We start from the raw sequence: 71762 nt of genomic DNA, 5'->3' as shown, positions 1-71762 counted from the left end.
ACCTTTTTAGCCTCAGAAGAATTATAAACACACAGTGGCTTTATAAGCAGGTTTCAGAATTCTATATAACTTCATTACCAGTAAAATTCTGTGCAGTAACTATAAGCCTATAAATAGAGGATAATAGACTCTATAAAAACACAGCTAGTGAGAGCCACCAACATCAGACTTCACTCTCCATCCTCCATTCCTTCCTCCACGTCACCAAGCAACCTCCCTATACTGGCTGGGCATGGGGCACAAATGGCCACCTGGTCTTCTTCCTAAAGCAAATGACCCAAAAGCAGTGTGTTCTTCCTAGCCACAGTGAAGGCCACAGGGATACTGATACCAGGAACAGATGCCTGCTGAGGAGGAGAAGCCAGTGTCCTGTGTCGCCCTCCAAACCAGACCTTGGGAGCCAGAGGAGGAGAGGCGGGTACCACCACACCTCCCTGAGCTCCCCCAGGGATCTACCTGGCTCTGGAGGGTCTCGACCAAGATCGACCCTCAGCCAAGAGCCCAAAAAAATGAAGATCCGTCACTGGTGAGCAGTTGAGATGACCAAGCAGCCACCCCACTGGAATAGCTAACAGCACAGCATCTGGCTGGGGTTCTGAAGGCCTGTGCTGTCATTGGTGAGCAGTTGAGACTGAGAATGGGGTGGGAACTTTCCTAGGAATGGGCAGGTCTTTCGCTGGACCCTGATTAACTCTGAGCTCCATGTGGTGACGCCTGGGCCATCTCTGCCCCTTCGGTGGCGGCTCACAATGCAGTCAAGGGTGACACAGTTGAATGCTAATCACTGCCTTGCGTCTCTGCGATCTGCTTCAAGCATAGAGCTCACCACTGAGATACTGGTGGAGTTCATAAACATGGCCTCTGTAGTCTGGTTACACCCCCTCCACAGCAGCTTCACATCTGTCTGTCAGGGCAGGACCTGTCCCAGTGAAAGGAGGGTGATGCCTCCACCAAGGACATCGGGTAAAGATGGAGTCCGGGCCACTCCCAAGGGCCTCTCCCAAGGCCTCATTTAGTTCATTTCTGCAGCCTCGGGCATATCATGTAGGTCTCTGGGACTTTTCTTGGGTAGAGGAAGGAAACACAAGCAAGCGTCATCTTTCCTTGGCCTCGCGGTCCAGGGATGGCTTAGTGAGCAGCAAATGTCATCTTCTTCCCTTGGCCTCGCGGTCCAGGGACGGCTTAGTGAGCAGCAAGTGTCATCTTCTTCCCTTGGCCTCGCAGTCCAGGGATGGCTTAGTGAGCAGCAAATGTCGTCTTCTTCCCTTGGCCTCGCGGTCCAGGGACGGCTCAGTGAGCAGCAAGTGTCATCTTCTTCCCTTGGCCTCGCGGTCCAGAGACGGCTTAGTGAGCAGCAAGCGTCATCTTTCCTTGGCCTCGCCGTCTGGAGACGGCTCAGTGAGCATGGCCATGGGTGAAACTGGAGTCTCTCTCCCATGCACCCTGAGGGACCCCAGGCATCCATTTCCTCTCTGATGAGGCAGTGAGGAATCATGGGAGAGACCAGGGTGAGCCTCTCATGTGGTGCACAGGTGGAGACGAGGAAGGTGAGATCCACGAGACGAAATGGGGTCCCTTATATACCATAATCCATTCTGGGCACCTTAGCCCCCACGGGTCAGAGCACAGCTCCGTTGTCCCCGCTCCAACTCCCTTTGTGCTCAGTTCACTCTGAAGTGCCAATGTCTTTCTTTCTTTCTTTTTCCCAATCTAAAGGGAGACAATCTAACATCTTAAGTCTGGATGCTGCCTTGAAAGGTCACCCAGTGCGCACCCTTGACTTCAGATGGGGCCACTTTCAACTGATCCAGACACGTAGAGGCTTTCTCTACACATTTGCTTAAAAAGCCTATTCATTTCCCTTTTGTGGTTGAAGCTAATTTTATCACATCAGAGAGATAGTAGAAAGGCCCAGAAATATGCAGTCAAATGTGCCAATTACACCTCTGGGCGGCTCACCGGTGACTGTGTAATGAGGGCCTCCTTCAGCGGCAGCCGTCTAGGCCTGGTCCACCTGGTCCCTGGGGTCATTACTGCTTGCTCTTAATTTTGCACTCTGGACGTGGTTATTCTCGCCCTCTGCAAACAGAGACCTGAAGGCACAGGGGACAGATTGGGACAGATTAGTTAAACTGATCTAAATGATAACTCTGGGGGGAAAGTCAGACTGTTGTCGTGTGCTGATCAAAAGCGCATCCATCACCTGGACAGCCTCCTGCATAGGTGAGCGTCGCCCGTGCAGCCATGGTTGTCTTTCAGGGACTGTTTTACCAGCCCAGCGCCATTGGTGCCTCCAGAGAGACACGGCAATAAAAAGGAAATTAGAAAGAAGCCTCTGGCCAGTAGGAGAGAATCTGCGGGGCCACATTCATTCCTTAAAGGAGTCTAGGGCCTCAGGATCCCAGGACATGAGAGGATGGCCACCTATGAGTGCAACCCTTCACCCTAGTGACCCACTTTCAGGACACTCTGACTCAGGTGACCCACCATCAGGACCCTCTGTCCCAGGTGACCCACCATCAGGACCCTCTGTCCCAGGTGACCCACCATCAGGACCTCTGTCCCAGGTGACCTACCATCAGGACTCTCTGACCCAGGTGACCTACCATCAGGACTCTCTGACCCAGGTTCAGAATTTGTTGCTATGGCAATCTACCTTCAGGTAAGTGCTCAGGCCCTGCATCAGACTCCCCAGCACTGAGGGAATAGCTCAGGGCCGGACTCCTGCCCTGGGTCATCTTTAAGCATGGCCTTCAGAAGGACTCAACCTTCGCCTTGGTTCTTTCTAGGCTAACCGCCCCCCACAGACACAAGCTAATGGGAACACCCTGCTTTCACCTCCCCCTTCCTAGAGAGGTCTTTCCTGGGCAAGTTGTTCCTTCTGTTGTCATCTAACCTTAGCTAGAGCCATTGCGACACCACGGGCAGAGTGTTACTGTCACCCACTGCACAGAGGGCTGAGGCCACTGAGACCCTGCAGAAGAGGCTATGCTTCCTGAGAAGGACAGTAGTACTCGGAAGCCTCTACCAAGGCTTTCTGGGGCATTCCTAGTCTTTCAAAAGCTGGTAAGTGAGCACCATTCATGCGCACCATCCTGCTAGGTTCTCGGAAACAGATGTTGGATGCATTGTTTGTTCCACCCTCTGTCGTGTGCAGCAGCCACCTCCACTTCTAAAGACAAACAGACACGGTACTACTAAACAGACATGGTAGAAAAACAGTAAATGACTCAGAAAGACCCCCCACGGAGTCCCTGATTGAGGATGCAAATAAATATTAGCACGGGCTGCAGAGGATGTGGTAAGTGGTTGGCTGAAGAAATGGAACGCCTGCATTCTAGGTCTGTATCCTCTCTCTCTCTCTCTTTCTCTCTCTCTCTCTCTCTCTCTCTGTGTGTGTGTGTGTGTGTGTGTGTGTGTGTGTGTGTGTATGTGTCTGTCTGTCTCTTTGTGTCTCTCTCGATTTTCTTTTTTTTTTTTTCTATAAAGGGTTTCCCTGTATAGCCCTATATGTCCTGGAGCTCACTCTGTAGACCAGGCTTGCCTCAGACTCAAAGAGATCCACCTGCTTCTGCTTCCTGAATGCACTGCCCAGCCTTAGTTACTCTCTAATCCCTGTGAAAAGACACCATGACCAAGGTGACTTATAGAAGAGCTGATTGGGGCTATCAGTTTGAGAGGGTGAGTATGACCACTGTGGTCAAGCAGACAGCCATGGTGCTGAAGCATCAGTGGGGAGCTTACATTCCTATCTGGAAGTTGGAGCCATTGACCAGGGGGAAGACATGGAGCGCTAACTGGGAATGGCCTAGGCTTTGGAAACCTCAAAGACACCCCACCCCCAGTGACACACTTCCTCCAACAAGGCCACACCTGCTAATCCTTCTCAAGGAGTTCCACCAACTAGGACCAAATATTCAAACATATGAGCCTATCAGTACCATTCAAAGTACCATATCCAATGAATTCAATTCTCTTTCCCCTTCTCCCTCTCTCCCCCACCTCAGTGCTTGTGGGATGCTCATTCTCAGTGCTGACCCTTCAAGGTGGTGACCATTTTTCCCACTGTGTTTCTGATCCTGCATGTGCAAGATTAGTAACACTTTTATCCTTTCATGGAGAAAATGTCCTCATCCACATTGTTCTAAAATTTTTCTTACATTTATCCATTTATCTCTGTGAGCACGGAAGGCAGAACACCTGTAATGGAGCATGTGGGAAGGATAGAGGACAGCTTACAGGAATCTTTCCACCATGTAGATTCCGGGACTTGAACTCAGTTCCTCAGGGTTGGCAGCAAGCACCTCCACCTGCTGAGCCACTTTTCGGGCAGGTCCATCATTCACTTTCCTACCATCACAGCAATATTAAGTTGTTAGGAATTTTCCAGGCTGATGGGGAAGTTTTAGCTTGCCATCTGTTGCTGTAATAAACACCATGGACATGAGGAATTTAGGGCAGAAAAGAGTTATTTGATTGACAGTCTATCAACAAGAGAAGCCAAGGCAGAGGCTTAAAACAGAGACAATGGAGGATCACTGTTGACTGGCTTATTCCCAGGTCCGTGTAACCTTTCGTGTACAGCCCAGAACCTTCTGGGCATGTGCCACCCACATTGTTCTGGGCCTTCCTGTGTCAACTCGCAATCAAGAAAATGTTCCACAGACATGTCAACAGGCCAATCCAATCAAGGCAATTCCCCTGTCCAGGCTCCCTTTGATTACCCTAGACTGTGTCAAGCTGATAGCTGAAGCTGACTAGGTGTCCTAGGGTGGGGCTAATCTAAAAGGCCTTAGAGTAGGGAGGTGCACAAACCACCGCATCCTTCCTCCCCCCACTGAAGAACGTTCTGGTCGTTTCTGAATTGTTAACCAGTAAGATGAGTGATAGTGAAAACTCTAGCCCTGGCCTCCTTGTGCGTGCAGAGGAGAGGGCGGAGCTGGGCTGTGCTCTCTTGTGATGAAGAACCATCTATTCTTTCCCAGATACAGAGAGGGCAGCAAAAGACCAAAAAGATGCCTCCCAAGTCTGACCTGGTGAGCCAGTAACCTTCCTAAGGAGCACAGGCGACTAGGGAAGACTCAGCCACCACCAAAACCCCACCCGGCGTGGGTGACAACTCAAAGAAGCTGCTTCCCTGGAGTTGCCCGAGTGGTTGGCAGTCAGCGCCACTGTGGTAGAGACCCTTCTCCCAGCAATGGCTTACACCAAAACCACCTGGCCGGAAGCCCAGTCAGTCTTGAGAGGTTTTCAGCATTGTAAGGCTGCTCCATCTCCCCACTTCTTCTGAAACTGAGCGTGGAAGCAGAGACACAGCCGGGACCAAGCATTTGGACCTAACGGGGTATTAGCATGGCGTTCACCAACAGGGCTAAAATGCCTTCTGTTCCCCCCAGGAGCAGGTGTGCCAGGCTGCCAGATGTTTCCACCCGCCAGACTACCAAGCTCCTCGGAGTCTTTATTTTCTGGGGCCTTCAAGGCACTGATCATTCCTGTACCACAGACCTGGAAGCAACTCTAGTGAGACGAGAAAGAAAAAGTGGTTTCTATGATTGTCAGCGCAGACCAGATGCCAGCGCCTGACAGGCCCCAGGAAAAGGTACTTAGAGAGAAGGTTCATGGGAACCCTGAGAGAAGTCAGTTCACGCCGAGATGGATGACGAGGAGCTCAGATTCACACACTGTAAGAGCTCCAGTCCAGACGCTAAAAACACCTTCCCGGCGTCCACAGGAGGAAAGGCAAGCCACGCCATTACGTCTTTTTTATAGGCCATAAAGACATTTAATAAAAATTTAATATCCTCGTCTTATGCTCGCAAATGGGCGGTTACCTCCTTACAGGATTCAAAAAAACCCCACACATTTCCGTCCAAAAATTACCTTCATAATTAATTGTAAAAATACTAGAGGCGTCCCATTAGGAACAGTTTAAGAGGGCTTCCTGCCACCATTGTAAAATAAAGCAGCGAGGGAAGCGATTAGACACACGCATAAAAGCTGTGGAGAACATGCAAAGAGATGAGACCGCCGTAATTTATAGATAATAAGGTTGTATTCCTGGAGAAAACCAAAATAACAGAAAAATATTAAAACAATAAATACACGGAAGTCTAATCAGTTTTAGGCAATACGCACCAATCAATGGCTTGCTCATACATAAAATATAAGAAGTTGAGAAAAACGTAACTTTGAGAATCACTTGCAATAGATCAAGCCCCAATACACCTAGAAATAAATGTAGCAATAAACTCAGGACATGTGTGAAGCCAAAGATAAGTCAGAATGGATTCCCCAGTGGGTAAGGGGATTGTTGTGCCGGAGTGAGGACCTGAGTTTGAATTCCCACAGCCACGTGAAAGTCGTCCGGTGGTGCTTGCCTGTAACCCCAGAGCCTGTTGTGCGGAGACAGGGGGAGCCTGGGAAGTTGCTGACTGGTCATTCTGACTGCGAGAGCTGCTTTTCCAGGTTCAGTGAGAGACTCTGGCTCAAAAAGTAAAGTGGAGAGGGCAGACAATTGGCATTGACCTCAAATCTCCATATATACATTCATGGGAGTGCTCACTATCACAACGCATATTACAACACACACATCGACACAAGCAATATTACTAATAAAATAACATTTTAAAATATTTCAATAAATGAAGATGCGTGCCTACTTTATTAGGCCCAAAGACTTAAAAATTACAAAAATATAGTTTTTCTTATTGGTCTATGAATTCAATAAGATCCTATTGTGGGGTATATTTTAACTTGGGATAGAGGAAGAGATTCCAAATGCATGTGGAGGGATACAAAGACGGCTCAGCAGGCAAGGATGCTTACCTCAACGGCCAAGGACCTGAGATTGAGCCCCGTGATGGAAGGAGAAAACTGACTTTTGCATGTTGTCCTCTGACCTCCACAAGCATGCCATGGCACACACACACATGCAATACACACGCATATACACATGCAATGCACACACACACACACACACACACAACAAACCAACGTAATTTAAACCACTTTTAATTTGTGTGAGAAGTGAACCCCTGACCACAGCCAAGAAAGTCCTTTGATCAGTGGTTTTGAGGAATGTGTCTTGCCAGACGTTAACAATGTATTAGGTGGTGACAGTTCAGTAAAGCAGTATAGTTTGATAAAATAATAATAATAAAAATAGCTTAGAGGAAAATAAATCATGCTAGCTAGGACTAGCGCCCCAACAGAGACTTTCAGCGTAGCGTATGGTGGCCGTGCCCAGCGAGCAAGCACTAGGAATGAGAGGTCTAAAATATAAAGTTGGATGCAAATCCATTTTTTTCACTACATAGTGAATGTCTGAAAGATTTCCATGAAAAGAAAAAAATTTAAAAAGGATAAAAAGAAAATAAAGGAGAATACCTACAGTATGATGATGTGAGATTCACTGGCCATTTTGAATACATGGGAATCGGAAAATACCACCGCAGACCTATGAATACAATTCAGAATGCACCATTAGAATGTCTTTAAATGCCATCCACAGAGTCAAAAATAACAATTTCATGGTTCTATCACAGAGAGCTAATATCTTCAATATACAAAAAAGCTTTTCTAAATCAACGAGAGAATAATATGCCAGTGAAGAGGTTGGCAGAGGTCCTGAACAGCCGTTTTCCAAAAGACAGAATCTGAAAGACGATGGCCATCTTCAAGCCAAAGAGCCAAAGAATCTCAAAATCAAGTGTTTTCTTCCTAACCGATTGGCTAAATGATAACAAGACAGAATCAAGTCCTGTGAGTACAGGCGAGGGTTTCCTGGGATTGTGGCCCAAGTGTCCCATCTTCAGCTAGAAGAACACAGAGGCAGCAGCCAGAGACCGGCTGCCCTCTGCAGAGAAGCGCCTAGATCCACTTGCACAGGCTGAAGCTTGCTCATTTTCCGCTGGCCGAGGACACAGTTTCAAAGGATGCTTTGTCTCCTGAGTGGCAGGCGGGTCAGTCAAGGCAGGCGGCCAGGTTGTCCCTGAAACTGTTGAGCAATCCTACGCAGACATGCTGGGCTTGGGTCTAGTTTGGACCTGAGAACAGGCTGGAGGATGTGACCTGCAGCTGCTGAAGGATCACCCAGCAGGGTGTGAGGAGAGGTTGTCTGCTCTAACAGGCAATGGGCTGTGAGAACCCATGTAGAGCCTTGGATAAATGTTTCCCAGATGAGGACCTGTCCACATGTAGACCAGCAAAGCAGCAAGGGGACCCTGTGTGGAGACAGATATAACAGGCCACACCTGAGGCCACAAGGGAAGAGTCAGGGCTCCCTCAAAATACCCCAGACAACTGTTATGGTAACCCAGAGGCAGAGGCTCCCTCCACAGGGAAGCAAGTGGGGGCTCACAAGTTACTGCCATTCTGTGACCTCCCACGTGGGTGACCTTTAAGTCAGCTCAGAGCAAATGAAGCTGGAGCATTTATTTAGTTTCCCTTGGCAGCAATTATTATCCATGGACACATTTGTCTGTGTCCGTGTGTCAGGGGGTTTCATTTTGACCTGAATGACTCAGACACACTGCCACAAGGACCTCCTCTGGAAGTAGACAAAACACGGCCTCTCCTTTCTTGGAGGCCATCACCTTTACCTTCAAGAGTGTTTTACCAACCAAATTCAAATTTTATGCTTTGGAAATGTCTGCTTGAAAAATGCAGTCTTAAAAAACAAGCACCCCTCAGAGCTCTTTCTCTAGAAAAAAAAAAGGAAGGAAGTGTTCTGGAATGCGACAAAAGCCGGACCCTTGGAGAAATGCAAGCCACCATCCCAGCAAAGGGCTGCAGGGCCCCGGGAGCTAGGAAAACCCAAATGCACATTTCACTGTCCCCTTGAAAGGATCTAGAATCACCATGAAAATAACCTGCTGGGCACGTGTGTTTGGAGAAGTCTAGAGTTAGTTCACTGAGGTGGGAAGACTTCCTTAACTGTCAGAGACATCTCAGAGGCTGGCTTCCTGAGCTGAGTGAAAAGGAGAGAGTTAGCTGAGCTGCAGCCTTCACCTCTCCCTACTTCCTGACTAAGGATGCACTGTAACCAGCTGCCTCATGGTCCCACCCGCCATCACGCCGTCCCCATCTCAAAGGATGGTCCCCTCAGACTGTGAGCCCAAACAAGCCTGCTTTTCTCAGGCATTTTCTCACAGCAATGAGATAAGTAACTAAGTCGTTCTCCAAGAGTTCCCAAGCTCTCCCTCCTAAGCGTCTCTAGGGTGCTCCCTCTCATGGGACAGTGTTCAGAGAATTCCTGTGAGCTGTGGGATGATCCCCAGTTTGTCCACGTTCTTTGTGTCCCTTGAAATGCCTGTAGCATATGAGTGACACCTATAAGCCTGGAGTCTCTTCTAAGTTAACAGAATAAATACTGAAATCTTGTTTGTGGCTGAAATTCAAAAACAACTTTGTTTTCCAAAACTGAGTTTAAATGAGTTGATGAAGAAGAAAGGCCAGCCTGAAGTGTGGTTGAGATAGTGGACGGGAATTTCCAAACTCTCATTCTGCGTTTACTATGTCTGACCGCCTCGCAGAAACTGTTAAAGAGAGGAGAAGGCTTGCTTTGACTTGTGGTTTCAGAGAGATCTGACTCCATCATGGTAGAGGAGCCATGGCTGTGGGGAAGGCACGACCATGAAGAACTGGTCCCCATGAGAACAAGGAGAGGAGACTGGCTCAGGGCAGTTGAGAGGAATCAGAGCCATTGGCAGAATCAGGGACAGGAATAACCACACCTGTGTTCCTCTTCCATCCCCTAAAGGCCCTACTGTCTTCAAACCCACACCAGAAGGTGGGGACCATGCACTCATACCCTGAGTCTGTGGGGGACCACAGTACCATATGCTTCATGAGGGAAGTGGAAACGAACCCCCCTCCCATCTTTGAGTCATGGTCCAAGCGAAGACCCATCTCAGGCTGGTTTAGGGTGCGAGCCCTCAGCAAACAGTACCTGGCTCACTACTCATGTTGATGGATCTGAATTTTATTGCAGCAGATAAATATGTGGAATCTCAAAACTTCAGTCTGTTCCTGTCGTCTCCTCTTGCTCACAAGCCGCACAGAACTAGAGTCCTTTGACAGGACAAGTCCTCAAGCAAAGGTTTCCACCAGGAGGCTCTGCTGGCCTGACCTTCTGTGTGCCTGGTGCCTGCCCTCTGCTGATCCAGTCAGAACCCCAGTCTGGGACCACCCTTGAGGGAACAATTAGGGAAGCCAGCCCTTGCAGTTGGCCACTGTTTCTTCACGGAGTGGCTGTGGCAATAGCATCTGGGTTCCTAAGACAAGTGGAAGGAACAGAGATTCTCTTTAGTGTCTGGTGTGTTTTAGGGGCTGCAGCTCTCCCCACCACCGCTGGCACCAGCCTGAGTAATTAGCAGCTTCTGCTTCATGTCTCCTTCAGAGCAGTTAGTTCCCTGGCTCTCCCAGCAAGGGAGGGGAAGTCACACAATTCCTTTAATGGTAAATTTCCTCAGACCCCAGCCTTCTCCCCACTGGCTCCCTGATCCTTGCTTCATGTAAATACTCTGCCCCTCTCCTGCTTCCTGTTTTCTCTGCCTGGAATGTGTGCATGAGAAAATAAGTCTCAAACATGATTTTTCCTCAGATCTGCTTTTCGTAAATACGGAAGCCCACTGAACCTGGAGGCACAAGCCTAGAATCACAGGGACTAGAGAGGCTGAGGCAGGGGCTTGCCAGCTCAAAGTTTACTGATCTACAGAGTAAATTTAAGACCAGTTTGGGCAACCCAGTGCCAACCTGGCATTTAAAATGTTTTAATAACAGAATTCTTTTGATGTGAAACATGTCTGCTCCTGGCAGCACCGATTTACTCCTGAGAAGATGATGGGCACTGAAGACACTCCATATGGTATTTTTTTTTTTTGGCAAAACTAGACCATTGGGCAAAAAAATTATCCTTGCTTCAACAGCTAACAGTAAGCACGCTGTCCAACTTGGACCAGCAGGAGCCAAAGAAAAGTGACTGCTAAACCTTGCTAAGGCAGGGTTGGACAGTCCTTCAATTTTTTTCTGCCTCTTAAAATGGTCTGTCAGATATTCTAGGCCTATAGCCAAAGTTGGATGCCCGAGTGTCACAGAGAAACCCTGGGTGACTGTTCAGGCAACCAGCTGTTTCTGTAATTTCTTAATTTCTTTTTTAGAAGTCACTTGCTTGTACTTCCTGCTCACTCAGGTAATATTATCTCCTTCTTAGGTCTTTGATGGGATTAAATACTAGATATTTATAATTATATTTTTTCTTAGTTATGATAAAAAGGTAAATTAGATATAAAACTTTAGACACCAAGATGGGATAGATAATAAATATTTTCTCTAATTTTGTCAAATACAAATAGACTAGATATTGTAACCATAATTCTTACTCGATACCTGTTTTGGCATGTGTAATTTACTATGTTAAAGCTAAAACCTTCCTTTTTGATTTGACAGAGAAGGGGATGTGATGTAGGATGTCTCTCTGCATGCTGTGAATATGTTTCGTTACCATTGGTTAATAAAGAAGCTTTGGCCTATAGCAAGGCAAGATAGAACCAGCCAGGAAATCCAAGCAGAGATACAGGGAGAAGGGTGGAGTCATGGGCAGATGCCAGGGGGGCACTGGTGTAGGCAGAGGCTGCTTGTTTGTTTCCCTGCTGCTCAGGCTCCCGAAATAATCACACAGAAACTATATTATTTACAATACTGTTTGGCCAATCACTTAAGCATATTTCTAGCTTGCTCTTCTATCCTAAACTAACCCATCTCCATTAATCTGTGTATCTCCAAGTGGCTATGGCTTACTGGCAAGGTTCCAGCGCATCTGTCTCTGGTGGAGGCTACATGGCTACTCCCTGACTCCACCATCTTTCTCCCAGCATTCAGTTTAGTTTTCCCACCTAGCTCTATTCAGCTAAGTCTCTGGCCAAAACAGATTTATTCATTAACCAATAAAAGCAACACATAGACAGAAGGACTTCTCACACTACACTGGAGCAACAAGATGTGCTAGAGAATACGTAATGCCATAAAGCCACGTGGCAAAATATAGATTAATGGAAATGGGTTAATTGAAGTTGTAAGTAAGAGCTAGTGAGTAATAAGCATGAGCGATGGGTCAAACAGCTTGTAATTAATATTAAGCCTCTGAGTAATTATTTTAAAAGCAGCTGTGGGATGGGGTGGGACAGAGGATCCTCTGTTTACACACGGATGACAACTAAAACACAAATATGAGGTGCAAATGATTATTAAGGAGGCTACAGATGGCCCAGGACACTTTGGCCCCTGTACTGCTCTCTCCAACCACAGCACCAGGCAGATAATCAGTCTTCTAGAATCTATGACACATGTGTGGGAACTTCAGCTCAGTCTCCCATCTTGTTAACTCATTGGTATAAACACAGGTGCGGTCTGAGTAACCACTGGCAACAACAATCACTCTCCAGTCACCAGAGAAGATCTAGAGGACAGAGACTTTAGAAACCAGGGGCAAAGACCAGCTAAGTCCTGGGAGACTAGGAAGCAGGCCCCTGCTGGTCATTGGAAGGCAGTATGTCCAGAACCTGAGCTACAGCAAGAACAACCCAGGGCAGTTCACGGGTGCTGTCTCCATCAGTTTTGCTGAGCTCCCAGTCCAGGATCACTTGGCCCCATCACCTTGGGTCCATATCAAGGCAGAACATCATCTCAAGAAGCATGTGGCAAAGCAGAGATATACATCTCATGGTTCCAGCAAGCCAAAACCAGAAAAGAGAAATGGCAGGGATCTTACTGCCTCCAGCTGTAGCATGGTTAATAAAAACCCAGAGACACATGTTGGAGTTCAACCTGAAGTTCAGAAAAGAAAAAGTAACCAAGCCACTAGAGAGCTCTTCAGACTGAGAGTTACTGTCTCATCTCACCCTATATTCCTCTCTAGTGCTGGGATTAAAGGTATGTGCAACCACTGCCTAGCCTGTATGACTGACTAGTGTGGCTGCTTTGCACTGGCCTTCAGGCAAGCTTTATTTATTAAAACACAAATAATATACCTCTATACTCAGACAAAGACACCCCTTGTAACCCACCTTCTCCAGTATGGCTTCCCCTCCTAAAATTTCTATGGCCTTTTGCCAGCACCACAGCTGGGGACCAAGTCTTCAGCACTTGAGATTTGGGGGACACTCCAGATACAAACCATACCAGTCATGTGAGAAGCCCCCTGATGGCCAGAGGTCCAAGATTCTAGGAGCAGAGCGAATTCCCTATGGACATTATGGTGACTGAATTGCAGGATTGGAGGAGATGTATGTGAGTCCAAGGAGAGTCATGCTTCCATGACAACAGAGTGGCCAGATACTTCCTGGGTCTCTACGGTGCAAACTGTATCCACTTGACTTCAAGGCCAAGGGCAAGCATGAGTTCAAAGACAGAGGAGTGGAGCACAGGCCTTGAACCAGCACAGGGAGCAGGGTCTACTCCAAATCTGTAATTCTGGGCATCCCAGGGTCAGTTGCTTGTTGTTGCTATGATCATTACCTGGCAAAGAGCTATGCAAGCAAGGAACAGGTTGGGGAGGAGCCTGGGGCAGCTGGTCACATTGTATCCACAGTTAGGAAGCAGAGATGTTGATGCTCAACTTCCTTTCTCCCCCTTTTTTCCCCAGTCTGGAATCTCAGTTCTCACGATGGTGCTGCCCACATTTAGAGTTGGTCTTCTACCTCAGGTAACTGATCTCGACAGGCCATCACAGACATGCTGAGGGATTCATCTCTGAGACAATTTCAGATCCTGTGAGTTGATATAACACTAAACCAGAGCAGTGTGGCAGAATCCAGGTCGTATGTCTTCACAGCAACCGCAGGCCCTTTGCGCTTCTCCTTCCTTCCTAGGCTTCCAGTTGGTCACTGAAGGAGAGAGGATGCATGCAGTCTGGGTTACACAGAGTAGATCCCCAATCCAAGGAATTATTCTGCTCCCACTCTCAGACTGTTCATAGATCAACCCAGGACCCTTAGAAAGTCAGCACAGCAAACCTGGGTCTTCAGCAGCCAGCCTGGGCCTCACCCCTGCGGCCTTGCTGTCACCCAGATGTTCATTCCACCTTTCTCGGTGCATCCACCTTCACTGTGCAGTGTGGCCCAATAGCCATCACTTAAAAGCAGTTCTGGCAAGGGAGCCAATGGGAGGAAAGGAACTCTGTGTCTGACGGGTTTCAGGGGCACCCAGCCCTCCCTGCTGTCACTGCCTTACAACGCATTGCCAACTCAGAATAGCCATGGCACTATAGATCGCTGGATAAGGCGCTGCCTTCAGAGCTGTGCTCGCCCTTGCCTGCTCAGCAAATCTCAGAGTATCTATTCAGCAGTTCCAGATGCTTCTCTGAAAGTCCAGTTCTCTCTCCCAGGCCTCGGGCCCCAGGAGATGAGGACAGCTGCTGTAGCCCGAGGCTGGTGGCAGATCCTGCTCTCCACCCTGCCTATGGGCACAAAGTTAAACAAATTGGATAACCCTATTTGAGCTCATTTGTGGTTTGTGGGTTTCCCTGGTTGGCCTGACCTCCCTGAGTACCTCTGAAACACAATTTCTATTAAGGAAAATTATTTCAGAGTTTTGAACGTCTTCCCTGCCCAGAGTGCCATGGTTTTAATTAACAGCCTCACAAGCCTCTCTCCTGGCAGCCTCACAGGGCAGGCCTAAGGAGGACCACTGAGGAGGCAGCCAGCAGATCGTGTTTGCCTTGATTCTGCCAGCACAGAAGCTGTGGCTCAGCACAGAGAGCACACACACTGTTCCGGCCAGAAGCATGGGAGCATCTTCCCGTCGTCTGGCAGAATGTGTGCCGAAGCTGGCAGGTTCAGCTCTCCGGAGTTGGACAGGAGATGAGTGGTACACACATTCTGCCTGCTCTGCCTCGGAAAAGACTGCAGAGACATCCACACAGGCCAGCCAGCACACTGGCAAGACACATTCGCAGGCCTCCCAGGCACCGCTCCAGCACCAGCCCTGAGAAAACCCATCAGCCATGGCTCTAATTAATCACAAGTTGTACTCACCAGGGCTGCTAGCATGCAAGAGGCAACGAGCTGCACTCCAGCCTGGAGTTCCCAGCCAGGGTCGTTCCCACCCACTCACTAGACGGCATCCTGGGACCTGTCGTTCTCCTTGTTAGTGACTGAGATGACAGAGTTTTGTGGCTTCAGATTCTTCTAGATTCTTCGATCATCTGAAAGTTGAGGACTGCTAGCAAGGCAAAGACACCTTTGCTGCACAAGCAGTTCCGGTTCCTAGAGACCTTCAGAGAGCTAGTTCTCAGAGACCAGACAGCTGGCTCCATTTCGCCGAGCTGTAGAACAATGACACTTTCCCATGCCATCTGAAGGAGCACAGCCGGGCTCCCAACCATCTCCACAGCATTCTGAAACACTTGCAGGTCATACACAGAAGAGCTTTTGCAAAATGAAGGCCCTAAAAATGCCTTTCCTCTGCGTGGAGCAAACTCACAGGGGCGGGGGTGTCTTAATACACAAGACACAACTGCTCAGAATGAAATTAGATATGAATCATGCTTTTCCTGTACGCATGAGACACAGGCTTGAAGTAAGAGCAGGCTAGATCCAGGTCCGGGGTGTCTCATTTCCTTGTACCTCCCAAGAGCAGTCCGGGGAACATGAATGGCTGAACCCAGAAGATGAGGAGGGAGGAGGGAACTGGGGTGTCTGAAGAAAGCAGTCTTACTTGTTGTGGCTGGACTATGCTTCCTGGCATAAGACAGTGCAGAGGCCCAGGTACCGATCACGTTAGAAAGGACCGGGACGACACTTGGACCACTAGGAAGCCCAGATTTGCAAAGCGTGCCACAGACACCGGGAAGCTGGCAGCCCCCCACACACACCTGGCACCACACCTGCTCACTTCTCACCTTCCACTCACGTGCTTCCCCGGGGCAGTTCGCAGCCCAGATCTCAGCGCTGGGAGGCGGTGCCCGCTCTCGGTAGTGAAAGAGTTTCCTGCCATCTTTTTAGTGGAAGCGAGTAATGGAGCTGGGGGTGGGGGGCTGGCAGTGTTCCCACAAGTTCTCAGGCCAGAGTGGATCTGCTCTGTTGCCCAGTTCTTTACCCTAGCTGTCACTTAAAGCATGCCCTGCTGTGCCTGAAGTAGGTCCTAGTCCCCTCCTGCCACCACCCCACTGGCACCGCCTTGCCTGGGTGGCACACGTGCATTCAGATCTCCAGTGAGGCTCACATTTTACTTTATAATTCCTTCATTTTCCAGTACTGGAGACTGAATCCAGGACCACTCACGTTAGGCATTTGCTCTGCCACTGAATATATCGCCAGCCCTCTTTGTACCTTCTATTTTGAATTTTCCATGCCTTTGCCTCCGCATTCCAAGTAGCTGAAATTACAGGCCCACACGCCCAGGCCTGGCCTCCACCCCCAGACCTGGTTAAGCCTCATCTTTTAATCGTTCCAACCTGGGACCCAACCTGAATCTGTCCTTCCTTCACTCATGACTCCATACTTGCCTCTCCACCAGCCCAAACCTTGGTTCTTTCTCCTCCAAGCATGGACTGCAGAGTTTATTGAGGCCCACCCTGCAGGCACCTGTAGTCACGAGCAGCCTACAGACATCCCAGCCTTCTGCAGGCAGGTGCTCACTGGTCCGTCCTGGGAAATTTAGAAGTGCCAGAGATAACCGGAGTAGCACAGATCAATCAAGCCTCAACATCCGGCTTCCCTGTCCTCAGATGTTGGTCCTGCCGTGTGCGGATACAGCATCTCTCGGTCCACCTGACACTCGAGGAACTGAACCCTGAGGTCCTCAGCCACTGTCCTGCTATTCTCACGTGTTCTTCCTCCCTGTCTCTGACCCCTTTTCCCACAACACTTCCAGGGCCGCAAGCCATTTTAACCACTTGCCCTTGAATGCTTATCCTAGTGTCTACTTTGGGGGTCACAAGGAGAGGGTAAAGCATGTATCTGCTACACACTGAGCCATCAGCAAATGAATGAGCATGGTAGAGAGAAGACACACGTGCACACACGTATGTGTTTATGCATGCATTCTCCCACTGCTATAACAACAGAGACACACGATGAATGCAGAAGCCTACATACCATAGTCTGAAAGCTGGAAGCTGAAGTCAACGCCTCCATCACTCAAGATGGCCTTGTTTCTGCCTCCTCCTAAGGGGGCCAGCTCTGTGTCTGCACATGTCAGAAGGCAGACCACAAAAGGGTCTGTTGGTCCTGTGGGTGAGGACTCTGCTCTCCTAACTTAATCCCCGTCTCAGGCCTCACTTAGAAATACTCTCACATTGGGGTAATCTGCAATGTACCAATTGTGAAGATACATATACATTCAAACTGTAGCGGTGTGTGTGTGTGTGTGTGTGTGTGTGTGTGCACGCAAACATGGATGCTAAAGTATGCATACCCATACTCGTGTATGTGTCTTCATGAATATGTACAGCCGTGTGCGTGCACGCTGCATGAATGCCAAGCCTGTGCTACATATGTGTGGTGCAGAGGTAGATGCGAACATGTGATACATCTATGAGCATGCACATCCTTGCACACACAGACCTGTGTGCACACACATGTGTGAAGCAGGTGTATCTGTACATATTGGGAGATAGATCTACATGATCATATACACGAGTTTGCTTGCAGTGCCGGGGTGGAACCTAAAGATGCTAGGAAGGTAAGTGCTTTACCATTGAGCAATAGTTCCAGCCTTGTACCTGTGTGTATATATTCATGCACACATCTGTGTGTATATATGTGTTGTTTATACACGCAGGTATTATGTATACATATGTATATGCATATATGGGTACATACACATGTGTATCTTGATGTATATGCTCATGAACATGTCTATGTGTCTATATGTGTGAACATGTGTGTGTGTGTGTGTGTCCTGTGTTTGTATGAGGGAGCTATACAAGCAGGAAACCAGTGTCTGTGGCAATCCTTGTTTGGACACTTGATCTCTGTCCACTGGCATGTCCAGCCTTCTGTCCTGCCTTCCCCTGGCCTCACCCCACTTCGTGGCTGCCCTGGCTCCGTTTCTCGCTGCCTCCCCACTTCCACCCAAACAGAGGCCTCGGATAGGAACTGACAACAGCTGCTGAGCTCCAAGGCACGAGATGGGGCCACTGGGAGGAAACGAAATCCCCACCCACTTAACAGCTTAATGAGGACTTGAACCTGGGCCCGGGAGGAATCGTCAGTGCGACCATTTGCTGGGATGTGGAGAACATGTCTGGGCTTTCAAGCCTGCCCCAGGGAGGATCCTGGACAAGCTGGAGGCAGAGCAGATGGAGATGCTTGTAACCCGTCTGCCCCCAGCTTCCCTGGGGACACTGGAGTCAGATATGCAACTTCACAAAGGCCAGGCAAGCAGCAAGGGGTCCCGTGTGATGTAAATGCTCCCACTTCCCTGGGGAATGCTATCCACCTGCCTGCGAAAGGCCACTGAGGAGGAGGTCCTCAGGGCTCAGAAGCCAAACCCACAGTGACCTGCTCTGGCCCGAGCCACGTGAAATGGCGCTGACTATTGATGATTTCCTATGCTCTCCAGACAGGCACTCACTCCCCTTGTTCTTTCTGGGTCAGTTTCTAGCCATTTACTTGTCCCCTACTCTAATTCATCAACGTGAGAAGCCCCAGCTCTCCCAGTGGGAGCCCAGGCCTGCTGTCTGCCTGTGATGCTTTCTGCAGCTCCTTCAGGATGCAGGCCTCAGCCTTCCTTGCTCCCACACTTTCTCCCCCACAACCTCCCCGTATGTTTTCTTGCACCAGGCACCCGTCAGTCCGCTCTACTTTGTCTTGCTTCGCTGTTTTCTTTCTCTCTGGTTGGAATGTGAGCCCCAGGGATGCTTATGCTGTGCTCTCCTAGAGGAGAACAGGGTGCCCAGTAGCTGGCTGCTCATTGGCCCTTGGACTCAGGAACGCTCCACTAGATAGGCCCGTGCTGACCCCGCCCCATCCCTGGCCGTGAGGCATGAACAAAACATATCTGCATTCAGATCCAGAGAGGGAGCTCCAGTCTTCTGCAGAGCCATGGCAGACATGGGCATCAGTGCCAGCTGAGGATACACCTCGTAGTAAGTACTCGAGACCAGGGCCCTGGCTGGCTCTGAGTAGGTTGAGCGTCCTTGCTGGATGAAAGACGGCTCTTACATGGGAGGTCCCCAAACAACTGTCCTCACTTGATTTCTGTTTCTGGGATATGTCTGCCGATAAAAAAACAAAAAAGCCACCTGGTGTGGGGCTGTTAGAAAAATGGCCCAGTGGTTAAGAGCACTGGCTGCTCTTCCAGAGTACTTGGGGTCAATCCCCATCACTCACTCTCTATACTCAGGTCCCAGGGAGTCCAGCTCCCTCTTCTGGCTTCCACAGCAAACAGATGAGGCACAGATACATGCAGGCAAGGCACCCATGTACATAAAACAAGTAAATCTTTCATAAAAGGAGCCTGGGGGTTGCTCATTTTAGCTCACAATTTTGGGTTTACATTCCATCGTCGTGGGGAAGTCAAGGCAGAAGCTTGACGCAGCTGGTCACATTGCATCCACAGCCATAGCCAGAGAGGCCGAAAGGGGCGCTCGCTAGCGCTCCTGCTTTACCTACTCCTAACCTCTAAGCGTCTGCCCGGAAAATGGTGCCGGCCGCACTGAGTGGTTCTCCCACATCGATTAATATACTCAAGAGAGTCCCTCATAGACACGCCCATAGGCCAACCTGATCTATTCTTCACTGGGACCCTCTGCCCAGGTGACTCTAGGATGTATCAGGTTGACAAAGCTAAGGATCGGAAAAACCGCCAGACATTTCTCCTATCAGTTGGGCAGGGCCAGCTCCGTTCCTGGCTTGCTTCTGCCATCTGCTGGTCACTGGTTGAATTGCACCAGAGAAGTGCTCTCTCTTTTCTTTCTTTCTTTCTTTCTTTCTTTCTTTCTTTCTTTCTTTCTTTCTTTCTTTCTTTCTTTCTTTCTTTCTTTTTTTTTTTGGATTTTCGAGACAGGGTTTCTCTGTAGTTTTTGGTGCCTGTCCTGGAACTAGCTCTTGTAGACCAGGCTGGCCTCGAACTCACAGAGATCCTCCTGCCTCTACCTCCCGAGTGCTGGGATTAAAGGCATGCGCCACCACCACCCGGCTGAGAAGTGCACTTCTTAACTATTCCTTGAATGGGGCTGGGGAGTAAGGGCCCCGTTCAGGTGTTCCTCATTCTCTCTATCTACAACAGGGTCAGCCTGGCTAACTCGTCCATCAGAATAGTCAAATGGAACAGGCCCTGAACTCTCCCTGTGCATAAGAGAGCCATTTATTACTTGGCCCAAAGTCTTAAGATTCCCCCACACACTCCGTACTTTATATCAATTTACTGGAATCAGTATTAGCCTGTGAGTCTGGATGGTGCTCACAGAACGTTTGAATACAGTTTGCAAAGTCACACAGCTCCAGAGTGATGCGGCTGACCCTTGAGCTTCAGCTATGGGGAATTGAGAGCACAAATTTACCCAGAACCTCTCAACAGGTGTGAGGTCCCACTCACCCTAAGGCAGAGAGGCCACTTTGGCGGATCATCTCTCAGGACTGGAAACCCCTCTGCTATTCAGAGAGCTCGCCTTTAGTTTCCAGGAGGCTGGAGCGTGGGTCTCCTGAGCCATCTGTGGACAGTGTGGCCAGAGAAGACAGGGCTAACGTGGAGATGGTGTGCCCCCAGGCCCTCTGACTGAGCCTCAGTTTCCCTTCTCACATGTGCTCCTGAGGGCAAACGCCCACACTTTCCGATACAAATGTCTGTCACTATCTTATTAAAGTCCCGTCAGAGGCAGAACCACTTCCTTCCCCTTCCCGCCCTTCCCAACCCCACGGCTGTAGAGCCACCTCGGGGCTCACAGCTCCTTCTACAAATTGCAGGACTGTTACCAGCCCGGCTTCCTGCAAATACAACCTCAGACCCACCGAGAGCAGGGTCCAGCTGGATCCCGAGGTGCCCTGCCTCTGAGCTCTTGGCTCTCTGCTATGGATCCCACCCATCTGTGGTTCTGGCTTTGAGGTGCTCGGGCACCTGTCTCCAGGGCCTAGGATGAGCTCTTCCCATCTGGATTCCTGCCAGCTTCACAGGCCACAAGCAATTAGTAAAGGCAGAGAAGACTGTTTTTAATAATTCTGTCATTAGCCTCCATTTTCAGCACCAGCAGACACGAAAACTTCATTTCCCATTTCTTTAAAGGTATGAAACGGCTTCTGCACCTCACTGTGATAACGCTGTCGCTGTCCCTGCGATGTCACTCTCCCAGCGATGCTGCAGTCTCACACTCCCAGGGCCTGAAGAGAACTGAGCCCTTTCACCCCGTGTGTCATTCTTGGGTCACTGAGGATTCCAGGCTGACACGGGGTGCTGGCTGCTAAGGTCCACTTGCATTTCGTAAGACACAGCATGCAGCAATGTTTGTGGCTGATAGTTGGGCCACATTGTGAACAGAAGCCACAGCTTCCTGCTGGGGCAGCCTAGTGGTGAGGAAAGCAGCTGCCAGCCTTCCTGGCCACAAAGAGATGGAGAGGAAGTGAGTCGTGGATGGGCAGGGCTGGCAGAGACCTTCACCATAGAGCCAGGTCGGCAAGCAGAAGGAGACTGTAAGGTTCAAGGCAGGAAAGCCATTGAGAAGCCATGATTTTGTAGGGTCCACGAATGGGAGGTGGAGACATTGGTTCTAAAAGCAATAATCTAACAGCCACAGCTCAGCACAATCCATTCAACACAAACGCCCGAGAAACCCAAGCGTGGCTGAGGCACACCCTTCAAGTATCATTCTCGCCCTATAAGTGAGAAGTCCAGGACACAGAGAAGCTAGGCAACTTGCTCAGAGCCACACAGCAAGGAAATAACTCTGGGGTTAGAGTCAGGAACAGGAGAAACAGGTGCCTGCTTTTGGGTGGCTCTGAACACAGAAGTTAAAGGCAAGTCTGGGCTGTACCATGTGACCAGAGCTGTGGCCCAGGAGCAGCTGCTTTGAAAATGATGGAGTGATCACGTCCTGTTGGCCACACAACCTGCCAAACTGTGGAGGGTCAAACAGACGCACATAGCTTTTATGTAACATTAGACATAATTCCCGGGGTTCGTGCCCAGGTGTGTGAGCTGCCTCCGCAGCTGCTCATAGCAGAGTGGAAGACCCCAAGTGCACACAGAGCCCAAACCCCATATTCTACACTTGATTCACGGTGTTGCATTAAACCGAGAGTCTCTTGCACACTACACAAGCATCAATTCCCAGCACCCACCTGGTGACTCACCACCATGTGTGACTCCAGTCACAGGGGATCAAATGCCCTCTTCTAGTCTCTACAGGAACCAGGCACATATGTGGTTCACAGACATACACAGGCAAAACACTCACACATGTGAAAATTAATTTTTTTTTTAAAGAGTGAGACAGGGTCTCACTAAGTTGCTCAGTTTGGCCTTGAATTTCTGATTCCTTTGCTTAACTTCCCGAGTAGCTGGGCTGCCAGGCCTGCCTTCCTTCTTCTTTCCTTCCTTCCTTCTTCCCTCTCTCCCTCCCTCCCTTCTTCCCTCCCTCCCTCCCTCCCTCCCTCCCTCCCTTCCTCTCTCCCTCCCTCCCTCCCTCCCTCCCTTCCTTTCAATGGAAACTTGTTCACAATGGTTCTTAGGAAAATCCTTCTGAAGAGGTGAATGGACACCTAGCATCCATGGAACAGCAGACTGTTCACTGTCCATCCCAGAAAGGAAGCCCAGGTAAGCTGCAGGGGCCACTCTCCTAAGTCTGCCCACACCCTGCAGACCAGTGTGTGATGGGTGTGCTGTGGAGTGTGTATGGTGATCCTGGCGTGCCCGAGCAGTCTGGGTCTCCCATTACCTTCTCGAAGGCTCTGACTGTAGGTGCCACACACTCTCGGGCACAACAGAGGAAAGCACAAAGCCTGTGAAGGAGAATCTGAGCGCTGAGCGTCAGGCGCCATAAATGTTTTACCGTACATCTTTCTGGTCGTTTACACTCATTCAGACATTTGGGCTTTGACAAAACTAGAAACATATAAAAATATATTCTCATATTCCCCTAACGTTTTATTGTTAGTAGTTATAGTTTGGCTGTGAAATGCTCCCTACTGGCTTATGTGTTTGAACACTTGGTCCTTGGCTGATGATGCTGGGGCTTGGGGGTGGGGGCTGTGGCGCCTTCAGGACTGTAGCCTGGCCAGAAGTGGGTCACCAGGGATGGGCTTTGAAGACCAAATATGATTCATGCCTGACCTTGAACTCTCTGCTTCCTGATTCCCCAAGATCTGAGCAGCCACCTCATACACCCCCAACCATAGATGGAACCATGCCAGCCACCATGATGGATTGCACCCTCAAGCTACAAGGTGAAAGAACCCCCCACCCCCACCCCCCGCCGCCGCTCCAAGTTGTTTTTGCCAAGGCTTTGGTCAGAGAAGATAAAAGCAGCCAGTACCACAGTTGCTCATAATGATGAGATATTTTCAAAGTTTTAGTAACAGTATGATATTCTAAATCACGGACTCCGTAGAATGACTCCTGTGTGACTGGATTCCAGTGGCTTCTAATGTTTAATATGTACAACTCAGGGGTGGGTTCTCATTCCATCAATGGTACCCCAGGTAGACAGAGCAGAAGTTTTACAAAGATACATTATGCCCCAGCCAACGCCACAGTGCAGGACATTGGCCATGAAGACCACATGTAGAGTAACTCACCCTCCCCACTGAGGAGATTTCAACATTTTAGGCTTTGGTAAATAAAAATTTAAAAATATACTCTCATAGATGACACACCAGGAGCTCTCTGCTTGCCTGGCCTCTCCCTGTTGTGCCCTAGGCCTTCCCTGAGTTCAGCTCTTTTTCCTGCCAATCCAGGAATAAGAACCACACCTGAGGCCCAGGCAGTGCTACCCAGGGTCCTGGCCACTGACCTGGTGACTTACCTCCAGAATGAACAATGCTGACTGAGCTCAACAAAGCCTCAGCATGAACCTGTTCTCCTGGTCCCCCAGCCACTAATGTGCCCCATGTGGTCCAAACAGCCTGCTAGTTGGGTGTTAGGTACCTAAAAGAGAGAACTGTTCATCCCAGCCTTGGCAATGTCCACACACACCACCCAGGCAGAGCGCTGCTCCACAGACCTCGGGAGACACATGCTGTCTTATGCCTGTGATTGCCCAGGGGACTCCTGTGATCTCAATCCCAAAAGGGTGTCAGCAGGTAAGGCCATGCTCAACCCTCTGTGGTACTGTGAGGCTGGCCCCAGTCAGGTAGGCCCTGCAGCTCTTGGCAACGTCAGCCACAGGTAGGAACCAGAGACACGGTCATACCTCAGCAGAGACAAAACCAAGGTGGTTTTGTGATGGCACTGTGCACATAAGGCAAAGGAGTGGGCTCAGCCAACAGCAGGAGTCAGGACTGGACTCGGCAGTGAGGGGTCAGGTCCTCTGAGCACAATGGGGAGGGTGTCTTTATCCATCATTTCAAGACTTCTCTATACCTGCGAGTCTTGAAATGAGCTGCCCATTATTGTTTAAATGACCCGGAGATGAGTCTCGGCGATCTGAGGGCACCTCTGACGCTAGGAATGGGAGAGCCAGGACAGCCTGGGGAGCTGGGTGTGTGTGGCAAGAGGTGGGATACTGGGAGAGAGAGAAGGGAGCGTGAAATGAGAAGGAAAGGGGAGAAGGAAAGGAAAATAATGGGCTGGTGTTGGCGGGACATTCCTTTACACTGTGAAGATGTTTCACTGTGATTGGTTTAATGAAGAGCTGACCGGCCATTAGCTAGGCAGCAAGAGCTTAGATGGGACTTCTAGGGACAGAGAGCTCCAGGAAGAAGAAAAGGCGGAGTTGCCCCAGTTGTGGAAGAATCAGAATGGCCCTCATTCACTTCCTAACACACTGGCGTATGGTACTGTCTGTCTTATCATATAGGGACTGTCTCCAGACTAACACTATGGTCAGATCTCTGCGCTGGGCTGCCTCTTGCAGCGTAGCAACTCCGTGGACTAAGCTGGCCTGTCTTCTGGGAAGCTGCCTGGGAAGCTGCTAATCTACAAGGTTCTTGACACAAATGTGTTGCCTCCTTCTTGGCAGACACCCAAACACTGCTGAATGGTGGAACCACTTCCCTGCTGCCATGTGGGGCCTTGTGGGGGTGGTGGAGCCTCTTCAGAATCCGAGCTCTTAAAGAGAGAGTCTCGGCTTTCACAGCAAGTTCAAGTCTCTCCCAGTTTGTTTCTTCTCTCTTCTCCCATCTGTGTTTGATGCAGACAGCTGTTTACTACGTGCAGACAGAGCTCATATCCGTGTCCTCCACATAGCTGTGCAGGAAGCCTGGTGACCACAATGGTAGTGTGACCTTCCTCTTCACACAAAAAGTGACAACCTGCCACTGCAAGAGGAAAAAAAGACGTTCACTTCTGGGATTGGGCAAGCCAGTCTGCCCTGCTCTGGAAATGGGGGAGCAGTTTCCCTACAGGGTAGAGCAGGCCTCTGTCGCACATAACAGTTTCTGGGGCCCCAGGCCTTGTGCTTCGGCAGGATGAGGTCAGATGGGTATTGGTCTCCATCGGACTTCCGCTGTGGAGTGGAATATGCAGTTTGGCCTGGTTATGAAGCCCATTTCCCAGCCGCCATGTCTCACGGTGCTGCCGACTGCCCTTCCACATCCCCTCAGCCAGAACGCCATGGCTCACAGCGAATTCTAATTTCCATTTGGTTCTGAAACCTCAGCTTCTTCCTTTCTGCCAGTCCAGACTCGCTGGACCCTTCTGGGCCTGGCGGAGGCCAGCCAAATCTCTAAGGTCTGGCCTCATCGGCTCTCTACTGCTGTCCTCAGCCCAGAGAGAGAACTGGAAAGCTTCTGCTCAGAGGATCGTCTACGCTCCTTCTGTGACTGAACCAAAGCCTTCCCATCTTCAGACTGTCAAAATCCCGCATGGAGGAGGTTGGGTGCACACTGACTGGGTCCAGTGGGGGAGGTGGGGCTGCAGACAGCTCTCATGAGGTCCTCTTCCTTCCCCTTGAGCTTCCCCTCTGAGGAAAGATTATTCTTTATACCAGATACAACAGGCCAAATTGGCTTATTCCCCCAAAGCAGCAATAAGGAAGTTTGTTGATCCAAACTGTACTTCCATTGGGAACCATAAGGGGGCGTTTGAGGCTCTCTGGCATCAGAAGACCAAGGGGTGATCCCCAGAGGTACTATCAGGTTGGGAGTCTGACTTTCCATCCCTGAGGGCACTGGGAAAGAAATAGAGCCGTGGAACTCACACCTGCCCTGGTCTCTGGCACAGCAGGTGTGAACTGCCCTGGAATGGGGTGAGATGCCCTGGAAGCATGAGAATAGTGCCTGTACTTGAAAGCTAAATGAACACCACCCATCTGAAGACAGTTTGCAATAAAATCATCTTTATAGCCATTGAGAAGACTGGTTCTATTCCCCCCACACGCACGCACATCCAACGCTTGATTTGAAGTCCTTCCATCTGGAATTATTAGTTAAGGACACTGTACCAAGGGAAAGATGGATGGAGAAAGCAGATCATGCTATCAGTGTTCAGAGTGCCGTGTTAGCCTTACGACACTCAGCGCAAGCTCTTTAATCACGGTTGATTGAAGGTTAGCAACCCTGAATTATTAGTTAGCAACGTCTCTGCTCAGCAATGATTTCTCTGAGTAAACGGAACGTGAACACAGCTCCCGAATCTCTGTCGCATCCGAAGCTACAGTGTGTATTCTTTTGACTCTCTGTCCTACAGTGGAAACAAAATGAAAAACAGGTTACCATTTAGTCTCGATCCCAAATCTCTGTGCAGTTGAGGGTCTGAGGCTGAGTGATGGCTCAGCCAGGAAAATGTTTGCACAGGATGACCCATGCGCAATCATAGGCACCCACATAAAAAGCCAGGCTGGTGATGTGTGCCTGTGAGCCCATCACTGGAGAGCATCCCCGAGAGTCATTAGCTCGCCTAGCCTTGTCAGTGAGTCCCAATCCCTCCCCCAGCCTAGGGAGAGACCATCATACAAAACAAGATAAACTGCACCTGAGGAATGACACCCAATGCTGACCTGTGAAATCTACATGTATCCACATACGAACACGCTCACATGCCTACACATACATATACACACGCAAAAGAAGACAGGAGCCCAAGGCACACTCCCCAAATACTCTCGCTCCCAGCTCACCTGAGCTGAAGGCTGTCCTCGAACAAGGCATGCTACAATCTCGGAGATGTTTCTGTGTTGACCACATTCCAGAGAGAAGGGGACTTTTAATGGCCATCACCCTGTCACACGGCACCAGGACACAAGGTGCGTTCTCACTACCCAGAGCTATCTCTGCTGTCTCCTCGGTTCTCTCACTTGAGATGGAATAGCATCGACTCGTCTTAGTTTCTTTCCATTGCTGTGAGAAGACAGCACAACCTAGGAACTTAGAGGAGACAGGGTTTGTTTGGGACTTTCAGTTTTAGACACTGAGTTCATGGCCCACATGGTGGGGGAACATGGCGTCAGGCAGACAGGCAGGATTCTGGATCAGTGGCTGAGAGCTCACATTTACACCCCAAGCATGGGGGAGAGAGAGAGAGAGAGAGAGAGAGAGAGAGAGAGAGAGAGACTGGGAATGGCTCATCCTTTGAAATCCCAAAGCCCATCCCCAGTGGCATGCCTCCTCCGACCAGGCCACACCTCCTCATCCTTCCCAAACCTTTCCCAAACTGGGGACCAAGCATGCAAATATTTGAGTCTGTGAGGCCATTCTCATCCAAACCAGCACAGCTCCCAAGGGGAGAAATGAGCCCACTTTCTCATTTGTCCCATGGGGCCTCTAGGCCTCTGGAGGACAAGGTCTGGAGAAGCAACAAGGCTGTGGCTTCCACAGCCTGTGACCTGGCCCGAAGACCATTTTCTATACTGTTCATCCATCTGCCTGAAGGCTCCCGTGCTAGGATACACTGTCCTACGGCAGGGCTCTTCTGTAGCACAAAGTGGCATAGTGTCTGGTCAACTCCAACATGCTAACTGATGTGTAAAAGCTGACATGGCACCGTATGTTCATAATCCCTTCACTTGGGAGGCAGAGACAGGAGGATCTGTGAGGCTCAGTGGGCAGGAAGACAGGTCTGCTTGAAATCTCCAAGCCAGGAAGAGATCTTGTCTCAGAAAAATAAAGTGAAAAGCTCCTGAGAAAGGATACCTGAGGTTGACCTCTGGCCTCTGCACTCAGACAGACAGACAGACACACACACGCACACACACACATGTATGCACACACACACACACCTCACTTCACTCACTTCACCTCCCCTTCATCAAGCTGTGGCATCTCTCTGGCACCAGATTCTGACCAGTGATCACTGAGCTCTGAAATCCCATTTTGTAGGAAGCCAGCGAGATGCTTTGTTCCTCTCAAAGTCAGCGCAGGCACCAGGTGGCCAGGACTTGAGAAAGACTCCTCACTGCCGCACTCTTGGGGTTCCCCAAATGCAGCCTGGGACATAATACACATTCAAAAACCATGCCTTCAGTGTGGGGGTTCAGAAGAAACAAGTGAACTGCAAGCATCTCAGGCAGGCATGACAGGGAGCCCAGCCAGCTCCGCCCCAGCCTGGGACAGTTCACACTCAGGAGCCCGGACAAGAGCTGTGCTGCAGGCCCAGGAGTGGCCACCAAGGCAAGAGACAAAGAGCCGGGTGACAGCTCCACTTTCTGTTGGCTGAGAAGCTGTGGGAATGGAAGAAGTTGTTTTTACCTCTCTGAGCAGAATGGGCAGGGATGGCCTGGGCAGGTGAGCCCACCCTGGGGCAGTGTGCAGAGCAGCTCTGTGCACAGTGCCCAGAGCTGACTAAGTGCTCAGGAAAGCGGCCATGATGGCACTAGAGAGGTCGCGTGCTTCAGCAACTCCCAGGCTTTGGGATTGACTGACTTCCGCATATGCATTAGGTCTAGGACCATACAGGCTAGTGTACACCCTGATTCTGAGTCCTGAGTCCAGAATTTCCTCCTTCCTACCTTCAACATCTCCATGCATCCTCCTGCACCTCCTGAACCGGGTAACTTCCCTTCTGTCCATACCTGCCACACAAAGGCAGGGACACAGGGACCAAGGTATGCCCAGATTCCAGTGAGATGCTCAGCACCTCCGCAGGTGTTCCCTAAAGTCAGGCTGAAGCCAGGCTGCCATGCTTTGGGGGTGCTCAGCTGTCACCTTTCCCACCACACCTGCTGATGAGACGGTGGAGCAGAGAGGGGCCTGGGCTCCACAGCTCCTGTCTGATAGCTCAGGTCAAGTCTCAGCTGAGTCCAAGTGCTGGAGAGATCCTGGCAGAAACGGCCCTGTGGACACAGCCCGAGCTGGCCAAGCTTTGCAAGAGTTCAGGCGTCTTGCCCAACCAGGCCCCTGCTGCCACCAGCTCTGTGTCCACCGCTCTGAATAGCAGCTTCCTGTGTGAAATCTCTAGGCCCAGCACAGGTATTTTTAGCCACTGACAGCCAGGCCTCGGCTGTGAGGGTCAGCACAGATGTCAGTCAGGAGATGGGCCAGAACATTCTTGTGCTCTGTTCCCTGCTCTGGGCCTCTCCTGTTCCCACGGCTAATTTAAAACTTTCCTGGCTACCACTGTGACCCTTGGCCTCATAACCTTTCCCCCAGAGCACAGGGCTTCTCCCAAGTAGTCCCAGGACAGAGCCTGGCCTTAGAGCTGCTGAAACTCCCAGCACGGGTCTGTAGCAGGAGGGACACAGGCTGCCTCCCCCCAGGGAATGCTGACTTTGTAGACCGGCAGAGCAGGTCACACAGCCTGGAAGACGACGTTGTCCAGGCCAGAGTGGAGACCCTCTGGCCTGGGTTCCCAGGCTGTTCCTGTCCTGTGTTTTTCCATGCTTGCTGACTTCATTCATTCCCCTCCAGCTCCATAGATTCCTTCCATAATCTGTGTGTATACAGCTTACACCTTACGGAATTCTGCCGTGGGACAAAGCCAATGAGGTCTTGAAATCAGAAAAGCTGTGATTACTCAAACAAGGCCCTCAGCACACTGAGCCCTCTAACAGTCCTGCTGCAGGAGAAGCACCTCCCCAAGGAGGGTGAGCAACAGTGAGGATTCTAGAACAGTCTTAACCCTTCACCTGCGCTGCTGTTAGTTACCCCCACAAATCACCATTCACCAAGCTGTGCTGTGACCGCATCGGTCTTTGGTCTGTCCAGGCTGAGCAGAACTTGGGGAGTTATCAGATGTGTAGTCGTGAATATCACACTCTAGTTACCTTTAATGGTTACACATTTGGTCTAAATTTAAAATATAGGGGCTGAGGAAATGACTCGGAGCACAAGTGTTGGCTTTGCAAACATCAAGGCCTGAGTCTGGCTCCTCAGCGTGCACACACTCACCTGCACATACCCTATGAACACGTGAGCCTGGTTCCTCAGCGTGCACACACTCACCTGCACATACCCTATGAACACGTGAGTCTGGTTCCTCAGCGTGCACACATTCACCTGCACATACCCTATGAACACGTGAGCCTGGTTCCTCAGCGTGCACACACTCACCTGCACATACCCTGTGAACACGTGAGCCTGGTTCCTCAGCGTGCACACACTCACCTGCACATACCCTATGAACACGTGAGCCTGGCTCCTCAGCGTGCACACACTCACCTGCACATACCCTGTGAACACATGAGCCTGGCTCCTCAGCATGCACACACTCACCTGCACATACCCTGTGAACACGTGAGCCTGGCTCCTCAGCGTGCACACACTCACCTGCACGTACCCTGTGAACACGTGAGCCTGGTTCCTCAGCGTGCACACACATTCACCTGCACATACCCTATGAACACGTGAGCCTGGCTCCTCAGCGTGCACACACTCACCTGCACATACCCTGTGAACACATGAGCCTGGCTCCTCAGCATGCACACACTCACCTGCACATACCCTGTGAACACGTGAGCCTGGCTCCTCAGCGTGCACACACTCACCTGCACGTACCCTGTGAACACGTGAGCCTGGTTCCTCAGCGTGCACACACATTCACCTGCACATACCCTATGAACACGTGAGCCTGGCTCCTCAGCGTGCACACACTCACCTGCACATACCCTGTGAACACATGAGCCTGGCTCCTCAGCATGCACACACTCACCTGCACATACCCTGTGAACACGTGAGCCTGGTTCCTCAGCATGCACACACTCACCTGCACGTACCCTGTGAACACGTGAGCCTGGTTCCTCAGCGTGCACACACATTCACCTGCACATACCCTATGAACACGTGAGCCTGGCTCCTCAGCGTGCACACACTCACCTGCACATACCCTGTGAACACATGAGCCTGGCTCCTCAGCATGCACACACTCACCTGCACATACCCTGTGAACACGTGAGCCTGGCTCCTCAGCGTGCACACACTCACCTGCACGTACCCTGTGAACACGTGAGCCTGGTTCCTCAGCGTGCACACACATTCACCTGCACATACCCTATGAACACGTGAGCCTGGCTCCTCAGCGTGCACACACTCACCTGCACATACCCTGTGAACACATGAGCCTGGCTCCTCAGCATGCACACACTCACCTGCACATACCCTGTGAACACGTGAGCCTGGCTCCTCAGCGTGCACACACTCACCTGCACGTACCCTGTGAACACGTGAGCCTGGTTCCTCAGCGTGCACACACTCACCTGCACATACCCTGTGAACACGTGAGCCTGGTTCCTCAGCGTGCACACATTCACCTGCACATACCCTATGAACATGTGAGTCTGGCTCCTCAGTGTACACACACTCACTTGCACATACCCTGTGAACACGTGAGCCTGGATCCTCAGCGTGCACACACATTCACCTGCACATACCCTGTGAACACGTGAGCCTGGTTCCTCAGCATGCACACACTCGCCTGCACATACAATATGGACACGTGGTGTTCATACACCACACTCAAATACAAAATAAGACTTATTCTTTGTTATGTGTTTGGGTGCTTTGCCTGGATGGATGGATGGATGGATGGATGGATGGATGGATGGATGGATGAATAGATGATGGATGGATGGATAGATGTTGGATGGATGGATGGATGATGGATGGATGGATGGATGGATGGATGATGGATGGATGGATAGATGATGGATGGATGATGGATGGATGAATAGATGATGGATGGATGGATGGATGGATGGATGAATAGATGATGGATGGATGATGGATGGATGATAGATGGATAGATAGATGATGGATGGATGGATGATGGATGGATGATGGATGGATGGATAGATGATGGATGATGGATGGATGGATAGATGATGGATGATGGATGGATGGATGATGGATGGATGGATGGATGAATAGATGATGGATGGATGGATGATGGATGGATGGATGATGGATGGATAGATGGATGGATGGATAGATGATGGATGGATGGATAGATGGATGGATGGATAGATGATGGATGGATGGATGCATGGATGGATGGATGTGCACCACGTGTGTGCCACTGGTGGGTGACTACACATGCCCCTGGAACTGGAGTTATAGATAGTTGTAAGCTTTCACATGTGCTGAGAATTTAACTTGGGTCTTCTGAAAGAGCAGCCATCTCTTCTCATCTGCAGAGTATGTGAGTGGGGAGAGAAACAGTCAGACAGACAGACAAGAGAGAAGAAAGGAGGGAGGGAGGGAGAGAGAGAAAGAGAGAGAGAGAGAGAGAGAGAGAGAGAGAGAGAGAGAGAAGAGGAAGAACAAGAAGGGAAGGGAAGGAAGGAAGGAAGGAAGGAAGGAAGGAAGGAAGGAAGGAAGGAAGGAAGGAAGGAAAGAAGGAAGGAAGGAAGAGAAAACACATAACAAGATGCTTGGAGCTAGGGTGAGAACAACAGAACCCTGTCCCCTCTGCCCCTGCCCTCTGCCTGGCTATGCAGAACTTCTCCCTTGCCAGTCACGCTTCTCAGTCTGAAGTACACTATCCACACAAACCGCTCTTGGGCTTGTGGCCTCACTTGGAGTCCTATGTCTTGGATTTTATCCCCACATGCCCTTTCCTGTATCACTCTAGCCTGTGAACTCCTGATTCATCCTTGGGGTCATGCCCTCCTGTGCCTTCTTTCCTACTTCCTCTGTGACACGGGTCAGCCAGCCCCTGTTCCTCTGTGCATCCCATCCCAGCCAGCAAACCAGAATGCCTATGTAGTGCAAGACGCTAGGAATGCAGCCAGCAGCTCCTATTTAGGTCTCCTGAGGTCTCCATGGAGAAGACAGGCATGAGGAGTCAGCAGATCAAAGGGAACCTGTCTCCAAACATTATAAGCCAAATAATCACATGTATATAACCTTATAAATGAAAGAATTTTAGAAACTCGGACTTGAATAGTGGCCACCAAGGGGCTGGGAGAGAGGGGAGAGGGTGGGAAACGGGAGGTGAGGCTGCTTGCTGCAGGCTCAGCTTGGGCGTTAGTCTTTCCCAGTCTGTGAGGGTGAAGATGTGGATGATGAGGTGACAAAGGATGATGGACAGATAGACATGCACAGGTGCTACCACAAGGACAGGATGTCCACACCAGAGGAGGATGGAGCAAAAGCCGGGGTCTCCTCACTATCTGATGCAACTTCACATGAATCTTCAAAGACAGACACCGCCAGTTCCCCTGAGAGAGAAGCGGAGGGTAGGCAGCCTGTCTCTACCCTGCACCTTGGCACTGACTTTGAGCCAGCTTGAGCAACGGCACAGCTGGGAAGGACTCACATGGGTCCCCAGCCGTTGGGATGGGGCACTGGTTTTATTTTCTGCTAAGTGTACTGACTTGCAGACACCACTTTGATGGCAGATGTCCTTTGAAAAACACAGCAATCCCTGTTTTCAACCCTTTCAATCTCCAAATTGCCCAGCTCTTGGTGGCTACAGATTGGAGAGCTGGCCACGGCAGCCCCATTAGCACAGCTGTGTCTCTTTCATTCCTGCCCGTCTCCCGGCCGGCATTAGTCAAAGTCTCCGTCCCTCTCTTAGCATGGTGCTAAAAGCAGCCACTAATGTGCCCTACATCATGAATGTCCCCTGCCGCTTCCTATTACACTCCTGTCCAGAACACAGGCTGCTTTTCAAAAGACCACCGAGGACCGGAGTTATCCAAGGCTGTGTTTCTGTATGGCGAGGGTCACCAGCTCGCTCGCACCGTGTTTGAGTCCCTGCCACCAGGACACGTCCATTAAGCCAATACCACATGCTTACGTTCTGCTGCTCGTGGCTCCACTCCACTCTCTCCTGTATTTTGTGTCAGCTAAGACTCAATTTGGCCCCAAGCAGTGGAAATTATAAAACAGCAATCACTTAACCAAGGAGCATTTAAGTCTTCTTTTTAAGTCTTAAAAGGAAGTGAGTGAGGGGAAGGAGTGAGACCCCTGGGGGTCAAGGAATCTCTCCCATCCATTCTGTCTCCATTGGAACCCAGACATAGGACAGCTGCCCCAGTTCCCACCAACATGCTCTCACTGCCTCCAGGAAGAGAAGACAGGGGCGAGACAGACCGTCTTCACCCTGCAAAGGCACTTCCTAAAGTGGCTGTCCTTGGACCAGAGTGTCGTCACAGGTCTGCATTTGGCTGGAGGATGGGAACTGTCACTGCCAGAATGGGTAGCTCCTGCACAGCAGGATTTTGGGTTCTTTTCCTGAGCAAGAAGAGGCAGCCTATGTTGGTGCATTTGGAGATAAGTCACCTGCTGCAGCCCCTGAATCTTAGTTCCTTCATCAAGTATCCTTGATGAAGAAAAGCCTGAGGGCTTTGGAATTAAACCTCCAGAATTCTAATCACTTCTTTAGGGCAGAGGGGACCATGGCCAGGCCGGTTTGTGGACAGTGGTCTACAGAAGAGATCCAATCTCACAAATATCCCACACCCAGGGCTGCCCCGGCTCCTGGCTAGCTGACTGGATCATCCGTGAAGGGGGCCACTGCACTCTTCACAGGGACATAAGTGATGTCTCCCTGGTCAATAAGGAAAGCGTAGTGAGGGTTTTTGTTCGCATCTGTGCCTGTTTGCTTCCATAGTTGCTCATTGGTGTTTTGGATAGGCTCTCACTCTGCAGCCCAGGCTCTTAGTCCTCCCTTCCTGCTCTCATAGTCCTCCCCTCCTGCTCTCATAGTCCTCCCCTCCTGCTCTCATAGTCCTCCCCTCCTGCTCTCATAGTCCTCCCCTCCTGCTCTCATAGTCCTCCCCTCCTGCTCTCATAGTCCTCCCTTCCTGCTCTCATAGTCCTCCCCTCCTGCTCTCATAGTCCTCCCCTCCTGCTCTCATAGTCCTCCCCTCCTGCTCTCATAGTCCTCCCCCCTGCTCTCATAGTCCTCCCCTCCTGCTCTCATAGTCCTCCCCTCCTGCTCTCATAGTCCTCCCCTCCTGCTCTCATAGTCCTCCCCTCCTGCTCTCATAGTCCTCCCTTCCTGCTCTCATAGTCCTCCCCTCCTGCTCTCATAGTCCTCCCTTCCTGCTCTCATAGTCCTCCCCTCCTGCTCTCATAGTCCTCCCCTCCTGCTCTCATAGTCCTCCCTTCCTGCTCTCATAGTCCTCCCCTCCTGCTCTCATAGTCCTCCCCTCCTGCTCTCATAGTCCTCCCCTCCTGCTCTCATAGTCCTCCCCCCTGCTCTCATAGTCCTCCCCTCCTGCTCTCATAGTCCTCCCCTCCTGCTCTCATAGTCCTCCCCTCCTGCTCTCATAGTCCTCCCCTCCTGCTCTCATAGTCCTCCCTTCCTGCTCTCATAGTCCTCCCCTCCTGCTCTCATAGTCCTCCCTTCCTGCTCTCATAGTCCTCCCCTCCTGCTCTCATTGTCCTCCCCTCCTGCTCTCATTGTCCTCCCTTCCAGGGCTGGAATTGCAGGCGTGCTATGCCAGGAAAAGGAACGCTTTCCGATGGCAAGGTCTCCTGCATGTAACAATCCTAAAGGTCCACAGAGCATACACCTGAGCTGGGAGTTCAACAACCCAGGCTGTTACTGTGTGCAAAAATAAATTAATTAATTTAATTTAATGAGGCATGGGCTGAATTTTTAACTTCAGTGACTGCAGCTGACTTTGGATTAGCAAGTCATTTGGACGCTAAGGTTCCTCATAAAAGCCTGTTCCCCTGAAACTATTTACCACTGTTGCCTTATTTTACACTCCACTGCCACCAGCAAGGAGCTTCTTGCTCGAGGAGATGGATTTTCACTGGAGGCGACTGATTTTCAACGAAACCTCCCGGTGCTGGCACTGCCAGTAGGGACCATCTCAAGGGTGCAGCTTTCATTGTTTTAGGGTTTGCTTTGGGGCACTGGAGATGGAGCCCAGGCTCCTCTGTTCATGTTTGAACATGAACCTGTGGGAAGAACCAGCCAGATGGCATCCAGGAATGTCTCCCGCAGACAACAGCAGAGGAAGAGGACAGTATCCAACTGGCATCTGAGCAGGGCTTGAGGCACACTTCTGAAATTTCCAAGAAGACACCAACAAGGCTGGATGTCAGGACCCCAAGGTCTGCACCTGGGAAAATGGCCATTATGAGCTGGTGGCATGGGGGATATGAGGAATTGTCTTACAAATACCTAAAAATGTTGGCAAGATCGGCGTTAACAAATGTCTAATTAAATATCTACACAATGTAAGGCGTTGCTCTCCTTGTTAATTGCTGAGTCTGCATTCATGAATATCGCATGAGTATTTTATTACTTTTGGAAACAATGTGCCGGAGAGCATCTTACAAGGCAGGAATTTGCAAATGTGTACCACAAGACCACGGGGAAATGAGATGAAGCGACCGCAGAGGCACACGTACTCAAACCTCTCAGGAGCACCTGGTGGTGTGTTCCTAGCACAAGGCACGAAGCATCAGAGTGTTTGCTGTGTGCTGGGAGTTCCAGGACGAACGCTGAAGGGGAGGCGCCAAGCTCGGCTTCCTCAGAAGACCCTGGAAGCCAGGGCTGCATACTGGGATTTGCTAGCCTTGGATGTGTCTATGGTAGCTATGAAACTTTGCTGTCAGAGCCCAGAGCAGCCTGGCACCACAGGTGTAGCTGAGTGTCGATAAACCTTTATTTACAAGAACAGACAAGGGGCCAGATTCTCCATGGTGGTCATTTTCTTTCTCTTGGCTTAGGTTTAGAAATATCAAATGACGATTTACCAACCCTACCCTGTAACTCAGACCCTCCCCCAAATTTTTTTCTTTTAAAAAAGTATTTTATAAGTCGGGACCACGAGGGGTGCACCCACCCACTGAGACAGTGGAGCTGATCTACTGGGAGCTCACCAAGGCCAGCTGGACTGTTACCAAAAAAAGCATGGGATAAAACTGGACTCTCTGTACATGACGAACAATGAGGGCTGATGAGACGCCAAGGACAACGGCACGCGGTTTTGATCCAACGCAATGTGCTGGCTTGGTGGGAGTCTAGCCAGTTTGGATGTTCACCTTCCTAGATATGGACGGAGGGGGGAGGACCTAGGACTTACCACAGGGCAGGGAACCCTGACTGCTCTTTGGACTGGAGAGGGAGGGGGAGAAAAGTGGGGGGAAGGGGAGAGGGGTGGGAGGAGGGGGAGAAGAATGGGAGGAGGGGGAGGGAAATGGGAGGCTGGGAGGAGGTGGAAATTTGTTTTTTTTCTTTCTTTTCTTTATTCTCCTTTTATCAATAAAAAAAATACATTAAAAAAAAGTATTTTATGTGTGCATGCATGATGTGTGTGCATGGGTGCACATGCCATCGTACATACGTTTAGGTTAGAGAACAGCTGTGTGGAGTCAATATTTACACCTGCTCAGCCTTTGAAAAGGGCACATGTTCTTGTGAATCGTTTTAAAATACTGTTCCTACCCTATCCCACCCCACCCCACTTCTGCCATACAGTTTACATGAACACTAAGTGGACAATGAAATCCTGTAAAAGGTATAGTCCTGTTTAAACAGAAATCTAACCAGAACCATTCCTTCAAAGTTTTCTAAATTCTTTTACCATACTAATAGGAGGAAGTTAAATCATGGTGTGCCTCAGATTCTCAAAGCACGTTCTGTTTATATGATTTTAAGCTTAATTATTTTTCTCAAAATGACATAGCTGGCTAATCAAAGCGTGGAAAGGACTGTTATCTTTTTCAAAATCACCGAAAGTACTCATTACATACACTCTAGAAAACTCTTCTCGTTTATTAGCTTTCTCCACTTAAAAGGAAGCAGAATGACAATCACAGAAACGTAAATAATCTTTTAAAAACCCATTTTCATCTCCCCCCAGAATTTCCTACTTCTCAGCAAACAGCCAGGTGACCCATGGGTTGTAATTTCACTCTCCATCAGAGGTAGGTCACCAGCAGAAGCAAAGAACACATGATTTGATTTACATCTTTCAAGAAAAGGGGACGAATTAAATTTATAAAGTACAGAGCCCACCGTTTGGCTTTGTTTCCAGACACTGAGTTTGGATTCATGGCCGAGCCCCAGGCTAGGACTGTGTCTTACATCCTCCCCTCTCACTGTGATGAAACACTCTGACAAAACTGGCTTAAAGGAGAGGGTTTATTCCAGCTCACCGTGCAAGGGGACAGCCCATCATGGCAGGAAGTCAAGGTGGTGGTCACAAGACTATTCACAATAAGGAAGCACAGAGTGATGTATGCTGATGCTCAGCTCGCTTCCTCCACATCCCAGCCAAGGAATGGTGTCACCCACCGTGGACACCTCTTCCAATCTCAGTGAAAACAAGACCATCCCTCACTGGCATGCCAGAGGTACATCCCCCAGATGGCTCCCAAGTGATGGTCAAGTTGGCAACACTAACCACTGTGAACTAGGAAGCCATTAAGAATGAAGAACAAAAGGAGGGGTCCACGAGAGTAACCATCCTCCCAAGTCATGCCCACCACATGCTTTTAGGAAGGAACTCTTGATGCAGAACACATGGCTTCATATGGAGTAGATTTCAAACTCAAGTAGTCCAGCAACTCAGGAGGGAGGTCCTGCTCCAAGAAGGTCAGAGAGCTGAGGGTCTCAGCTTCTTCACACTCTCCCTCCTCTCTGTAGACATGGGGTGTGTAGCCAGTGTCGCTATCCTGAACATCAATAGCATGGAGTTTCTGTGGAGAAGGCAGAGAAGGAGACAATCACTGCATGGGCTCCCAGACAGCACCCGTATCCTCTGGATAGATTTGAGGAAATCCTCGGCTGCTGGTGGGAGAAAGGTCTCAGCCTTATAGACTCAGCTGTGGTGGCCAAGCTGAAGGGAAGCTACTGCCTTCCTCATTACTATTCCAGCTCTGATGGGGACCCTCCTAGGTACAGATAGCCCCCACCCCTGAGATATCTCACCCATTCCTGCTCCCTGGGCACCCATCCTTGGCACAGCCCTTTACCTCCCATGTCCAGGACACTTCCTACTTACAACTCTTCTGGATCTTCACTTGGGTCAGTGTTCTCTCTTTTTTCATGTCTACCATGTTTCATGTTTGGGGACCCTTCCTACCCAAAAATGTCCTTCCCTTCTGCCCACCTTTCACTGTCTCCATGGAAGGGTGATATCCACTCAGTGTTCCCATAAATATCCTGTCCACTCCCACCATGTTCTGACTTCCCCGCATGCACAAGCCATGGTATCAGTCACTCCCTAACAAAGGTAACATGTGGTTCGCTCTCAGTCTGGGACAACTCCCTGTCATCATGGTCAGGGTCAAAATCTCTACCTCACCTTCCCTGGGCAGTTCCACAGAGCCAAACACACAGATGTCACACTAGACATCCCCAAGAGTGCCTCCTCTTGCCTTCCAACAACCTTCTCCACTGGAGTTCCTCAACATCATGTCACAGGAGCTGGCACATGGCAATTCTGGGGGCAAACCCAGCCCAACTGCTGTTGAAAATGAAGATTTTGGTGCAGCACAACCAAGCGCCCAAGTCAGTACAGTGGCAGAGTGGAGATGTTGGACTCGACCCACAAGTCCTGAAGTATTTTCTGACTGAGTTTTCACAGGAAGCTGGTCAACAGACAGACCAGATCAGATGGTCCTAGAAGATGCTGGGACATATTTTCCTCTGCATGCAGCTACTTTAGCGAATGCCACAATTTCATGAAGACTGTTGATTAGCCCACAATACAACTAAAGTTAGCTAAAACATACAATGAGTCATAGCAAGTGGGTGAGGCATTCCTGGGAAGGCTGTGTGAAGCCTTGAGCACCTGAAGCTGTAGCTTGGCTCACACCATGCCACCCCCAACAATGCAGCAGTGTATGGGATTCTTGCATTGTTCACTGTGTCCCCACCTGCCACTCTTCCACACAATGGCTCTGTCCCCTCTTCTCCAATGCCTTGGCCACTGCCTAGGGCCCCTTCTCCCTCCAGCCCCCAGAGCAGATAATACTAGGAGCTGATTAAATCAACTGCATCCACACTGGGCACCTGAGGGACCTCATTTGCTTTCCCAGGTAGACACAGTGACTGAGCATGACCCACGAATAACAGGCATCAGGAACAGTCACCTGGCCACAGAGCCTCCCATGACCTCTCTTCTGGTCACATGTCTTGGGTTCCTCCTATTGGTAGGATCACGCATGGATCAGAGTTGCCAGGCCCTTTATCCCGTTTGAAAATTTCCTTTTCTTAAAAACGTTTTTTAGACTCCCACTTACCCCCTCTCCACCCAATCCCCCATCTCCATTCAGGAAGGGACAGGCCTCCCATGGCCTTGCACAAGGCATGGCACATCAGAAATTTTCTTCCTTGTAGCTCAACTGTGATATGAGCAAGAAGCACAATCTTTATGCTGTCACACTGACAGGAGGCAGCTACTCTAATTCCTTCCTCCCATTTTCCACACATCTCCACGTCTCTCCAACCCCCATACTGTCACCCACCCTCCGAATAGGACCAGACATATTTCCCTGGACTAACTGGATTTCCCTTAAGCCCCCTCAATATCAGCTCTAAGTCCCTAGGGACAGTCAAATCCCAAGCAAGGCAGCTCTCCCACCTGACCAGACCCATCTTTCTGCCCCATCTGTATGTCTCTCTGCACAAGTCCACCCTTCCTGCCTCAGGTTTCAGCTTTGTTGAGCCACTGGCTCCCTCTCCTCCTGGCCTCCGCTGTTCTTCTCCATGAATAAGGGTCTCAGCTGCCAACCTCCTGTCTGGAAGCTCTGGCTCAGTGTTCAGGGTCCAAACGTCCCTCTGGCAGCATTGCCTGGCTTTTTCTCCTTGAGTCACTTAATACGTGTTTACTGGGTAGGTGGGAAGGTGGACAGACACCTAGGGCTATGGACGGATGGACAGTAGAGAGAAGGGTGATAGAGAGATGAAGGGAGGGAGAGAGGTAAAGATGGGGGGACAGACAAACGGTGATATGACTGGAGAGATGTGTGTATACACGTATTATGTATTACACATGCATGGAAGGATGGGCAGATGGAGGGATGGATGGACAGACGGATGGACAGAAAGACAGGTGGACGGAAAGCAAAGCGAGAGGGATGGCTAGATAGCAAAGAGGTGAAGGGATGAAGGGGTGTAAAAAGAGCTTCAATCTATTTACTGCATTCTAGGGTGGTACTGAAATGAGCCGCTTCCGTCGGTTATAGAGGGAAAGGATCTAGCAGGATTTCTTAACCTGCCGTTATCTTAAAAGGGGCTCCTGACACCTTGTGTGGAGGACAAAAGCAGTTGGAGCACAGAGGCTCAGAGCCTGGATAGGTGAAGCTGTGGAGCCTTGAGGACCCCATGCCCGTGTTCTCCTAACAGCATCATCATTTGGTGCATTTGGTGCACTCTGCTGTCAGCCAGATGCTCTCTGGCTCCCTGTCTCACAGGAGAGTGGAAACCCACCCTCCGTAGTGCATGGAATGTGGTGCCCACAGACAGGAGTGGATCCCACCACCAGCGCTGTGACCTGAGGGTTGTGGCCTCCACCCTGCCGCCATCCACTCCGTGCCTGGGTAGAGGTGAGGAAAGGAAGCACTCATAACCGAGAGGCGAATGCCCAAATCTGGCCCAGATGTTAGGAGTCCAGTCACGTCCTTTGGGCAAAGCTAAATAGATAATTCATGACAAACCTGGTGTGCACACAGCAAAACAGAATCAGCAGCAGGGGCTGCGCCTCAAGAATTCAACTTCAAACCCCCAAGGCTGGCGGCCAAGCAGCAGGGTTCTGCACCCTGATTCAGCAATTCTAGAGTCCCCTAAGATCAATAATTCATCACAAACCACCAACTAAGTCTGAAGGCTCGGGAGGGAAAGAACCGCTCTTCTCATCTGGGTGTTTGATTTTTTTTTTCTTTCTTTTCTTCTCACACCATGGAACTCGGGGCTTAAGTTGTACAGCACTAAGCTGTTAGTCTCATTGGTACAAAGAGGAGGGAGCTTCTCTACTGGAACTCCACCTTCTCCTGCCTCAATACATGGGACCTGTGCCCTGTCTGAGCTGCCTACGTGACCCCAGCTAGGTGTGTGCACACGTGAAAATGGGCACCGATGTCATGGCCACCAGGAGATGTGTGTGGTGGCACAGTCTCTGGCCATGGGGTGGAACTGGCCAGCATCCTTCATGGATAGGAAGTTCAGGCTTTGCTGATATTGCTCAATAGCCAGGTGGGCTAGCCTGGACTCTGTGGCCTATAGTCTATCCCCAAATCGATTTCTGTCTCTCTGTCTCCAAGAGGAAACAGTGGCCTATGGCCCAGACATAGCTCTGCCTTCATAGCTCCACAAGGTGAGAGAGTTGATGGCCTGTGCCAAGCCTCAGCTCTACAATGTGGATGACTCAGTGGTCAGTGGTCAACCCCAGCTCTGCCTTCCGAGCTCTGCCACGTGGGTGGATGACTCAGTGGTCTAGCCCCGGCTCTGCCTTCATAGCTCTGCCACGTGGGTGGATGATTCAGTGGTCAGCCACTGCTCTGCCTTCCGAGCTCTGCCATGTGGAGTAGCTTCCCTGGGCCTTGGTTTTCAGGCCCACCTTCTTCCTGGAGCTTTGGTGACAAATCTGTCTTTCATTGATTATTCCTCTTGGACTCAGAAGTCTACTGAAGTGAATGAAGTTCAGGGGTGGGGCTACTGAGCTATGACTGGATCCTGAAAACTCTGCCCTCACCAAAGGGAAGTGATGGAATGATGGAAGGCAGGGTCTGGTTGGAGGAAGTGGGCCCCGGGGCTGTGTCATCGCAGGCTCTCTCTTGCCCTGGCCTCTCCCTGTTATTCTGTACCGCTCACGGCAGCCTTGAGTTGGTCACTTTTGCTGTGCCAATGTGTCCCCACTGTTGGGATGTTCAAACCACAGGCTCACAGTAAGGGAGACAGCCAACACGGGCTGAAGCCTCTGAAGCAGAGAAAAATAAAAGCCCTTCCTCCCCTCAGAGTTTTCTCTGTCAGGTATTTTACCAGAGATGGAAATCTGGCACTCTTTGAGGGTATAGGGTTCCATCATAGAAGTTCTAGTCTGGAGAGAGGGGAGGGGGGCAAAAAAGGGGGTAGAGCAAGAAAGGAAGGAGGAGAAGGGAAGGAGACAGAGATAGAGACAGAAAGAGAGAGAGGAAGAGAGGGAGGGAGAGGAATGGATGAAAGGGGGTAGAGAAAACGGCTCCTCAAGAATATTCCTCCCAGTGATCAGGGCCTGAGAAAGGGTCTTGGAACCCAGATCTGGACACAAAGTCTCCCCTCTCAGGAGCCTGGTGGATCTGCTTGTGGTGTATTCCAGCAGCTACCAGGCATTGTCCACACGGCAGAGCTCACAGGCAGAAAGTCTATGGCAGCTACAGAGATGTAAAACTTACCTGGTGAAGTGCAAAGGCCCCAACACTGGGAGACCCTGGCAGAGGCTCTACATCTAAACACCGTCCAGGCTCACGGTGCCCTGCAACCCTGTCCCTTGTCCACTCTGGCACCACAGATGGAGATGCCAGGGGTATCATGAGGGTTCACAAGACAAGATCTCATAAGCTAAGCCCAGAGGCTCTGTTGAACATCCCAGGTCCATAGCACCATGAGGGTTCACAAAGACAGTCCCAGCACCTCGGATGTGAGGTTCCGATGAAGTTTGCAATAAACTTCCGTGGTTTAAGCCACCAGGCTATGACACCATTGTGCTACAGCAGTCTTTGTTGACTCTTACAGTGGTTTAGGAGAGAACATCCCCAGTTGGACTTGGAGCAAGGTAGGAAAGCAGGGAGGATTACAGTCAGTGCAAGGACAAAAAGAACCTACCTGATTCCAGGTCTCTATCACCCTTCTCTCCATCAGGGGCAGGGGGCATCTGGGCACCAAGCGATCCAGATAGACCTGCAAAATGAACCAGAAGCCTATAGCCCGAGAAGCACTGGCCACACAGATCCCTGCACCAATGCCCTGCCCTTAGCACAGGTTCAACACCGAGGGAGAACCAGGCCAAAGACAAGGGGCTTACACTTCCCTGTGTGCCGGGAGGAGGGAGGTCCTGCAAGCGGCATCGCTGGTTAGAAACACGTTCACAGGAAAAGCGACTGGAATCCACCCATTAGCAGCATTAAGGTCTCCTCTACAAATTCCATTCCTTGAGGACCTTTGTGTGCTCCCCAATCCTTGTTTATAATTCACCTCTTAGCCTTGCCCATGACCAGCCCAGGCCACTCTCTACGGTGGGAACACAGGCGTTCCCTGTGTTGATGCACCCTTCTGACCTCTCAGGGTTGCCACAGAGGAAGTGACCAGAGGGAGGGAGCAGGTCGACCATGTGCCAGAAGCCGCATGGAGGCCAGCCAGGTGCCAGGGGCCTGGCTGTCAAACACACTTACGCTCCGTTCATACCACGCATGGGCTAAGCTAGTACCCGAGAGTGGCAGAAACACGAAGAGTCGTGGATGACAGAGGGGAGAAGAGGGCCCTTCACCCAGCTGGAGCCAGGGAGACTTCTTAGGGCAAGGAGAAACGTGAGGGGGGAATGGAAGCACTGCAGGGCAGGCATCTCTGGGTGGAAGGGCAGTAAAGGCCCCAAGGCAGGAGGGAGGTTGATGGGTCCTCGTGCGGGTGGGGCAGGGCAACACTGAGGAGGGGAAGGACAAAGGCAGAGACCAGGAGATGGAGGATGTCACAGGGCAAGGGCAAGCCGCTGGGGCTGTAAACTGGAAGAGGCCTGCTGGCCCGTGCCTCTAAAGGACTTGAGGCATGCTGTGGCTAAGTTGACCTATGACCATCTTGAGCTTTGAGACACCCAATCCCAAACGACATACATAAATAGATAGTGTCTAGGCCAATTTTACATATTCTTAATGACATATTCATATACATGTGTATGCACACACAGATACATATACAAAACCTGGACAGACCTGTCTCAGTACACAGACACTTACAGATGAGCATACACAGCAGCTAGTAGCATGCTCACCGCACCAAGACTGATCGAACTAAACACATCCAACAACAGAGACAAAGCATGGGCTGCCCCCCACAGTCCTGGGTACACTGCCTGCCTGTTCCCAGGGCTGGAAGCACTTGATTGGAATGGCAACATTGCTTTGTGTCCTCAGTTTACCCCCATGTGCTTCTCTGAGGAGACTCCTTCAGACTCAAGCTCTGGGGCTGGAGGGAAGGCTCAGGGGTTAAAGCACTTGCCAAGCGAAGAAGCAATGAGAGTTCAAATCTCCAGAACTTGTGTGAATTCTGTGTGGACAGCAGTCTGCCCATACTTATAGCTTCAAAGGGCAGAGACAGGGAATCCCCAGAGCAAGGGGACTAGTGAGAATAGCTAGGCCAGTGAGCTCTGGGTTGACAGAAAGACCCAGCCTTAAGAGTTAGGCGGAAAAGTGATGGAGGTTGAATCTGGACATTGATAGACATCCACAGGCATATGCATACCAGAGCATGTGTACGCACACACACATACATACATACATACACACACACACACACACACACAAAGAAGGGGAGGAATGCAGGCTTTGTATAACATAGAACCACAGGTTATCATATGTCTTTTCTAATCCAGTCAGTGTGGCTTCTTCTTAAAGAAAACTCATGCTGGTTTTGCCTTGAGTCACTTAGCATCCTAACACCTTGCTACAGGAGGGTCCTCTGCAGCCAGGACAGTGCCCTCTCCTGACTCGGCACCTCTCTGCTCTTTGCCACTGGCCACGGGCCATGTCTCTAGGCCTGTGACTGCTCAACAGGATTTCAACAGAAGAAGTTTAATTTCATCTCAGGTATTTGCAGATCATTTCAGCGGTGCTCTCTAAGGTTACTTTTGCATTGTAACAGAAGGTGATCCTCACCATTTTGAACCCCGTCTGGAATGCCACACCAAATGGCTTTCATGAAACTTGAATTAGGATTTTTTTCCATGTCTAATGAATCAAAGAGAGTTTTCCGAGGATGACCAAAGCTGTTTAAATACTGATGATAGTTGGGATGATTCCATGAACATATCAAACACTTCTTGATGTTCAAAGGACAATTTCCAACGAGAGAAGAATTGGATATTAGGAAGCATACTTCTGCAACTTCACCCCAGCGCCCACGGTTCTGTGGTATCTGGTTTCAGCAGAATCATTATTTGCTTTTGTTTTTTTTTTTTTCGAGACAGGGTTTCTCTGTGGCTTTGGAGCCTGTCCTGGAACTAGCTCTGTAGACCAGGCTGCAGAATCATTATTTGATCCATCCCTCTGGTCAATAAGTATGAGTTATGTCGATACCCCATCACGGAAAGGCTTTAAAGCATCCACTTATCTGTCTTATTAAGAATGGATGCTTGGTGGATTTCAGTGGGAAAGAAGGAATCTGCTACCACAGGGACTCAGAGCAGGAATAGATCGGGTGGTCTCTCCCATCCACCCCATCTCCAGCAGCTCGAGTCTCAAAACGCCTGTCAGTGCAAAGACAAGCGCAGACACACTTCTGCTGGAGCAAGCATGCAGCAATGCAGCAGCCAAAATGAATTTGCAGGGACTGATGCCTGTGGGCCTTCACATCCTTAGAAACCTGCGGTTTAACTGCTTGTTTTGTGTATGTGAATGAAGGCATGTCTTTGGTACATACATATCTCTGGTACATGCATGTATGTGCATGCACACATGGAAGCTTGAAGTTAGTGTTAAGTGTTTGGAGCCATTCTATCTTTTTTTTAATCTTCAAAATTTCCTGTGTGTGTGTGTGTGTGTGTGTGTGTGCACGCACACACATGCACGCTCATGTGTGCATGTGTGCACACATGCATACAAGCCTTTCTGTGCATATTGTTCTCTCTGGACCACAGAGTGTGTATGGAGGTCAAAGGACAACTTGCAGGATCTGATTCTCTCCTACCATTTACCATGGATTCCTGGGATGTAACTGCAGTCATTAGCTTTGAGCAGCAATCACTTTTCTCTGCTGAGCCATCTCCCTGGCCTCAGTGTTTATTTTTTTGATACACACTCCCTCAGTAAACCTTGAACTCATCAGTTTGGCTAGGACGACAGGCCAGTGAGGTGCCTATCCCCACCCTCCCCCCACACACTCAGACCTTCATGCTTGCCTGGGCACCTTAAGATTGACTCATCACCCTCATCCTGTGTCAACCACTTCTGGTCCATGTTCCATATTCTATTCTAGGTGTGTTGGGTGTTGACTATATTTTGAACCCACCCTTCTCTCCCAAACCACCTATATTTTAGTAGTTTTATACAAGGTAATGTTCATGGCACCATGCACGGCTATCCTTACCGGGGTGGAAGATCGGTTTCTCATGCTTCTTGGCTCAAAGAACATGCCATGACCCTTAAATTTAAGAAGAATGAACTTTTGTTGATTTCACATAAACCAGAGACAGTGCTAAATGCAAGACTAGGAGTCCTTGAGATGACCTCTCACTTCACTGCTGAAGGGGAGAATCCTATGGGCTGCAGTGAAGACATTCACTGTAGAGAGTCCACACGGGGACACTCACAGCTGACAGTCCACATGGGGACACTCACTGTAGAAAGTCCACACGGGGACACTCACAGCTGACAGTCCACATGGGGATACTCACAGCTGACAGTCCACATGGGGACACTCACCACAGAAAGTCCACATGGGGACGCTCGCTGTAGAGAGCCCACATGGGGACGCTCGCTGTAGAGAGCCCACATGGGGACACTCACTGTAGAGCCCACATGGGGACACTCACTGTAGAGCCCACATGGGGACACTCACTGTAGAGCCCACATGGGGACACTCACCACAGAGAGCCCACATGGGGACACTCACCACAGAGAGCCCACATGGGGACACTCACCACAGAGAGCCCACATGGGGACACTCGCTGTAGAGAGCCCACCCACAGAGAGTCCACATGGGGACACTCGCTGTAGAGAGCCCACATGGGGACACTCACCACAGAAAGTCCACATGGGGACACTCGCTGTAGAGCCCACATGGGGACACTTGCTGTAGAGAGCCCACATGGGGACACTCACTGTAGAGAGCCCACATGGGGACACTCACCACAGAAAGTCCACATGGGGACACTCACTGTAGAGCCCACATGGGGACACTTGCTGTAGAGAGCCCACATGGGGACACTCACTGTAGAGCCCACATGGGGACACTCACCACAGAGAGCCCACATGGGGACACTCGCTGTAGAGAGCCCACATGGGGACACTTGCTGTAGAGAGCCCACATGGGGACACTCACTGTAGAGAGCCCACATGGGGACACTCACTGTAGAGAGCCCACATGGGGACACTCACTGTAGAGCCCACATGGGGACACTCACTGTAGAGAGCCCACATGGGGACACTCACTGTAGAGAGCCCACATGGGGACACTCACTGTAGAGCCCACATGGGGACACTCACTGTAGAGCCCACATGGGGACACTCACCACAGAGAGCCCACATGGGGACACTCACCACAGAAAGTCCACATGGGGACACTCGCTGTAGAGAGCCCACATGGGGACACTCACTGTAGAGCCCACATGGGGACACTCACTGTAGAGCCCACATGGGGACACTCACTGTAGAGCCCACATGTGGACATTTGCTGTAGAGAGCCCACATGGGGACACTCACCACAGAGAGCCCACATGGGGACACTCGCTGTAGAGAGCCCACATGGGGACACTCACCACAGAGAGTCCACACGGGGACACTCACTGTAGAGAGCCCACATGGGGACACTCACTGTAGAGCCCACATGGGGACACTCACTGTAGAGAGCCCACATGGGGACACTCACTGTAGAGCCCACATGGGGACACTCACCACAGAGAGTCCACACGGGGACACTCACTGTAGAGAGCCCACATGGGGACACTCACTGTAGAGCCCACACAGGGACAATCACTGCAGAAAGTCCACACATGGGAATACTCACTGCAGAGAGCCCACACATGGGGACACTCACTGTAGAGCCCACACGGAAACACTCACTGCAGAAAGTACACATGGGGACACTCACAAAGGTTTACACAATGTGTAGCAATGGGGCATGAGGCTGTCAGACCTGACCTTGTGTTCTCAGACACCTAGTGAGGCACCCTGGGTCATGGCCATTACCTCAACATGTGAATGGACTCAATCCCTAGAATGCAAGACTGGCCATGCAGCATGACGGGTCTGGGTGAACAAAGAAATAGCGAGGCCCCTTTGGTTAAAAACTGAGGACTGAGTAGGTGGTAGCAGCAGAAGGCTAAACCCTTCACGGGTGTCCAAGTGTGACTCCCACACAGGCCCTGCACTGGGCCACTGAACAGGCTCCATGTCTACAATACCAGCCTTGCAGGACTAGGGGAGAGTGACTTCAATGCCCGGACCCTCACTGGGGGATTCTGTACAGGGAACAACATCCTTATGCTCAGGTGCAGCCTAGGCAACAGTAAGATCCTGCACACATTGTGATTCCATCTTAGAAGGCTACAGTAAGATCCTGCACACATTGTGATTCCGTCTTAGAAGGCTACAGTAAGATCCTGCACACATTGTGATTCCGTCTTAGAAGGCTACAGTAAGATCCTGCACACATTGTGATTCCATCTTAGAAGGCTACAGTAAGATCCTGCACACATTGTGATTCCATCTTAGAAGGCTACAGTAAGATCCTGCACACATTGTGATTCTGTCTTAGAAGGCAACAGTAAGATCCTGCACACATTGTGATTCTGTCTTAGAAGGCAACAGTAAGATCCTGCACACATTGTGATTCTGTCTTAGAAGGCTACAGTAAGATCCTGCACACATTGTGATTCCGTCTTAGAAGGCTACAGTAAGATCCTGCACACATTGTGATTCCGTCTTAGAAGGCTACAGTAAGATCCTGCACCCATTGTGAGTTCCGTCTTAGAAGGCTTCCTCCTTCAAAGAGGCCTGGCTCTTCATGCCTTAAATACTTCTCCCTCATAAGCCAAGAAAGTAAACTTTTATTAAAATAGTAACTGGTAAGGTCCAAATGAGATGTGTACCCCAGACTTGAGTTGAGAGAGCACAATTAGCTAACTGGCTCTGGCATGTGCTGTGGACATATGAGTCGTTCTCTGGGGGACCTGGAAGAGTCACAGGTACCCTCACCTTATAGCTTCTTTTGGCTTTAAACATATTCTATAAAAATCACTTTGCCAAGCAGGGCTGTAAATCTAGAGTTGGCATTCAGGGTAAATACAGACACTGTAGAGTGGGAACCAGGGTCCTGCTTGCCGGCAGTGCAGGCTCACTCACATGCTTTAACTTAGAGACTGAGCTCTGCTGCCCTCAGATGGATTCTAGAAAATGCTTCTGTTTGTGGAAGGTCTGAAATGTGTCATCTTTGATAAAAACTATCAACATGTATGTGTGTGTGTGTGTGTGTGTGTGTGTGTGTGAGAGAGAGAGAGAGAGAGAGAGAGAGAGAGAGAGAGAGAGAGAGAGAGAGAGAGATTTATCATGGGTAAATGCCTTCCAAGAATATGGGGTGACAAGTGACCACCATGTTTGTTTGTTTGTTTTATATGGATCCTGGAGCTTGATCTCAGTTCCTCAGCTTGTACAATTTGCCAGCTGAAATATTTCTACCCCCTCAAACAACAGCCACCAACACAAGCAATGATAATTGATAGAAAAATGTTGGGATGCACAGCTTTCAGAAGGCACCCCACCTATGGATTTTCATTATGTGTGTTTGCTATAAAGTCACTATGAATCTTCTCAAAGGGATCTCTCTCTCTCTCTCAAAGGAACTATCTGCCTGTCACTGGGGAGGTGACTGCAGTCGAGAGCAACCATCTGTAACTCAACGGATTCCCTAGAGCCCAAGACTCTTTGTCTGTCCATGGCAGGATCCCACCAAGGTTCTGGGAGAAATTCTGGTTTTCTCCAACATGATCATTTCTTCCCAGCAGGGAGCCAACCAACTACTCTCCTCAGAGGCAAGGACAACAGAGCAGGAATAGGAGTAGGGGAAGAAGGGCAAAATCACAACAGCTCTGAGAAGACTAAGGGGTGAGACAAGGAGTCCAGAGCATATGTGGTTGACACAGGTCCCTAAAATCAGTGAGCACACGGAATTGGTCTAGGAAGGACGGTGACAAATGGATCAGTCCGGATTTAAGAGATCTGATAGAGGTGATGATCTCTGCGGTGGTTTGAATGAAAACAGCCCCCATAGGTTCATAGGGAGTGACACTATTAGGAGGTGTAGCCTTGTTGGAGGAAGTGTGTCACTGGGGGTGGGCTTTGGGGTTTCAGATGCTCAAGCCAGGCCCAGCATCTCTCTTTCTGCTGCCTGCAGGTATTGCAGAACTCTCAGCTGCTTCTCCAGCACTACCCGCTTGCCACCATGACCATAATGGACTAAATCTCTGCACCTGTAAGTCAGATCCAATTAAATGTTTTCCTTATAAGTTGCCACGGTCATGGTGTCTCTTCATGGGAATAAAAATCTAACTAAGACAATTTTATTTTAATTTAGACTTTCCAATCAATAAGAAAGCAAAATTTCAAAGAAGATCAAGCTGGTGGGCTGGAGAAATACCCCAGTTGAATGCACAAGCATGAGGGCCTGAGTTCAATCCCAAGCACTGGCATTAGTTAGAAAGTTGGAAGTCGTGGTGTCTGTCTGGCTCCCAGCCCTGAGGAGATAGGTGGAAAGCAGAGGATCCCTTAGGCTTGCCATCCAGCCAGTTTAGCCTAAATGAGGCTCCAGCCCCAGAGAGAGACCCTGACTCAACAAACAAATATAGGAGATAGATCCTAAGGAAGGACACCTGAGGTTGACCTCTGGCCTCCAACCACAGTGTACACATGTGTACCCTCAAGCACACAGACACATATCACACACACACACACACACACACACACACACACACACACGTACACACACCATAAAGGAAATTTGTGTGGATCTTGACATTGACTTGATGATATCTCCTTTGCCACAAAAATCAAAGAACTAGCAAACAGTCCCAAGTGGCTCCTCAGCTCTGAGAGAGTGGGAACCGAGGCTGATCTAACCATCATTATGAATGTGCTTAGTGTGTGCAGGATCCTGGGAAGGGAACCCAGGGACACCAAAAATTTGCAACCAAAGGGCCTCAGTTTTCTCCCCTGTAAGGTAGGGACCAGTACTTTGGTGGTTTAAATGAAAATGCTCTCCATAGATTTCATCTACCGCTTCTGTTTGGGGGAGGTTATGGCACCTTCAGGAAGGAGCTTTGCAGGAAGAAGTGTGTCACTGGGGTTGGGCTTCAAGAGTTTATATCCTCACCCCACTTTCAGATGCCCCTCTGCTTCCTCTGTATGATCAATGTGTTATCTCTCGGCTCTCACCACTGCCACGCCTCTATGCCATGATGGACTCTCCTTCTGGGACCTTAAGCCAAACTGAACTCTTCCCTCTGTAAGTTGGCTTTGCTCATGGCATTTTATCACAGAAAAGCAACTAATACCCACATAGTCCCTCCTCCCTGCTGTAGTTCTAGTGTGAACTCAGTGGGACTACGCACGCACAGTGCACACCACAGGTTTAGGCAGACCTAGATAAAGCCCTGACCTCAGAAACTTCCAGACTAAAGAGAAAGCAATGTCTTCCCAGAAACCAAGGTTGTAATTATGGTTACAAGTCAGACCGCCCTGACTAGGAGGGCTGAATGAACAGGGTAAGCAGAGGCCCTGGTCCTCCCTTAAATTCCGCAGCCCAGAATCAGTTGAGACTTTCAGAACTGGAGGCACCTGCTGCTTAGATAAAGGAAGCTAGGGCGGGTTTGTAAGCAGCTCTAAACTGCACTGAACTGAATGGTGAGTAAACCCTTCCTCCTCCAGTTCCTTGTCCAGAAACCTCGTGACATGTGGGCCAGAGAAGCAGCCAGTGCGTTTCTCCTGCAGAACCAACAGCAGATAGCATCTACAGAGAAATTTTACCTTCACATCTGGCTTGGCATGGGCCGCAGCTGCACTGAAGGACAGAGCAGGCATCTGGCCACCCCCAGTTGGCTGCATCTGTGAAAACCAGAGGAGGAAATACGACCATGGTCAGAGGGTAGTCATAAAAATCAGCAAAGAACCCCGCGACCTAAAACACAGGACAGCAGGGCTGTCGGGGAAGAGCCTTTTATTCCATATCTCCAGATGCATCCGGGGAGTGGATGTTTTACTGTTTGCCATCTCGGTGGCTCGGAAAGAGGGTGAACTTCCTCCTGTGCCAGTTTTATGTCTCATTATACCATGAGACCCCGGATCTCAAAATCATCATCTCCTAAGACACCAGCAACAGCCCCTCAGGTCTCATCCTATCCTTACTCAGCAAAAATCACCCCAAGAACTTCAGTGTTGATGGGTACCTCAGTGGGGCCACTAGCCTCCCCACAAACAGGCAGGCATCCACATGACCCCAGCGATCATCTCAGCAGTAGAATGTGGCAATGTGGGTGAGTGGCATCTTAGATGGAGTCTTTCCCCCAAAGAATAGAATGCCCCTGGTGTAGAGGCTGGATTGGCTGGCATGGTCAGGTGAGATGGACAGCCAAACAGGCATAGGCATGCTGAAATGATGTTGAGAACCAATGGGGTCAGCTGCCAGAATTTACCAGTGCCTGTCAGTGCTCAGCTGAGGGCATGACTTTGATTAAATTGTCCAATCAACTGCAAGGGAGTGGAAGCATGGACCTCACTTTATATATGAAAATCCAGGGCCAGCAAAATAACCTAACCGCTGCTCACCAATGTGGTTGGTTGGGTCTCAGCTCTCAGAGCACTGAAGATGCTAGTGTAGAACACTTGTTTCTCAGCACTATTTGGGGAAACTTAATGGAATCTCTGGGGAGAAAGACATAGCAGGAGCAGATGGGTCACTGGGCTGGGTGGTCTTTTGAGGGCCGTAGCATCATTGTGGATTTTGGCCTGCGCTCTCTTACCATGAAGAAGGCATTCCTGTATGTTCCTGCCACCGAGAACCCACTCGCTCCTCACCTCGTGTTCCTCACTGTGATGGGTTAAGTCTCCTGAACCATGACTCAAGAAAAGAAAAAAACTACACAAATGAACAACAGCCCACCTTAAGTTCTTTTCTGTTGAGTGTCTAGTGTCAGCAAAGAATAAGTAACACAGGGCATGTCCAATGGCCCGAAAGGACAGGATTTCCTTGACATTTTTCCTGCTTCCTGTATCAGCCATTCTTAGTTCTCAGTGAAGACAGACAGGAGAGTTCATGACACCATCATCCCATTGCTCATGTGACCCATCCCAGAGCAGCCCTCACTGGTGCTGGCTCCCTGCAGGTTATGGTTGTGTTGGGCACTTCCTTATGTACTGTCCTTCAATTCAGTACCTGGGGAGCAGACTCCATCCCTTAGGCCACAGATGGGAATGCGAGCTCAAATACACCAAGCTAGTAAGAGGTAAAGGCAGAAAGAGAGTCGAGCCTTGTCCCTGAAAAACCAGGGGGACCTCTTCTCGCCCTCTGTGTTACAGGAGGATGGAGCGGTAGTTCTGTTACGGGATGACTGCCCGTGCCAGACAGAGAAGCTAGCTCCCATTTCACCAGCGAGCAAAGCAATGCCACCCAGAAATGCTCAGCCTGGCAGAATTGTTTTCTCCTGAGCTTGGTTTCTCACGTCAACACTGGGGACACTGGGCCAGATACTTCTGTGTTGGGTGATATTTGACTATAGCCCTGGCCACAGGCCATCAAGGGCTCATAGTATCTTCTAATTGCGACCATCCAAAGTAGCTCCAGGCATTGCCAAGTGTTCCCTCGGGAAGAACTGAGCATAGTTGAGAACCACTGGTGGAAAACACAAACGCGTCTGGCTGTGACACGCAGTTGTGGAAGCAGTGCTTTCTCGTGAGTCACTCAAGCTTGAATCCGAGTAATGAAATAAGGCCTGAGCGATGGCTCAGCAGTGTAGAGCACTGGCTGCTCGTCAGAGGATCCAGGTCCAGTTCCCAGCATGCACACGGCGGCCCCAAACCATCCACTCATAATTCCAGTTCCAAGGGATCCGATACTCTTTTCTGGTCTCTGCAGGGAGCACACATGCCTGGTATGCAGACATACATGCAGGCGCTCACACACACACATGAAGTAAGTTAATCTATGCAACGTGTGCTCTATGGATTTCTGCTGTTGACATTGCTGCCATGCAACGCACGGCTCCACGGTCCCTACCTGGGCTGAGAGGGCTTGGCTCTCCTCATTGTACACAATCAGCGTCTGGTGGCCATTGTCACTTGGGATGACGCCTCCGAGCCTCTTGGGTCCAAACTCAAAGCGGCACCGCAGCAGGGAAAGCAGAGCGGCTGTGGTACAACAGAAAGGAAGGAGCAAGCTTGCCCCTGTCAGAGGCCTCAGGGAACCAGATTCCGCTCACATCCACTCAGCCTCCACCTGACAGAGTCAGGCTTCATCTAAATCATCTTAGGTGCTGAGCAGCGTGTGGGGCTCAGGTAGATGCTAACACTTCGTGCTGAACTCACTGCTTAGTATTAACTGGCCAGGAATACTCTTTTTTTTTTTTAATAACTAGTGCCCTTATTAACCTTAGTCAAACCCGGGAACCTAGACACCTGTGTGCCTCTGTAACCATGGTTACTACAAACATATGCTCACCCTTGGATCCATGTTCCTCTGTGGATTCCATTGTTTACATAATTGCCTGCTGATGGAAACTGAATTTCGGCCAATTAGTGTGTCTGGCAACCTTCGACCTAAACAAACCCAGAGTTCATCCTCCTTCCACCCACACAGAGCCTGTCCAGGTGTCTGTTGGTCAGTGAGAGGCCCTGAGCTCCCAGGAGCCACTGACCTGCCAGAGTCAGGAGCGCTGCACAGACAGGGGGCAGGGCCCACAGCAGAAGCCCTGTGTTGGAGAGAGTCTCGCACTTAGATCCACTAGGACAGGAGCAGACCCTCACGTTGACCGACTGCCTCTGCGTGAGGCCCTGTCTGTCTCCTAGGAATAGTGGCACCAAGTATTCCCCGGGCGGGAGGCTTCTCAGCATCACGAGCTCAGCAGAACGGCCTGCAAAGGCAGGAAGACATGAACAGGCTCATTGGCCCATATGCATCTCCTTGCTTCCCCCCCAGGACCAAGACTCTGCATGGAAATGGGACAAGATAGAAAATCCAAAATCAGGGAGCATATAGGAAAGAAAAGAGGCCCTTTGTCCCAGGATCTGGGTGGCCTTTTCTGTTAGATACCATTGATAAAGTCAAACTGCCTACAGATGGGGTGTCTTCCTAAAGACCCCCCAAATGAGGATAACAGATAAGCTGTGTTAGCTTAGGGACCAAATGATCCTTGAGATTTTAGCACAATAAACAACATTCCTTGTAACCCTACTTTACAGCTTTATTGACAAAAGAAAAGTCTGTAACCTTTAAACCCTACTGTAAATTGTGTTATCTGAACAAGCAACTTAGAAAAGCTACAGAATCTGATCTACACTCACAGTATCCTGTTTACATCCTCATGATCCTTGCTACACACATTGGACCACTCGCTACACATGTAGGATCCCACCCAACCCACAGGGCCCTGTCTACACCCACAGGGCCCTGTCTACACCCACAGGGCCCTGTCTACACCCACAGGGCCCTGTCTACACACACAGGACCCTGTCTACACCCACAGGGCCCTGTCTACACCCACAGAACCCTGCTTACACCCACAGGACCCTGTCTACACACACAGGACCCTGTCTACACACACAGGACCCTGTCTACACACACAGGACCCTGTCTACACACATAGGACCCTGTCTACACACACAGGACCCTGCTTACACACACAGGACCCTGTCTACACACACAGGACCCTGCCTACACACACAGGACCCTGTCTACACACACAGGACCCTGTCTACACACACAGGACCCTGTCTACACACACAAGACCCTGTCTACACACACAGGACCCTGTCTACACACACAGGACCCTGTCTACACACACAGGACCCTATCTACACACACAGGATCCTCCTGCAACCACAGGATCCTGCCCACACCCACTATAAATGCACTTAACTGGGACTCTTCCATGAGAAACCCACACCCACTCTTGGGTATATCTTATACTTGCCCATGAGCCTATTTCTCTGATTGTAATAAACTCCAGCTGCCTTTCTGTCTGGCTCACCCTGAAAGTCTTTTTAGTGGTAAAGTGAAGAATCCCGGGTTTGCATAAATGAAGGTCCCTAGGGGAGAAGGGAATTTCTGTCCATAACAGTGTGGAGCAAGGCCTCCATCCTTGTAGCTACCCCATTATTGCTGCTGGCAGAAGGAGCCATAGGCAATATTAGAGAAGTCCCAAGACTAGTTTCACTTCTGATGGCAACCACAAGTTCACAACCTACCATGACCATGGTCAGGTGGACAACTGCAGTAGAGACAGGTCCTCCAGACATAATACACTCATTGGCATCGGGAAACAGAAAGAGCAGTGACCCACCAGGGACTTTAGACCTTGGCCCAGCAATGGGATAAAGTGGGAAGAGCGGTGGTCTGTCTATGGTGATGAAGGGGTTCCAGACCCTTATCTGAGATTCCTACCCCACTATGTGATCTTGGGGACTGGCAGGCTGTGTAAGAGATGCAAGGTTGACTGGGAGTTGTACATTGGGTACAACTGCCTCTCGGTTGCCCAGAGATGCCCTGATGAAAAGCTAGCTGCCTCTGACTCATCCTTACCCCTATAAAAACTCCAGCTCTCCAAGCTGAACTGGGATGGCGTTCTGTCAGCCTCTCTATCCAGGGCAAATAGAGATTCCTTTACATCATCCCAAGCTCTAGAACTCACAGCAATCATGCACGCTGTTACAGTCATGGCTGCTGTTCTCTACGAGAACCAGGACCCAGATGAGAATTGGGGGACAGAAGGGCACAGACAGTCATCTTCCATGGAATCAGGAAAGCCATGAGTGACAGCAAGCATGCAATACTCCATCCAGACAAGCTCACCCCAGTCCTTGTGCTCAGAATCCTTTCTAAGACTTGGTAAGTAATCCTGGCTGGCCTCCCAAGCAACACACTCTGATCTTTAGGTTCTCCAAGGGTCACCTGAGACTGTGTGCCCCAATGTTCCCACCCTAAATCACTTGTTGCCATCTGTGTTAGCCCCTAACCCGTACAAACCTTCACCCTGCTTTGTCCTCAGCATCCAAGTACCATCTACATCTCTCTGGGCAGAGTCCAAGTCAAAAGTAAAGGGGTCAGAGTAGGGGTCCAGGTCGCCATCCTCGGCCTCTAAGAGCAGGGGCTGGTTCCCCGCAGACTCGCAGATCTCCAAGTGTCGAGAATGAGACTGGAGAGTCGGAGCGTTGTCATTGATGTCAGACAGGAAAAGCATCAGAGTCCCTGTGCCAGTCAGCGGTGGGAGGCCTTGGAAGGGAGAGCAACCGGGGATAAGAGAGGAGGTTCAAACACAGGAGCGAGAGAATTAAAATGAAATCACAAAAACCAACAACGTCAACAGCTCCTGAACCAGGAGGGCTTGCAACAATCGCTAGCTCTCTGGAGAGCCAGTCAGTTTTTTTCAGTCAGGGCCACCCTCCAATGAACAGGGACACACAGACACACACGACGAGTATACACACAGACACACACGGGCAGCAAAAACTGTTCCCGATGGATTTTTTAAAGATAAGAGAACACAGAGTGGGTTGTGTAGGGGAGGGGTTGGCATCTGAGAGGAGCTGATAGAGGTGAGTAAATGATCAAAATACATTATACAGAATTCTCAAAGAAGTAATAAAATTGTGACTAAATGAATAAATAAATGAATCACTTAAGAGAAAATCAATCAAGCAAATGAAACCCAGCAGTATCTTAACTGGGAAAAACAGAACCGCCTTTTAACCCCACTTTGAGCTGTGGAGCAAACAAAGGCAGGCTGGCCTGGCATCCCTGCTTCTGCCTGTCCTCCTGTGGGGAAGAGGCCTCTATTGCATCCTCCTTCCTCTGCCTCCCTTTCTATTTGAATTGCAAAATTCGTGTGCTAAGGGGACCCAGGAGGTTGGACAGGAACATGATTTGCCAGGAAAAAAACTGTAGCCAGTCTCTGCCCTACCAATCCTTTACAGAAACGGCAGAAGCTTGCCCAGGAGCAGGAAAGCAGGGATCCTCACACCCATCACCCCATCATGACTTGACCTATGAAAACAGGGGTGCCCTTCCTGTGAGACAGACTACTCTCCACCCCACTTCTCAAGCCTGCACTGGGACGACTGCTCTTCCTGTGTCCCCGTCTCATTTGTTTTCTGAGAGGGAGCAGGTGGGAGGGCCTTCTGGGCCTGGTCCATCCATTCAGAGAGCCCTCCTTGTGCACACAGGCCTGGTAAATGACCATGCTCAGCTGTGCCAAGGACGAATCCACCCACTGAAACATCCGGCCATTTCTCTTCCCATGTCAGGAACCGCCCAGGTCTGTGCTCAGTCTGTTTCTCGCCTATACGAAAAGTCAGACCATTCAGAAAAAGCAACCAAACCCTTGTCATTATCTTGAGTCATTTGTAGATGAGGTAGAGTGTACTAGCATGTCCTGTCAGTCATGTTACATGTTAAGGGAAAGTGTCTGTAAAAGGGTAGCATGTGGAATCCCCAGGGAAGATGGGGCCCGTGCAGTTCCTGCCTGTGATGGTGGACCACACAGCTTTATAAGGTGTTGTACTGGGGAAGCTGGCAAAGGGTGCTGGGATGCTGAAACCCCTGTGAATCTGCTCGGTGACTGACTGGTCAGGTATTAGCAGGTTTGGGTGTCACTGAGGGTGGCTCTCCCCTCATAATTCAGCAGCTGACAAAACTGGGTACTGAAACTCTGGACTCTGACCCCAGGTGAAGACATGGAAACCAATCAGAACTGTCTGAAAGATTATGACTACCTGGTAATAATCTACTACAGACCATATTACAAATCTGGTAAAGAGCCTGCCAATCACCGGGGAGGGAACATCCCTCAGGAAAGTGTCTATTTTAGAGACTTTAGGAATAGCATGAAGCCCACTTAAAAGTGGATGTTAGGGGTGGCCTCTCTGACCACTGGCCACTCTCCTCACCCCACAGATATGCTTTCCTCCTCAATGGGCCCTATGGCTGCTGTCCACTCTCATCCCTTGAGGCCCCTCCCCCGCTTCTCTCTAGAACACACTCATTGATCTCGGTACTTCAACATATGATCTCTGAGTTATTCTGATGGAAATAACAAGAGCTGGGGAGCACAAGGGAGGGAGGAATGGTATAAATTTATGGTGATTTAAAAATCATCTTTTCTAATTAAAATTAGAACTAAAATTAAAATTAAAAACAAGTCATGGGGGCTGGAGAGATGGCTCAGTGGTTAAGAGCACTGTCTGCTCTTCCAGAGGTCCTGAGTTCAATTCCCAGCAACCACATGGTGGCTCCAAACCATCTGTAATGAGATCTGGCGCCCTCCTCTGGCGTGTGGGTATACATGGAGGCAGAAAGTTGTATACATAATAAATAAATAAATCTTTTTTTTAAAGATTTATTTATTATGTATACAATGTTCTGTCTGCATGTCTTACTTCACTGACAGATAATCATGCAAGTGTGTTGGGCAGGCCCACGGTCCTTGGAGCCTGGGCTTTCATCACAGATGTCTTTAGGTACAATTCTTAATGCTACTTGAAAATGTTCTCAGATGCAGCCTTGTGGGAATCTGGAGAAATGCGCTAAGATGTGTTTTTTAAACCACTCGTCCTGGTTTATGACAAATGCATCCTGCTCAGTCGCATTTGCTGTGGCTTATGAGCCATCCCAGGTACAGGAAGCTGCTAAATATTTATCACACGTCGTTGGGCTTGACAAAGCGCTACTGCATTAGCTTTTGAACAGATGAAAATGGCGGGCCTGATGGCAGCATCCTCGCCGGTTTAATTGTCTCTGCCGGATGAATACTGTCCCTCTTTCAGCAGAATTGGTCCCCAGCTTACCATTTCAGGAGTTATTATCAAAAATAATCTCCAGCATCAAGGCAAAGTGAAAACAAGGTTTATTTTATAATTTCCTCAGTGATGCTGAAAATGGCCTCCCTTAGAGGCTGGAGTCACCACTGTTAGTTCCGGCTTTGCCTCAGTACTCACCACTGTCAACCGCATGGACAAGGATTGTGTAAAAGCTGCCATTCACGTGAGGAGACTCCCGGTCTATTTGCTGCTTGGTGGTAACCGCTCCTGTTTCCTCATCCACGGTCACCCAATCTGCTGGATCGTGAACCAGTTTGTATCTTGTAGAAGGAACACAGACACAATTTTTAAATTTAGAAAACTTTACCAAAAGACAAGTCACGGCCAGGGTGGTGCATACTTGTCATCCGAGCACTTGGGATGTGGAGTCAGGAGGTCATGAGTTCAAAACCATCTCCAGCTTTATAGAGGGTTCAAGACCATGCCTCAAAATATCGTTTTAATGAAAAATCAAAATATATCACAGAACTCCTGTGGTGATCTGAATACAAATGGCCTCCTTAGGTTCATAGATTTGAGTGCTTGGACGCCAGGGAGTGTCACTATTTGAAAGGATCAGGAAGGGCGGCTTTGCTGGAGGAAGTGTGTCACTGGGAGTGGAATTGAGGCTTCAGAAGCGCAGACAGGCCTAGAGGTTTTCTCTCCTCCAGTGCCTGTGGATCCAGAGGTAGAACCGTCAGCTACTTGACCAGCACCATCCTGCCATCATGCCTACTGCCATGATGATAATGGACGGAACCTCCGAACAGGAAGCAAGGCACAATTAAGCGCGAGCATAAGCGCCCTCTTCCTGTGCAGCCTGAGCATAACTCGGCCTGCCTTGGGGAAACACTTGGTGCAGGAGCAGACCAGTCTATGAGTATCAGCAGAGGGCGGCTTCCCACTCAGCAGTGTGCCTCGGAATTGTGGGTCTTGACCGTCTTGTAGCAGATCCTAAAGGACTTTCTCCCTTGAAGATCATCTTCCTAGCCATCACTTTGGCAGACACTTCAGGGTTTCTGAGAGTGACAGGCATCAGATGGCATCCATTGGAACCATGTCAGGCTGCCAACCACTGTGCCTCTGGAGGGACCACAGTAAGGGATTCCTGTACTCAAGCCAGGAGCATGAAGCTCAGGCAGAGAAAGGGCCAGAGAAGGGCAGCTTCTCTACGGGTTTCGTCTTCCTCATCTGGAAAAAATGCTTTCAGCAGGGCCCACCGTGATCCCTCGTGGATAGCCAGTGGGTCATAGATTTTAAAGAGACCATTTTCTCGTGCACAACTTTAACAATTAGGGAAGGTTCTAGAAGTCCCTGTAGTTTTATGGTGTTCACAACCCAGGAGTAGAAGCTCAAGAGTTCATCCATAGATCATCTGAGACCAAAAGCAAATTTGGGCATGAAAAATAACTGATTTCAACCGAAGGACATTAGAAAGAGAAAACACTAACTGTGGTCTGTGAATGCTGCCTTTACCCTGGCATAGAAGACACAAACGATACCCTGACTAAGCAGGGTCTGAGGTCACACAGTAGGGTTCCATCACTGGGGTGGTTAAGACATGGGGACCGACGGGAGAGTGGTGGATGCCAGGGATCTGGGTAAGGGAAGTGAGGAAGTGGACTGGGAAAGAGGTTGAAGGGAGGGGTTTGGGGAGGGAGATCTGGGGAAGGGGACTTGGAAGGGGCTGGGGGAGCTGCCTTTACTGGGTACACAGATTCTAGGTGGTGTATGAATGTATTCAGTGCCAAGGACTGAACTCTTAAAGTGGTACACATATATACCTCATTAAAAAGATTTGACTAAAGTATTTCATTTAAAACAATAAATATTATTAGAGTATTTATCCAAAAGCAAGAGAGCTAGGATATCTGGCAAAGAGAGACATAGAAACATGTTACATAGCATTTTTGTACAAAAAAAAAGAGACTCTGAAGGGTCAAGGGAGGAATAAGTTGGGAGACTCCAGGAGGGTGCTATAGGGTGAGGGTGCTAACTGGGTTAGTCCAGCCAGTTTACCAGGTAGCTTTACATTTTTACTCCTGGGACTGAAACAGTCTCAGCAACGTTCTCCGACAGCCAGGTGGCCAACAGTCCTCACTCTGCAGCCAGCCTTGCTGCCTGCTGCTCTGTGCCCACCTTATCTGGCTGGTGACCCTGTCCGGGTCTGTAGCATTGAAATCTCCCAGCCGGATGCCCGGCCCAGCTCCATCCTCCTCGCTGACTATGAAGCTCCTGGGGTGAAAGACTGGCGGGTCATTGGTGTCCACCACCTGCACGCTCACAGTGATGCTGGCCATGGCCTTCGTCGATGGCTGTGCCTGGCCCTCCTCACAAGAGAAGAGCGGCTCCTGATTCTCCACAGCAATGCCGAGGCTGTGGGCTGCTTGAGTTTCATAATCCAAAGGCTGCCGAGGTAAGAGAGGGCTTGATTAGTGCCCACTGCTCCCCTGGCTGGAGGACGCTTAGCAGAGTCATCAGAAACCCAGCGGTGGGAGGAGGTGATCAAAAGCCAGCTTCCTTTCACTGGACCACACAGAGCCACCCTCCATCAGAGGGTGATGAAAAATGCAAGAAAACCCGGAACTCATGAAACATTCAAGTCTTAACCGTGCCACAGGAAGAAAAAGAAATCAGAGGAACTTGGAGAAATATAAATACTAATGATCATAGCTACTCAGGGTACAAAGTAGCCTGGGACTTGGAAGGACTCAGAAGCCAGGAGGGTGACAAACTCAATGGCAGGCAACTGTGCAGCGGGTTGTCAGATACTTGGTATTCACAGTGTGGTCTGCAGCTCCTGAACGTTTCCTGGACCTTATTCAACTGACAGGCAGAATCCCGACTCTACCCAGAGGCACTGACTCTGGCCGGCCCTTCCAGTCAAGGTAGCTGCTCTGTGCGGGAGGTGCTGGCTGTTCTTACGTCTCCTTGAAAGCCACAAAGACTAAAAGCATCAGCGCCCGCCTGCCCCTGTCAAGCCCACTTTTCTCAGCTATGACTTTATGTAAAGGATCTCTCTGCTCTTTGATTTCCTCACCCATAAAATATGGTCATAATATCCTCCTCCAGGGCCAGCTTCCCTGAGCTCAGCACCCATCACAACCCACACAAATGCCCCAATATTTACATTTCAACGGTTTAAAATGTTTTAAACCCGGGAGATTAAAAGAAGAACTTTTCACTAGAGAAACATTTTAAAGGATGGGGGTGTGGCCCAACTAGTCCCACACTTGCCTAGCGTGCCCAAAGCCCTGGGTTCGAGCCCCAGCACCACATAAAGCAAGTATGGCTGTGTATGTCATAATTCCAGCACCCTAGAGTTAGAGACAAGATGAGAAATTCGAGGGAATCCTCCACCACGTGATAAGCTAAAGGCCAATCTGCAACATTTGAGACCCTGGCTCAAAAAATAAATATTTCTTAAAGTTCGCTTTTCATCACATCAGGAAAAGAAATAATAAAAACGCCAGCCTTATGTGAATGTGGTAGATTTTGTCTGTAACAACAACAACAAGAAAAGGTGTCAAAGAACTTGATAGCATAAAACGTCTGCTTCTTGTTACTGTAGGAGGAGCCCTCGGCCTCCACACAAAGGGCTCAGATGGTCCTGCGTTCTTCTAAGGGTGGCACAGGGCACACTATGCATTCCGCACACAGTGAGTGCTTAGCAGGTACTAGCCCCTTAGTCATTATGGCTTGTCCTCCGGATGGGCACCTTGGCATCCACCACCGCCTGACCCTGACTTTACCTTGATAACATTTAATACCGCTCGGTTGGTCTCAGGGTCAGTCAGGATGTCAAAATGCTCCTCCTCATTGCCGTCCAGTATGTGGAATTGTGCTCTCCAAGCTGGTGTGAACGGTGAGTCTCCATCTTGAACAGGGAGATACAACACGCCCCGTGCAACTTCACCTTCAGAAATCTGAATCTCATACTGGAAGAAATCATCATCATGTCCACATCACAGACGCAAAGACACACCATAGAGAAGAGGGCTGGGGAAGGGCTGGGTCCTCATCGAGACACCCTTGACCTTCAAGCATTTGAATTCCTCCAGTTATATTAGGGACACTATGAAGTCGGGAGCATGCTCCTTTCTATGAACGGCATTCACTAAGACTCTGTGCCTAAGGCTGGATAAGTTTAAAGAGAGTCTTCAGTCCAACTCAGTGCATTCTTCCACTGAGAATTTTTAAGATGCAATACACAGCCTCGCCTACGTGTCTTAAGTATCCTAGCTCTTCCACAATGGGGAGAGATTTATTTGGATCAAGGGGACCATCTTTCCAGCGCACACAGTTCCTTGAAACAGCTCATTTTTCAGTAGTTTTTGTAGAGAGTCTCTAAGCAAGCACGGCAAGACAGTGAGGTATTTTTTTTCCAGGCTTACTTTTGAGCGCATAGATTTTTCCTAAACCAGGGAAGGATTCTGACACGGGCTTAACTGAAACATTATTTTGTCCTTGGTATAAACTTTTGGAAGAGGAGCTTTCATTGAAAACATTCCGTGTTGGTTTATGTAATTAAAACATTTAAATAACCCATTTTAAAATTAATTGGTTGAATCATTAATGCAACAGTCAGTACGCACAGGTAAAATAGTAATAATAATAACATTCCCAAGGAGTTGAGAATGGAATGCCTGTGTTTGGGGAGGAGGTCAGGCAGGAACTAGAATAAATAAGTTCACTAAGTAGAACACCAGAAGGCAGATGAATAAACAAAGGGCTTCGAGTATCCAGGAGGGGTACAGGGTTGTGACTGGGCCATCAAGGAAAACTCCTCTCGGGATCAATTTGTGTGTGCAGGAGCCTCCTTCCCCTGCCCAAACACACTGTGAAACTGTCAGCTCTATCCTTCTGTGTTCCAGGGATGGAACTCAAGCCGTCAGGAGGGCAGCAAGCTCCTGTATCATTTTGATGGTTCCAACCTTGCTTCTGGAGACAGGTTTCCCACTGAGATCTAGGACTCACCAATTAGGCAAGGAAGGCTGCGAATGGACCCCATGGATCTTGAAGCCTGGCCTCAGTGGACAGCACCATGCCCAGAGTTTTATATGAGTGGTGGGTGTCAGGCTCAGGCCTTCACACGCGGGAAGCAAATATTTAACAGATGGGGCTATCTCTCTACCCCGGGTGGACTGCCCAGTTCCACTTTAGGTTGCTTTGGAGTATCGTATGTACTTTGTCATGACTCAGAAGTACATAAGCCTAGGGCTTGGGGACCTTTGTAGAGGGCTTAGAATTCAGGCACCCTATGCCTTACATGGTCTTCCACAAATGTGGGCATGTGGTTGTTGCCTTCCTCCACACTGACGTGAATGGTGGCTGTGGATGACAGGGATGGCTCTCCACAGTCCGTTGCTCTGACTATCAGAGTGAACCAAGGAGCAGTCTACATGGGAAGGGAAAGGAATGTTAAGCCCCACAAACACAGGGGAGGAAAATATTAACAAGGACATTTCTTTCTAGCAATTTCTATAGCAAGGCTTAACCACAGAAGACTCCCAAATACAGACCCAAATCTGGGGCTGGGGCATAAACAACACTCTGGGTGTGAGTGTGTGAGTGTGTGTGAGTGTGTGTGTGTGTGTGTGTGTGTGTGTGTGTGTGTGTGTACGCGTGTGCACATTGCTAGAAGTTAACCTTGGGTGCTCTTCAGGCACTGTGCACCTTCATTCTTGATTCAAAGTCTCCCATGGAGCCCGAAGCTCACCATTTGACTAGCCTGGCTAGCCAGGACGCCCTAGAGAGGAGCCTTTCTCTGCCTCTGCAGCTCTGGGACAACAGGCACCCCGCCACAGCACTAGTTTACATGGGTTCTGGGGCTGGAACCGGGTGTCCTGCCAGGGCAGCAATCACTTTGCTGACAGAGCTAGCTCACCAGCCCCGGTGCATTCAAATAATAAAATCTACATAACCTCATATTTTAAGCATCCCGAGAGTCGTACTTCCCCACTGATGAGATCAATCCGAAAGCCACTTTCTCTCAGTAATGGTGTTTGAGAAACGAGGAAATAAAGGACTTGAGAATTCGGAGTGTTTTCTTGATCCAAATCGACCGTTAACAACTGAAAAATAGGTTGACCTAGAAAGAAGTTTTTAAGAATGTTATTGCTGGCTGAAGGTTGTTTGCCAAAGTAGAGAGAGGGAAGAACCTTTGAAAATGGCATCAGGGCACACACCAGAATGGATGAGATATTTAAATGAAAAAATCAGCATACAGACACACTATGCAAAATAAAGGTGGATATTTAACTTAGGGTAAACTTCAAGGAGCCTTCTAGCTAGGACTGATGTTGCAGAAGAGGGCGGGGGTACAAGTGATACATGAAGTTTTTAAATGTATAAAAAATACAGACAAAATTTAAAAGTGAGTGATAAACACTTGAAATGCATGTGCCAAGTATGTGTTCTTCACATAGAAGAAGCAAGCTTTGATCAGGAAGCAAATGGCAATCATATTAACAGGAAAGGGACATTGATTAAAAAAGAAAAGGCTGAGAAATGTGTGAAAATGTTCAGCCACAGGCAAGATTACAGAAAACACTTGGCGCGCTCTCGCGCTCTGCCGCCGAATGAATACTTGGCCCTCTTCAATTCGCCACCCGTCTGAACCAGCCACTCTTCTCCCCTGAGCGTAAGCATCGTGAGTGAGGCCTGAGAGCAGCACAGGCCAGCTCAGATACCTTCCTCAAACAGTTTGCAAAAACACTTTTTAAAAGGCATCAACCAAACAGTCAGCACGGGAGACCAAGGAGATATCTCAAAACTCACCCACCAAAGATCTAGTATACCAGATGTGCAGGCAACATGGCAGGAAAGTATTTATATTACTACATGTCTGTATGATGGGGCACGCATGCCACAGGGCATGTGTGGGGGTCTCAGAACAGGTTTGTGGAGTCAGTTTTCTCCTGCTGCCTTCGCAGGAGTTTCAGGTTAGACCTTGGAGCTTTAGGCTTTAGCAGCGCTTTCCCAGCAGGGCCTTCTCACAGACCCAACCCAGCTTTTCAAACCAGAAAGCATGCCCAGACAGAAAGAGATACCCAGCATCTATGAACGTTTAAGGACTAATACATATACATTTCCTGCTCTCATAAAAAGTACATATGTAAGTGTGTATTTACACTCAAATAGAACACCTGACAAGGCATGAACATACACAACACAACTGTGGGTAAACATGCGTGTAAACCTAAAGGAAAAAAGTCCTAAAACTTCTGAAAACGCTTCCTACTCCAATGGCTTCAGGTCTTTGAATTTTCCAAAGACTATTTTACAATATTAAACACTGCTTTTGTTATAAAAATAGATTCTCCTTCTAGGAAAATTAGTTTGGCTTGTAAAGATTTACTTTCTGAAACCCAGAGGCCAGATGTCATGTCCCTGTCGTTCTGCAGATGAGACACTTGCTGAGCCCCTGGTGAGCCTGCCCTGGCTCCATCTCTATCCCTCTAGGTGTGGCTTTGTTGTTAGGCTACATTTACATGCCTGCTCTTCCAGACAGCACAATTTCCACATCCTTCCACGGCCAACACAAAATGAAGCTAAGGGAGAGCAAAGCCTTCAGCGACTCTGGGCCTGCAACCTTTTATGTGAGCAGTGAAAAGCCTTCCTGAGTTACCTGGATCAAAGTCCCCATCACTATCAAAGCAAGAAGCAGGGGAGTCACACAGGGCAGAGAGAGGCATACTCACACAGCGGAACACCCAACGCACCTGCAGCGTGACTCTCTTTCACACTGATGTTAAATTCCTTCTCGGGAAACTGGGGTGCGTGATCATTCACGTCTCTGACTCTAATGTTGAAAATCAGGGATTCGTCCACCACTTTCCCTGTGGATCGATCCACAGCATCAATGTAAACCTGGGAAGCAGAGAACTCTGTAAACAGTGTGGGTGGGTATACCCGAGGGCGCTGATCAAAGAACCATTAATGCCAGATGTGTAGTGCAGTTCCAAGGACCTGCCTCAGCGCCACGCTCCCCCAGCACAGGCTCCCGCAGATCAGCTATGCGAAGACTTGGGGGAAACCCCAGTCATTATCAAGGTCAGACTTGGTTTCTCCATTTGAGTAGACCCGAGCAAGATGCTGGAGAGCTGTTTCTACAGTTTATCGGTGTTGTCTTGAGAAAGGAAGACACAGTTACTATTACTGGGCCTTGAGAATTATAGCCAAGACCTATAGGTTTTGGAGAAAGGGACGCCCAGAGGAACCAATACAGTTGTGGACACATCAGATCATAGAGAGTCAATGTCCTCACTGAGGTAGTGAAGAGGAATGGCCATGCCTCTCCAGCTTGTCCAGGAGTCCTACCTTGCTAGAGGCTAGTAAGTTAAGCTTGTATATTGAGAACGTTTGGGAAAGTTAAACAAATGAACCCAGATAGAAAGGAGGAAATAACAAGAGAGCAGAGCAGATTATCAATGAAATGGAAACCACCAAACAGCGGCCATGGTTGATTAAACTAAAAACAGTCTAGAAAAAAATGATGTGTGGGATGGGGCCCAGAGAACAGACAAGGGAACGAGGGAATCCAGGTCAGAAGTGAGGGAACAGACATTACTACAGATCTTAGATGTGTAAGACAGAAACCCTTCTCCCTTAAGCTGCTTCTTATCAGGGAATTTTACCACTACATCAGAAATGAAAGCAGGACACACACACATGCACGCACACACACACACGATTGCACCCATGCACCCACACACATATGCGCACGCTCACACACACACATACAGACCCACATGCATGTACACATGTACACACACACCTACACAATGCACATATGGCACATGCATGTGTATACACACATACACACATGTGAAACACACATGTGCAAACACATACACGTGTGCCCGTAAATTTTTTTTTTATAAAGAAACAGTCTGAAAGGGCTATAAACCACAGGAGTGCAGCTCCATAACAGCTTGGAAATGGCAAATTTATGGATAATAAAAGGGTAATAAAAAGCTTGTGGTTCTCAATACGGGCGGGGTGAGCGGGTGGAACATGAGGGATTTCAGAGCAGGAAGCTACTCCACAGGAGCCTGTGGTGGGAGCCACCGTTATCGACCCATGCGATACAAGGCATCAAGAGCACACCTGGACAGAGACCAGGCAAGCCATGGGCTTTGGATGGTGATTCTGTAAAACCCTGGCTCCCAGTTACAATAGAAACAAACCACACCAGGGCAAGATGCCGGCAGCGGGGACCTCGGGAAACTCAACACTGTGCTGTTCTTTCACAAATCTGAAAATGGTATAAAAAGCATAGCCCACTAGTTACAGGGTGTTCTTGATTACAATATTAAAATAAGGTAATGTTGACTACGTAACTTAAAATATGCCATTAATCATAAACCAGAAGTTGGGAGGTGATAAATATATTTCTAGAAATTGATCTGCTTGCATGCTGAGATAGGCATGTGTATTTTCTAGTGACTGTAACCTGCTTCACCACTGTGTCCCCTTTGCCCCTGGGTGCAAGGGTTTGGTCTGTTGAAGGCTGGCAGGCCAGAGGGATGGAGCATGCAGAGAGCCTGCAGGAGTTTAGTCGCAGCAAAAGGATGCCCATGAGCTGCAGTATGGAGGTGCTCCCGAGCACAGGAGCCCTCCACCGCACAGGATCCCGCTAGAGGTGTCAAGAAAAATGAGTTCCTTAAAGAAGAGCAAGGGGTTGCACGCGCAGATGAACCCCTCGTACCCTGGCAGAAGCCCTAGAGAGCACGTTGTTCCCTCTGTTCCAGAGAATGATTGACTGTTCAACACTCGGAAGAGGTAGAGGAACCCAAAGGCCAGCCAGCAGGCGAAGGCTGAAGCACGGGTCTAACCTTCCCCTTCTTACCTCGCATCTCAGAACCAGCATGGACAGCCTCAGTCTCCTCAGGGTCAGCTTTCCCCTCCAGGAAGGCTGGCGGCTGCTGCAGGGCTCCTGCTCCTGAGCTACTCCGCTTCAGGGACTCTAGCATACATTTTTAAAGTTTTCACAAGCAAATTGGCTCTCTCCCACACGGTTGCTCCCTCGTCCTCCATAATTCATCGCGATGCCGGCAGCTCGGCTCCTTAATCACCCTGACTCCTTGCTCTGAAACTGGGCCAACCGTAATCCTCCCACTTAAACAAGAACCGTGTGTTTGTTTTGTGTTTATTATTTTATATTCCATTTATTATCCTAAAAGCTACATCTGAGACCTTTAGTTCTGACAGATGCCTGAGGGGCGTGAGTGCTGTTTATTCATTGGCAAGATGCTAAGAAATTCCAGGGGACTCAGTCACAATGCAGAAAGGAAATACCGCCGGCGCTTTCTGAACGCGGACTGGTTTTCAGCCTTTTGTTACAGCCCGGAGATTTACACC

At 49.6% G+C, this 71762-nt stretch overlaps 1 protein-coding gene across 3 annotated transcripts; it reads right to left on the bottom strand.

Annotated features, from left to right (window-relative positions):
- Positions 1-38180: 38180 nt before the first annotated feature.
- Cdh26 (cadherin 26) lies at positions 38181-71468 on the bottom strand. Of its 3 annotated transcripts, none has more exons than XM_075963283.1 (14): positions 71251-71467; positions 69122-69269; positions 67352-67488; positions 66667-66795; positions 65150-65335; positions 63537-63805; positions 61536-61678; positions 58570-58815; positions 56243-56458; positions 55606-55736; positions 53361-53438; positions 47710-47763; positions 44239-44313; positions 38181-39131 (listed from the first exon to the last, which is right to left on the bottom strand). In XM_075963283.1, the coding sequence occupies exons 1-14, from the start codon at positions 71269-71271 to the stop codon at positions 38928-38930; spliced, it is 2037 nt and encodes a 678-aa protein (XP_075819398.1). In that variant the 5' UTR covers positions 71272-71467; the 3' UTR covers positions 38181-38927. The 3 variants fall into 3 exon arrangements, with proteins under 3 accessions (XP_075819398.1, XP_075819399.1, XP_075819397.1); XM_075963282.1 differs by having other exon boundaries at positions 38786-39131; positions 67322-67488; positions 71251-71424; XM_075963284.1 differs by lacking the exon at positions 47710-47763 and having other exon boundaries at positions 67322-67488; positions 71251-71468.
- Between the last annotated feature and the right edge of the window lie 294 nt (positions 71469-71762).

This window comes from Microtus pennsylvanicus, chromosome 2, assembly GCF_037038515.1.
Source record: "Microtus pennsylvanicus isolate mMicPen1 chromosome 2, mMicPen1.hap1, whole genome shotgun sequence".
Classification (NCBI taxonomy): domain Eukaryota; kingdom Metazoa; phylum Chordata; class Mammalia; order Rodentia; family Cricetidae; genus Microtus; species Microtus pennsylvanicus.
Note: the sequence above shows the minus strand (reverse complement) of the source record. Positions and strands in the feature narration are given on the sequence as shown.

Bases quoted from the DNA above. Each gene is read 5' to 3' on its own strand.
- Cdh26 (XM_075963282.1), bottom strand. From the start codon at position 71,271: ATGCTGGTTCTGAGATGCGAG. The intron at 63,806-65,149 runs GTAAAGTCAGGG...TTACCTCGGCAG, and splicing joins CGGTATTAAATGTTATCAAG to CCTTTGGATTATGAAACTCA. The intron at 53,439-55,605 runs GTAGGGACCGTG...TGGTTTTCACAG, and splicing joins GCCAAGCCCTCTCAGCCCAG to ATGCAGCCAACTGGGGGTGG.